Source organism: Schistocerca serialis, chromosome 3 (genome assembly GCF_023864345.2).
Source record: "Schistocerca serialis cubense isolate TAMUIC-IGC-003099 chromosome 3, iqSchSeri2.2, whole genome shotgun sequence".
Taxonomy (NCBI): Eukaryota; Metazoa; Arthropoda; class Insecta; order Orthoptera; family Acrididae; genus Schistocerca; species Schistocerca serialis.
Window position 1 is genome coordinate 582,176,460 of NC_064640.1, and position 72,089 is coordinate 582,248,548.

Here is a 72,089-nt window from a genome sequence, read left to right on the forward strand (position 1 = left end):
CGTAGTGGTGACGAATATTACACTCCTTAAGAATGCCAATAACTTCGTTACGGATACCGCACATTACTGAGTTGGCTTTCTTTATAACGAAATATATCACATGCCACGCTGTACTGAAGATATGTCACTTACTAATAATTTTTCTTTTTGTAGTTATCCGCCTCCGTAGCGTAGCGATAGCGTTACCGCCTACCACGCAGGGGGCCCGGGTTCGATTCCCGGCAGGGGACTGGGTGTTGTGTGTCTTTCATCATCATTGACTGGCAAGTCGCCGATGTGCCGTCACCTAAAATGGGCTTGCAATACGGCGGCCGAACTCCCCCGAATGGGGCCTCCCGGCCAACAATACTGTTCGATTTTTTTTTTTTTTTTTTTGTAGTTTCTACCGATATGTTGCACGAGTATTCAAAAGAAAGAGAACTTGAAATAACAAAACAGTCAACGCAGTCAGGAAGTCACAGTCGGGTGCTGCCAGGTGGCATGTCTGTTATTTATTATCGATAAGGCATGCACCTAGCGGCCTCTCGTAGAGTGAAACGAGCCATAAGAATCGGTCGCTACTTTAAAAAAACTTTCGCTCAAGCGCCAGCCGGATTAAATCCCTTCGTGGGCTGGATGCAGTCCGTGGGCCGTATTTTGGAGACCCCTGCCATACATCAACAGTTCTAAAGGTAGTCAGTCGACAATGAATTCAGTGATAGGCCCGCGGGCCGTATTTTGGAGACCCCTGCCATCCATCAACAGGACTAAAGGTAGTCAGTGGACAACGAATTCACTGACAGGCAGTGCGACCATTAGCAGTAGCCTGTTCCGTTTTGCCAATTGTAGGTGCGCACCCATTGCAGATTGACAGAGTGTGAAACTTTTTTCACTAACTGTCTCTCTATTTTTGAGTATAGATAGGGTTCCTCACGACGACATCTTGACAGCAGCTTTGACGGACTAACATCCGCTCGCAGTAAAAGCGAACCTTAGCCATACCCGTCGTGGTATGACATGGCAGCGTTACCAGTAGCAGCTGCAGACACTAACTAGTATACGGGTTGTTGGGAAATTCCCGTTACAAACCTCTAGGACTTGTAGAGGGGAGTGAGTATGTAATGCCGGCCGGTGTGGCCGTGCGGTTCTAGGCGCTTCAGTCTGGAACCGCGTGACCGCTACGGTCGCAGGTTCGAATCCTGCCTCGGGCAGGGATGTGTGTGATGCCCTTAGGTTAGTTAGGTTTAAGTAGTTCTAAGTTCTAGGGGACTAATGACCTCAGAAGTTGAGTCCCATAGTGCTCAGAGCCATTTGAACCATTTGAGTATTTAATATTTTGTATAGGAACTCATGTCCGCTAACGTACCGTTCCTGTTCTACGACGGTTTCAATTCATATGCTTGACCCATCTACTTCTGCTTGAGGAAATGAATTAGGAGTGACGCAGTGTAATTCAAAAATGGCTCCAAACACTATGGGACTTAACATCTGAGGTCATCAGTCCCCTAGAACTTATAACTACTTAACCTAAGGACATCACACACATCCTTGCCCGAGGCAGAATTCGAACCTGCGACCGTAGCGGTAGCGCGGTTCCAGACTGAAGCGCCTAGAACCGCTCGGCCACATCGGCCGGCGCAGTGTAATTATTAGGTAACAATTCGAAAGGAAACATAACGAAATGGGTATTTATCACTTACGCACTTTTTTTGTATCAAAACTTAAACATTATGTGTTTATGTTATTCTAAAACCAAAAAGAACTTAACATACTTTACATACAGGAAACTGCTGATGCATAACAACAGCAGCTTGATGTGGCGACCACCAACGTTGTTACGGAACATAGTACCTTCGCAGCATGTTCTGGCACACTATGTCCATCCGAACTTGTGCCTCTTCAGTTTCTAGTGCAGCGGACAGAACTCGTGCCACCAGATCTTCCTCTGTCTCTACAGGAGTCTCTTCAGTTAAACTTTGCGTACGACCCCAAAAATAGTAGTTCAAGTGAGTTAAATCCGGCGATCGCGGCGGCCACGCGGATGGACCACCTCGGCCTATCCAACTTTCACCACATCATCTGTTGAGATGTGTCCGAACCGCACGTGAGAAATGAGTTGTTGCACCATCATGCTGAAACTGCATTTCCTGACGGATGTTCAGTGGCACAACTTCAAGAACCGGTCCAATATGTTAAGTATGGAGATTGAGTGGAAAGAGGTATGGTCCAATCACATGACCATCCAGAATACCTGTCCACACATTAATATCAAACTGGTGCTCATATCCCTGAACACGTGTGGCACGAGGGTTTTCGTCTGCCCAGACATGTCTGTTTCTCGGATTCAGAACATAGTCCTTAGTGAACTTATGTTCATCTGTGAATAGAAGTCGACATGAAAACAGGAGTGACTCGATGCAGCGGTGCAGGAACCACGTGCAGTACGCAACGCGTTGTGGAAAATCGGCTGGACCCATAGCGTGCACCCTTTTTAAGTAGTGCGGATGCAAATGTTGCTCATGCTGAACGTCCCAGACTATACTGTGACTAAGACCCATTGCACGCTCAATTTTTTGAGTAGTCGTTGACGAGTTGTCTTCAGCGCGACGCAGTACATCTTCTTCAAATTCGTGAATGCGGGATTGCCGTGCCGTTCAGCACAAAAGTCCTGCTTCCTCACAGTGAAGGTACCTGTTTGTCGGAGCCGCTGCGTAGCTTCAGCAAAAAGTTTGTACAGTAACGCGCTACGTTCGTGTTACAGCCGACTAGCAGCTCTTCCGTTATCTGGAGCTTCACCATACACAAGGAGCATGTCTGTCTATTCCCGAAAAAGTCTACCGAACCATGTTTACTGTATCGGAGACGCAAAGGCATTGAATAGGTCTCGCAGCAAGACAGACGTTAGGCGATATCAGGTGACCGTGTGACGTAGTACACGTCATCCTGTCTGCAATACTGCATACTACGACAAGCAACTCAGCTGATGTGGACGAGGTACACACTTGACGTGAAACCGTCGTAGAACGGAAGCGGTGCGTTTCCGGACATGGATTCTTATTCAAAATATTATGTCCCCGCACTTCTCTACAAGGTCTGGAAGTCTGTAACGGGTATTTCCGAACAAACTGTACTTCTGTGGTAATGTTTTGTATTGGCGACAGCGGCCGTTCGGAGGAGCCGGTGATTGTGTCGTGTGCGTGCGCAGTCTTGGAGTATACATGCAGGCCGCCCCCTTGAAGGTGAACATCCTTGGCCTTGCGAGGACAGAGATGGTCAGTGGGCAGGTAGCCGGGGTGGGGTCGCAAGAGCGGTCCACCCTTGTTTGCGCCCGCCTCGTTTAGCAGCAGAACAAGTCACTGCTGCGTTAAGCGGCTTCTTAGATGTCACTCCAGCTAATCCTCCTTATCCGTTTCTCTTACAACAGCCTCTGCAGCTTTGCCTGGTTCCAGCGGGTCAGAGAGGAAGTGGAGTTGGTAGGAGGAAGTGATTCCCGTTGAGTCTCTCTTCTGGACGACCACGGTCCTGTGCATACACCATCTAATGTTGAAACGGTATAAAAAGAGATGGCAAATATTAATAAACATTAGCAAACATCTCTTTACATTCAATATACATTTCAGAACTCTCTGCTCCTTAACGTTCTACGAAAACATGCTGTCTATAGTTAACATAGGGTACAATCTGTCGAAGTGATGTTGTAGAGTTTTCATGTTTAAGTAGTGGCCACAATATCACTTTGCTGTGTCGTTCACTACGTTACCCTTAAACTAAAAAAACTTTATAAAAGCTACTAGTTCTATTTACACTTTCACCACGACTAACTATTGGTACACAAAATGAACTGCTCGTGCATTTCTCTTTAAATAAAAAGTACTCGATTCCAATCATCCATTTTGACTTTTTCGGGCACGCCGGCAACATAACGCTTGAAAGAAAAGTAGATATGAGGGCGTGTTGAAAAGTAACGTCCCAGAATTTTTTATGAGAAAATCTCTAAAGAATTTAAAAAAAACTAACATTATTAACATTCTACATCTGTATTCTTCATGTCTACAAATTATTTCTCAACATAGTCACCCTGGAGACGAACACATTTGTTACACTACAAACCAGTTTAGTGATACCGTCAGTGTAGAATTTTTGACTTTGTAGACAGAGCCACAGTTTCATCTCTGCTTGTGCCGCTTCATCACTACCTAAGTGGAGCCCCCACAGTTGTTTTTTAAGGTTGGAAACAGATGAAACTCGGATTTGGCCAGGTCGGGACCGTATGGTGGATGATCGATGACAGTTAACTCAAGGCTGCTGATTGTTGCAGACGTCGCAGCTCTCAAGTGTGGTCGGGCAATATACTGTTGAAGGAGAGTGCTCCTCGTATGGACGAATTCTTCGAATTCGTGCTTTCAGTTTCCTGAGGGGTCTCACACTACCTTGCAGAGATTGTGGTGGTGTCTTTACTAATTAATTCCAAATGCGCCACACCTTGAACATCCCTGAGCATGGTAAGCGTGACTTCACCTTCTGATAGCGTGGTCTTAAGCATTTTTGGTGTCGTTGATACTTTATGGAGGGACTCCATTGATGTTCCCTAATTCTGGGGGTCAAAATGGTGGACCCAGCTTTCTTCACCTGTCACAAAAAACCTTCACGCCTAGGAAACTAAATTGCAGTGATGAGAAGGTAGAATACACTGAGATGACAAAAGTCATGCGGTACCCTCTAATATCGTGACGGACCTCCTTGCGCCCAGCGTAATGCAGTAATTGGCCGTGGAATGGACTCAACAAGCCGCTGAAAATCTCCTGCGGAAATATTACGCTATGCTGCCTCTATAGCTATCCATAATCGCGCAAATGTTGCCGGTGCAGGAGTTTGCGCAAGAGCTGACGTCTCGATTATGTCCCATATACGTTCGATGGGGTTTATGTCTGCCGATGTGGGTGGTGAAATCATCCACTTGAATTGTCCTCAACGTTCTTAAAACCATTCTGGACAACTGTGGCTCGGTGACAGCATAGTGTTCACAAAAAGAGCCATCGTTGTTTGGGTACATGAGGTCCATGAATAGTGGCAAATGGTCTCCAAGTAGCCGAACGTAGCCATTTCGAGTCAATGATCGGTTCAGTTGGACCGGAGGACCCAGTCCATTCCATGTAAACGCAACTCACACCATAATGGAACCACCAAGAGATTGCACAGTGCCCTGTTGACAACATGGGTTCATGGCTTCGTGGGCTCTGCGTGACACTTGAACCCTACGATCAGCTCTTACAAACTAAAATCGGGACTCATCTGACCAGGCCACTTTTTCCAGTCGTGTTGCGTGCAACCGATACAGTCACGAACCCAGGAGAGGCGTTGCAGGGGATGTCGTGCTGTTCGCAAAGGTACTATCGTCGGTCGTCTGCTCCATAGCCCATTAACGCAAAATTTCGTCCGCCCCAGTAGCTGAGTGGTCAGCGTGACGGATTGCCGTCCTCTGGGCCCGGGTTCGATTCCCGGCTGGGTCGGAGATTTTCTCCGCTCAGGGACTGGGTGTTGTGTTGTGTTCATCATCATTTCATCCCCATCCGGCGTGCAGGTCGCCCAATGTGGCGCCGAATGTAATAAGACCTGCGATATGGCGGCCGGACCTGCCCCGCGAGGGGCCTCCCGGCCAATGCCGCCAAACGCTCATTTCCACGCAAAATTTCGCCCCACTCTCCTAACGGATACGTTCATCGAACTTCCCACATGGATTTCTGTGATTATTTCACACAATGTTTCTTGTCTGTTAGCACTGACAACTCTAAACAAACGCCACTGTTCTCTATCGTTAACAGAAGGCCGCCTGCCACTGTCCAGACCATGATTTGAAGTTACGTCTGAAATTTGGTATCCTCTACACACTATTGACGCTGTGGATCTCGGAATATTGAATTACTCCATGATTTACGAAATGGAAGATACCATGAGTTTTGGAGCTACCTTCGTACGAGCACTTTTTGTCAGTGCGGGTTGCCTACATACAATGGGGGCAGGTATGCACTCAGGGGCAAACCTATAGTTCTCCTGTGATTGACAGGTGCTTAACTTATTGTTCTCCTTTGATTAACAGGTACTTAACCTATTGCTCTGTTAAGTAGTTTCCCATCTCACCCCCAGGAACTTATCTTATTGTGCCCCCCACCCGCATCCCCAACCCCCCTCCCCACCTTGCTGCTACAGGTACACTTTCAGTTCTGAGTTATTGGAATAGGCCCTACTCTCTCTCTTATCAATTTGGTTGAGTACTGAATTAAACTGACAATTAATTAACCTCTCAGATGGGAAAGTGCCACATCCCCCTGCCACACCCCCTGGGGGGAAGGTCAGATTCCACCAGGACAATGCAACCTGTACTAACCTAAGAAAATGGCGGAAAAATAGGTAACTTTAGCTACCTCCACTGACCTAATTCATCCGATCGCCACCTCAACCTGTGCTGGACATAAGTCTTTATTTTTAGTCTTTATTTAAACAATTAGAGGCAGCACTTTCATCCAGTGTGTTAACCATGAGCTCCAGAGTCCACTGACCTAGTACACAGTAGTGCCAACAGAAGGCGCTGTCATCCGTTCGATGACGTTATCCAAGACGGCGGACTGAGGTGGAGGAAAATGGCATTGAACTATGTACTCGTCATGAAGTCCGGGCCTAGTACCGTTACCAGAGGGCACTGTCGTCCCTTCCTTGGAGTAATCCAAGATGACGGTCCGGTGGTGATTCTAAAATGGTTCAAATCTCTCTAAGCACTATGGGACTTAACATCTGAGGTCATCAGTCCCCTAGACTTAGAACTACTTAAACCTAACTAACCTAAGGACATCACACACATCAATGCCCGAGGTAGGATTCGAACCTGCGACCACAGCAGTAGCGTGGTTCTGGACTGAAGCACTCTGAACTGCTCGGCCACAGCGGCTGGCTCTGGTGGTGGAGAGGAAGGAAATTCAAGGGTATATTGCTTATTTATTTAAAAAAGAAACAGTTTGTGGGCGTTGGATTTCTCTTGCTCATCATTCCCTGATGTTTGAAAACATGTAGGACTTGTAAGAAGTAATCAAATGGAGCAAACATGTTGCATAATCTAACGTTTAGCACTGTGCTCTGGGTGTCTTAATGTAATGTTGGGCCCTTTGTAGGCACATAACCTATTGTTCTTTTAAGTGGTTTTTCCATGTCACCCCCATTTCCTTAAACTATTGTAACACCTTTGGTACCAAATTAAGTAATTAGTTACGTCCTTCCACCATTTTCTGGTACAATTTTCGTTTTTAACATGCTTTTGACACCATTTCTGCGCATTCTTCTTTGTCACCCTCCCCCTTAAACTATTGTCCTACGTTTTACATAAAAATTACGTAAATTAACCAAGTGTTCTGCACTTAACCTGCTATTCTGCTCCATGTCACCCACTCAAGCACACCCTCCCTTAACTATTGTACCGCTAACACCACGTTGATATAAAAAATGTATGCGTACTAATTAAATCGACGTTTTTCACATGTATGGGCTAGTTATTTTTTCAATTGGCAGCCTCCTATAGGTCGGTGAAATAGATGGAATAGAGTTCAAGCAAAAGATCGCTAATAAAAAACACATCCCACCACTCGACGCCCGCCGCCGCTGCCCCTGGCTCCGACCCTACCCAACACCGACTCAAAGGAAGGCCTGGGCGCTACGTCATCAGTCGTTAGTGACGTCACAACGGGTAGGCAAGCCACATGGCGTACGATCGTGAGTGTAAGCTGTGCAGTGCCGTTCCTTTTGTGTAACTTATTGTGTGTTTTCCACTACAGCAGTTATAGTGAGAGTTTTCACCATGGTGTACAAGTGCTGTGTTCCTCGCTGTAACGGGAATTATCCAAATGGACCTAAGGTCCATGTGTTTTCGTTTCCTAACGACGAAAACCTTCGTCGTAAGTGGATTGCCGCCATTCACAGGGATGCATTTTCACCAACCAAGTATTCCAAAGTAAGTAAATCCGATAGCGTTCCATGATACCAGTTTTTATAGTTCTATATTCTTTATTTATACCTTTTGAAGACCTGTACGATATTGTACCCAGGCACCACTACTGGTTTTGTGTCTTTAGTCTTACGTAGTAAACGAATTTTGACCGGTCAGTTCAGCAACTAGTATTCACACTTGAATAGACGAAATAGCGTTTTCTACATTACTTTTTATTTACTCGAAGGCACGATTTATTTGACCTGCATGGAGGCAAATACTGCTTTTCAGAGTAAAGATCATACAGTTAGCTGTGTTGTGACAAGTCAGGTTGTAGCAAAGATTTCCATTGAAAATAATTGTACGATGTGTATGAGCTCTAACACAATCGAATTAGTCTTCAACTTCAGTCATTATTTTCGAAATTATTTTCAGGTATGTGAACTACACTTTCCAAAAGAGGATGTTCTGAAACATACAGAGTGCTTTGACGAGACAACTGGACGGAAAATAGTGGCTCCACTCTACACACCGCGACTTAGAGCTCAATCTGTGCCATCAATTTTTCCCAACTGTCCTCAATACCTGACAGTGGTACAGAATAAACGAGAAGACCCAGAGGCAAGAAGAATAAGATTGGACAACAGCGCTGTGTCTGCTGCAATATCTGAATCCTTGTGTACATATAAAATGTTTGAGGAAAGGAGAAGATTCACAACATTTAGCGAACTTATGGACTGTTTGGAACGGGAAACATTTAGTGAATGTTGGACTGTGGTTAAGAAAAAGGAATGTGTGTTATTTGCTTTTATTGACACTTCAAATTTTGTGCCATTTTTATCAGTGTCCGCTTGTATAACATGTGATTTAGAGATAAATGTTTTTAAAGAACAAACAGCCTTAAAAACTGTAGGGAGTCACATTTTTCCGAAAAAGATTCAGGATATTGGTCAAGTGAATAATATTTTGGAACTACTACTGTCCATAAGTGCCAATGTTCAAAGTACACAGGACAACATTAATATAATCTGTGATGTGCTGCAAAACGTTAGTAAAGTTACAGAAGGAAAAGAGAGAAATATAGAATTTCTAATGGAACAAGTTAGGCTGTTGCCTGTAGCCCAAGAACGCTTGAGGTATTCTCCTGAATTTATTGTTTTTTGTGCCATATTATTTTCAATTTCCCCACATGCATATAGGTTTATGAGAAAGTCTCATTATATGTCTGTGCCACATCCTCGTACACTTCAGAAGATATGTTTGAAGTTTGGTGCAAGCCCTCAGAAGGAACAGGTGGAAGATAACTTTCTTGTTTATGTTAAACAGAAGTTTAGTTACTTAAAGACAGAGGACCATGTTGTCTCATTAATGATAGATGAGATGCACATCAAACCATACTTGGACTATAAGGGAGGCAATATTTTAGGAACTGCATTCAATGGTACCACTGCAGCTAGCTCTGTATATGTTTTCATGATCCAGAGCCTTTTGTCTTCATTTAAAGAAGTTGTACATATTCTTCCTGTAAACACTCTTCAGGCATGTGATCTTTTTACATATGTCAAAAATGTTATAACAGGCTTGCACAGTATTGGTTTCAAAGTGATTTGTGTTGTGACTGATAACAATTCCATAAACAGAAAATGTATGGCATATTTCTCAACACCACCAAAAAAGAGTGTGGTTTATCCCCATGCTTCAGACCCTCGTTCACCATTATTTTTTGTCATTGATAGTGTGCATGTGTTGAAATGCATTCGGAACAATTGGATCAACCAGAAAGATGCCCAACAGGTCCTCACATATCCCAATTTTGAAAACATTGACAAAACTTTGGCATTAAAAATTGCTTCATTTTCTACTCTGAAGAAACTCCATGCCTTGGAAAGTAAAACAATCATTAAGTACTCCTATGGCTTGTGTATGAAATCTCTCTGTCCATCAAATTTTGAAAGGCAGAATGTAAAATATGCATTAAATGTTTTCAATCCATATGTTGTACAGGGGTTTCTCACTTTAGGTGAGGAACACAACCTTTATGAATATCAGAGTACTGCAGATTTTATTACTTTAATTGAAAACTGGTGGTCAGTGGTGAATGTACAAACGAAATACAAAGGTGAACGTTTGAAAAATTCACTTAAGCATCCACTGACTGTGACAGGAGATGAGGATAATTTCTTGTTTCTGAATAAATTTTTGAACTGGCTAGATGTTTGGGACCAGATGGGGTTAAAGTACAACTGCCTTACACGAGACACCCACTGGGCACTATCAAACACCACTCATGGTCTAATTGAAATGGCCAAGTACTGTATTAATGAACTTGGCTTCAAGTACTTTTTGCCAGGTAAAATACAGACAGATGCTCTTGAGGCAAGGTTTGGCAATTACAGAACATATGCAGGTTCACAATACTTAGTATCACTGAGACAAGTCTTTGAAACTGAATGTAAGATAAGACTTCAACACCTCCTTCCATTGCAATCCAGTTTCTTTGGGAATATAACTGTTTCTCTTACAGATACTGATGAACAAAATCTCCCTACATTTCCAGTTGATCTGGAAACCACTACTGGATCATCGATATCTACTGTTAGTGACACAATTCACATTGAATATTCACCTACAGATGTGAAGGAGGTGGAGAAACTGCTTCCTCTTCTTACTTATTTATCTGGATATTGTACTCGGATTGCTCTAAAGAGACTTAAGTGTGAATTTTGTGCTTCAGTCATGGTTTTGGACAAGGGAGCATTGCCTGAAAACAGTGCTTGTAATAATACTTTAATAGCAGCAATGGACAGGGGAGGCCTGCTGTACCCACAGTTGGATATGGTGAATGCTGTCATGTACAACTACATAACAGTACAGAAGCTAATTGCAAGTAGCAGGGAGACTGCATTCCTGAGACACAGCAATCAGAGAGAGCTTGTAATTCATTTGACAACTAGCAGGGTAAACACATTAGGTTTCTTCCTACCACACTTCACTTGTAAAAAAGGACACTGTAAAGATAGAGTACTAAGTGAGCTGTTACTTGTTTCTACAAATATTCTCCTCAATGATTATGTGAAAAAATTTAATGAATGTAGTAATGCTAAAAAGAAGAGGAAAGTACAGACATTAAGTTAAGAAATATATGGGCAATTCCATAATTATGGGTGTTTCATGGACACACCTTAAAATCAGGAAAAATAATGTAATGAAAAATATTTATTGAATTTAATATTGAAAACTTTTAAGGCTTACATTATATTTCATGTTAGAAATGTTGATACTGGAATTGTTTTATTGTTCTCCTGGTTATCAGTCAAAAAATTAGTGTTACAGGTGTTACCAAAAGTAGACCTGGCCCCTGTTATGAGTTAGGGAATTCTCTAATTTCTGCATACTTGATGAAACTTTTATTCTTGTAAAACAACTGTTAAGAGGTATTGCCCCCAATTTTATTTTTAAATATAAATTTTTATTTTTTTGGACATCATAACTCAGTGTGTGTTATATATATATATATATATATATATATATATATATATATATATATATATATATATATATATATATATATATATATATAAGGAAATTGGTATTGTAGTCGTATTTGGAATAAAAGTATGTACTTAAGAAAACATATTTGAAGGATAACGCTATTTATGACACAAAAAATTTTGTTACAGTTTTATAGTACAACTAGGCCAAGATATCCTTACTTACCTAACATTTACCTCATTTTGTAGGCCTAGTCATTTTAAGACAAAAATGTTTTCTTATTATTGATAGGTTTAAAAACTTCATTTAATAATCTGTTTCAGCAACATCCAACTCAAAATTGAACTCATAGTACAAACGGTAACCTTGTTGTTTGATTTCTGGTGCTGTTATCTTAGATGGTACTTGACTGAATTTCACAAAACAAACATCAGTTTCATCTAGTTTAAAAAGTGTTTTACTTTTTCCTACTGACTTCAGAAACAGTATTTTCACAACCTCCTCTTCATCAACCTCACTCTGGCAGATTCCCAAGTAACGGTATTGAATTTTGGATAGGGTTGGCTTCTTTTTGTCACTTGGAATGTCAACCAAGACAAATAACCCAAATTTTAAATCAGACTTTTCAATTTTATTAGTTAGGCTTAACTCACAAGCACTTCCAATATTGTCTTGTGATTCAGATAGTGAAACAGTCTCCTGATCAGAATCATCAGAACTGCACACTTCATAGAAGTTTATGCGTCTTTTTGCATGTAATGTTTTAACTTTGGCCTCCTCAGTAATAAATACTGACACCCTTGTCATTAATGACTCTCCTGTTTTTGAAACCAGCATGGCAGCCCTGGATTTTGAGGAATTGCTTGTAAATTTTTCCACCTTTCATCCAAAATAGGAATGTTATGCTCCACTGCTATCTTACCAACACATAGTGCCTTACTTTTAGAAAAATTTTTCAGAGTGTAGTCATAGAAGTCAATTGGGTTGTTAATAATAACTTTCCTAGATCTAACAGCTGTCCACACACTTCTCTTCAGTGCACCTCCAATGCCATCCATGGCTCCTTTACCATATGAACTGGCAAAAAAATTCCACTCAACTGTCAATCCAAAGTCTCTCTCAAAATAACATAGATTGGACAAAGTATATTTATTTTTGAACTCTTTTAACTTTACGAAACGCTTTTTTAATATCTGTTATAACAGTTTTAAGAAAAGTCCACACAGAATATATTCTGTGTGAAAGGTCGTTACTGATGACTGCATAGGATCTGACTTCATGGTTTGCAAACCAAATCCAGAAAGTGCAAATAGTTACTTGTGTAGTGTGCACTCTGTACCTCATCTTGTGAAATTAAAGCATAATTCTCTGCAAAGTCCATTTGAAGAGAAAGTAGAAATCCTGATAATGTAGGCCTATTAATGTATAAACATAACACTGTGCAGAGAGATAAAAGTAAAAGACATTGTTAAACATAGGCTCTTATGAATGACTAGAATTTGCCTCAATAAGCAGTTTACTGGGCCTATATAAAATTTAAAACTTGGGTCAGCAATATTGTTGTTCTTGGAAAAGTTAGAATGGAAAACATAAACTATATGTAATCTAAAGAATTTTGGGCTTAATTAACTTTTTAGGAGAACGTCAGCTGAGTCATGTTAATGCCCTAATTAACTTTTATAATTTAGGTGTAGTGCTTAAACAAATGTATGCAGAGGAATAAAAATTTTAGTTTTCATGCTTAAAACTATTTTCATATGTAATAAACATAGTTAAAAAAACTTTTTTCATTCATAATAATACCCTTTGGTTATAATTTAAATATAGGGCCCACACCTACTAAAGATGAAGGTGGCATTAAACCTTCCAATTCAAGTTACGGGTGTTACGCATGTTTTAAGTAACAACCGAAACAAAAATTAGTAACACTGGTAACAGCTCTAAGAGTGTTAAATAAGATTTCAAAAGGCCACGTAATGATATGATATTGAAAAAACATGTGCATAACCTCACTTTTACAGAAAGGTATTGCACAGAACAAATTTACTAGATTAGATATTAAACTTTTGTATCTTTTTTGTTATGGGTGTTACAAGCTGCATATATATTATAAAACTAATAAAATAAAGAAATCCAATTAGCTTACCTCAACAAAAAGAATTATTATGAGCTATAACAATGTTGACTTCAATATTTTTTTGCAACAATAGAACAATCAGCCATAGACAATGGTGCCATAGAGTAGTGCACTTTAAACACTTAGTGAAGGTAGAAATTTCATTTTTTCATATTCATGATTATTTTACAATGAACAAATGTACTTTTAACTTGGCATTTTAAGGTTATATTTGTAATATTGTCATTTTAATTTTTTTTGTCACAAAGTCTCTTTAACATGGAATGACCCATATGACTGTAATTGTGTTATTATTATTAAAACAAAAGGAGATGGCATTTACTTTTTTTTCTAAACTCTTACCACTCAGGACACTGAAAATGTCATACATGGATAGAAGATCATGTTAAATATTGGTAAAAGAGTAGTAGGTCAAAAGTTGAAATTTATTTGAAGTACTAGGACAAACAAATTTCTGCTTCTGTTTTACAGTAATGATTATGGTCATCCCTGATAGGAAAATGAAATTTATGCTGTACTACACCATAAGTTTTCAACACATAGTGTTCAAGTGACTTACACAAGCAGTACAGTATGTAATTCATTAAATCCCTTGTCAAAGCATATATTGCCATGCTTAAATTTCATTAGTCCATCACCAACAGAGTTGTTGCTGTTGATACATTATTAATACATTTTATAAGAAAGTTAGTGTACACTGTGTTGCTTCTGCAACACACTATGATCACAATTGGGCTCTTCTGAAGGCTTTTTGGTTGATCATGGTATTTGGAGCTTTGGAAGTTAATGAAATGAAATTTCTTGTCTCTGTACACATTGCAGCAGAAGGAAGGAAGAAAGACACAAAGATATGTATTTTATTTCTTAAAATTGTGTTGGCTTATAAAGCTTCTTCACTACACTGCAAGATGTGAAAATTTAATTTTTACTGTGTACATTCTGAAGTGTTATCACATAAGATTTTTTTCTTTTCCATTACATTCATAATGGTAGTGTGTTTTTCCTCTTAACAAGAAAACATGACACTTGAGTTGGTAAGTGAGCAGCACAACTTGTATTGAGTGACTTGTACAACCGGTGAAATCCATAATTCATCACACTTCTTAGCAAAGCATATACTGCTGTACTTGAATGTCGGTGAATTTTTAATTTTTTGCACAGTCAGTGTATATTCTACAGTCCTTTTATCACTGAGGGATCTGAAAATGTGTTATGTTACATGCATAGTGGGTTTCATAGCTAGTCTTTCTTATCAGTGAAAGAGTTGTATGTAAAAAATTTAAATGTGTACAAAGTGTTAGCACCTGGGACTATCTATATTATACTCATCATGGTGGTGTCTCTTTGACACAGGAAAATGTGGAACTATTGGCAGCAGTTGACCGACACACATTGTTCTGAGAGATTTCTGCAATCAATTAATTGTGCATTACACTTCTTAACAAATACTGTACTTCTGAACTTAAATTTCCATCTGTTTTAAGGATTGACATACAAAAAAACTTCATGGTCCAGCACCAACAGACTTCGTGCTCCTTTACCGTATTTGTAAATCTGAGGAAGTTACGTTTGTACTGGGTTGCTTTTACAAGAAACTGTGAACATATTGGTGCTCTTCTTTAGGTATCTTGGTTGACTATGGGGTGAGGAGCACTGAATGTTAATGAAATACCTTGCGATTGTACACGTTGGGGGAGGGGGTGGGGGACAGAAGAAGAGGCAAGAGAGAGATATTTGTTTCATCAAATAAAATTGTTTTACCCCATAAACTTTCCCCTTTCAGTTGCAAGAGGGGAATATTTATCTTTTCTAATGTGCGTGTTTAAAAAAAGTTTAAGCTCAGCCGTATTTTCGATGTATGAAGCTATTTTGTTTCCTGTTTAGAATTCCTTTAGTTGAAAACGACTGTAATTTAATGACTAGCAACAGTTGGACGTTTACACATGTAAATTAGTTCACATTTTCAGTGACGATGTCAGACGAAAATAAATAAATAAAAGAAACGAATTCATTATAAGGGGGTTGGGTTCAGTTTTGATAACGAAATGGATTAAGTAAATATAGTTACTTGAATGTAAAACTTCCGAAGCTTGCAATGGGGCAAAGCATCTTCTCATATTGATCTACGTTTGTTTCGACTGGATTCAGTAATACAGAACTATGATCTTCATTTGCAGCTTTACGATAGTAAGAAAAATCTTTCATCTAAATAAAACTGCAGAATCCAAAACAATACCAAACATTTTGTCCAAAAATAAGAGATTTATAGTGATAAGCGCGCCCAGGCGTTTCTGCCTGCAACAGACCTGGCGTTCGCCGTGCCTACCTGGCGTGACGTCACGAACAAGCGCCGAGGCCTTCCTTTGAGTCGGTGTTGCCCTACCCCGGCGGCGGCCGCCACAGCATCGCTCCGGCGTTCATGGGTCGCCCTCCTTCAGGCTAGCAGCAGCAACCAGGCTGCTCGCAGCGGCCCGATTCCGCAGCGTCTCCTCCTCTGCCGTCATGTCCTCGCCGATCACGTGAGGTACAGAACACACCCCTGTCCTCTTCGCCACAGAACTCCAAGACGCACTCACACTGAGCCCATACGCGAAACGCTTCTGGGCAGCACGTGTGTTTACTGTAGCTGACGCTATACCTGTGGATTGATTTGATTTCATTTGATTGTAACAGGGAAGCTAAGACAGCTTAGGTCTAATCCGCCACTGCCTTCACCGAAACTAAGTATAATGTGTGGTATCACTGTCTGTGTATCTAGTAAAGCCAACCAATGACCTTAAATAGTGCAAGGAGTCCTTTTACCAGTTTTTTGTTAGACACAATTTCTTCAGATTCTGATGTCCCAAAGATTCCGTATCTTTTACTCTCCAATGCCATGCATTCGAAGATTATGTGTGATACAGTTTCTTCATCTTCGTCATAGATCCTACATTTACGGTCCTCTGTCGTTATGTCCATTATGTGTAGGTCTTTCTTGAAATTCCCATGGCCAGTCATCAGTCCAGTTATGCGTTTGATCTCTTTCCTGTTCAATCTCAGGATTACAGAGATTATTAAAAAACATGGCATGGGCATCATTACCTTACCATATTTTTGTTGATGGGCCTTGGTCCAATATCCTACGTGCTGTTTCCTTAGCCAGTTCCATGGTGATTGTCAGGACAGGTTCTGGTCCAGTAGATGGAGTTGTTGCTCCCATCCTAGCCAGTCTGTCTGCTTGCTTATTGCCACAGATCCCTGAGTGGCCAGGTACCCTCACTAGGTGTACAATATTGCTTCCCCCTAGCTCCACCAGAGCCCTGTGGCATTCTGCAACAATCTTAGATCTTGTTGCAGGAGTTAGCATTGATTTCAGTAAACTGTAAGGCTTGTCGAAGCAGTTGGGAATTATTAAATAGTCAAGGAGTAACTAGGAGTGTGGTATGAAACCGGTATTTGCAACCCCATCACACCATCATCCCTAGATATTTCTCCAGTATTTGTAACGCATTCTGTCTCGATGCAATGTCAGAGGGTCGGTGATATATCCACTGGGCTGTAGGCAAAGTTTGATTGTGAAGGATAACAAACAGTAGGTTGTGTGATGATTGAGGTAGTAACAAATGTACACTAGCTTTTCAGATCTCTAGTGCTATGCTATTCGCTAGAAATGATGCCTGGGATTTGGAATAAAATCCCCCCCCCCATAAAAGCACATACCTGCGTTGGATCCTATGGAGAAGTATTTTAACGATTACAGCCACTAGTGGATCATATTTCTTGCAATCTCATATGTCGAAACGAGTCGCCCCTCTGGAACCCATCTGTTACAGTTAAATTCTTGCCTCGTTATAGGTAGCCCCTATGCATCCTGCAACTGCCTCCTCAGACTCTGCACTACCATCCCTGCAGCTTTGCGCTCGTGATCGTTCCAAAGTAAATCAGAACTGAGTAGGGGTTGGAGGAAACTGTATCTACCACCTCCTGCAACCTGTGTAGAAAGAGGCGAAGTTGAGTTACAGCAACATAACTGTGTTTTGTTCATTCAACAGAAACGAAGCCTGCTCCTCCATCATGAGGTAGTATAAAAGACATTACGGGAACTGGGGGAATGATGTAGATTTTGATATTGCATTGTGATGCTTCTCCAAACTACAAGCAGGTACAATAGATCCACGTCCCTCAGGGCTCATTTACGTCTATCACACCAACATTTTATCATCGTTATTCTATTCCATCCATCAGAGAAAAATTACGAACTATAGAAGCTCCACTAACTTCATCTGATAGAGAACTCAATAAGATTTTTACCACATCTCTCCCCTCCCATATATCCAAAACAAATACCGCATCCATGCTGGACAGGTGTTGATCCTTTGCACAGACCAGTTTAAAGTTTCATCACTTGTACTATAAGAGGATGACCATCTCACACAGATCATACGGTAAGGTGCAAGAGACGCTCCCTGTGACCCTGTGTCATTGTTTGAAACATTTTTTTTTCTGCTGTAACACGTTGTGTACAGTGCCATGTGTTTTGTTTTTCCGCCACGGCTTCGAGGTCTGTGTCAGACATTAACACATTCTAATCCATTGCCTCTCTCAGAAAACTAGACATCGCACAGTGTAAATCATCTTGGTACTCCAGCTACCACAACACGACAAGCGCACTGGATGATTGTAAATAAAAGACAGTTACAACATAAGAAGACTGGAAGAGTTTGGCGGCCTTGTGGAGAGTTTCCAAACTGCTGCCCAAAAGTGAGTGCCGGCCTCTACATTTAAACTCATCTGCCACAGTGACAGAAAAGCTGGTGGCTCTGCATTCCATTTCGGCTGATTCCTCACATTGCAGACATGTATGCGATCGCTTTTATAGTGCTATCCATCCCTAGAAAGTGTTGTCTCCCTACCAAAACTCTTTCTCCAAGTCAAACAAGTGATGTCAGTCAGTCATTATGTGGTAACTAACAGTGTACCAGTGGAGTGATGGGGTGGAAAAGACACCATCAATGTACTCTAATAATAAGCGTTACAGTTGATAGTGTGAACAATATTAGCAATTTTACAGTAATTTCTACATTGGGCAATGCTGTGACAGCATGTTTCCCAATTTCAGTATCATAGCTAAACCACCCCCCTCTCTACTTTCCGAGTATCATTGCAAATGTAGATAGATGACTGTGCATTAAGTCCATTCATTGTTAATTGTCGAACACATACATCATCAAAGTATACTAGACAGCGCTCGACATATTCCTAACAACTTGATCATAGTGCTTAATTTACGATCTATCTTTATGCTGATGAGGGTCACAGAGCATTCTCATAGTCTTAGAGAAAAATTAGAGAGTGGAAGAACCCTCACACTGTCATTGAGCAACCCACCCTGAAGCACCGTTACCGATTTAATCTTCCACCAACCAGAATTAGACCACTACATTTCACGTCTCGTGAACGAATGGTGCTGTTCAAGTCCTTGCTCATCGATGTACACAAGATTTCTCCAGATGGACCCATGTCGAGGAGGTTAGCACCCCTTATCTGTGTATAGTAACTGATTTGAAAGTGTTGTGATGTAATGGCTGACAGTTAATAATAACACGAAATGGGTGATTTTTATGCGTGATGGAGCTCCAAACAGATGGAGCTCGAAGCGTTTTAAGTAAATCAACTACACTATCAACTCTAAAGTATTGTTCTAGAGTCTAGGATCAGTAACTGGAAGGTACTGGTAAGAGAGAACATAAACACATGCACTCCTAGGTCTACAACGTTCCGCACTTAAAAAGAGGCTATAATGTTAGATCGCTTGAGTTTCTGACCTATCAGTCCTGTGGAATGCAGCGCTGTTAATATTCCAATGTAAGATATATATTTCCAGCGCAGGACATACATCCTTCTTGCAGTTTTCTCAACTATAAACTATGGTATCTAACCATAAAACGAGAAATCTGCTTCCTTAAAATAGTGCCTGTGTGTGATATATGCACAATGTAGTTTTCCAGAAATGTATAGCGTCCACTGTCCACTTCCGATCACGGTTCAGAAATTACACTATGCCCACATTAGCCCTATATAAAATGATCGTTAGTAACGGAGAATACCTCTTACAAGGAAACAGATAAACACAATGCAGCGGCGTCCGACATGTGAAATTACCAGTCATTTCGTCATGTCGCCACTAACTTTGTAAACAACACATCTGTCAAGCAGATGTATACAAAGGGGATTGCAGTGTTTCACAAACAACTATCACTAACTTAGTTATGAAACTGAAATATCGATATTACACTTAAGATGCGACAGGGGAATGGAGTACATCGCACAAATCTTCGTTTGTTTAGTGGAATGTGTCACATTTCATCGCACCTGAAATGGAAGTCCTCAGATGACCGAGAGATTTACTGATGACGATCGCAAGTAGACACTGCTCTAAGACCCACACAAAACAAGCGGTTGTATATGAGACGACCACAGGCTATGTCACACATCTCATGCATCTTGACGGAACATCAGAAAAAAATGGTCAAATGACCTGCAGCAACTTCCCCCTCCCACTCTCTCAGGAATGCATCAAGTCTACCATTAAATCGCACCTGGTTACAACTCCACCTCAACCAACCAGTCCATCAACTCTATGTCGTCCTTTAACGCTGATGCAAGAGAGTTTAGAGGCAGATGGTTCTCCGTCTTTCCGAAAAGCGTCAAATGCAGCAGTCAGCTAGTGTGTATCACTGTTTCCTGAATTGACATACAGTAGAATGCTGCCTCGACAGAAAAAGTGACGGTTTCCCTGATTCCCTTCGCTTCCATTACGATGTTCCCTCGGATACCTCTTGCTGTCGCATGCTTGTTCCCATGTACAAATTTTTCTGCGCCAAGCAGAAGATGCACAAGTACTTCCTCAATTTCCCCACATTTCGGTGTATATTCGGTCAATTTATACCTATCCCCCATCATTTTTCGCAATTCTATCGATTTTACGTCAGTTCCAACCGTGCGATCATGACATAACCTCTTGCTCGTTTTCTAAAATTGCTTGTAAATGTATATCTGCCAACACCTAACCCAAATGCATTGATCTGGAGTCGTAGTATATCACTGTACTCGATTGAATCCAGTTGCATAAGATGGCAATTTATGACATTTAAAACACTTGATAATGGCACTTTGAAGCCAAAATCATGGTATTGTAAGTGTAAATGTAACACTGATAATAAAAAACAGTCTAATGGTGCTACTGATTTTAGAGAAATATAGTACGACTATGGCCCCACATTATGATAAAATTATATTGATATGTGTTTGATATCGAAAAGTACTGCGAAAATGGTACGATATTCTAGCAAATCATGCGAAATTAGATATGTTCTTGTAATCACGGAGTCTGGAGCTGTGTGTAGAAAAGCAAGCAAGCTAGCAGGTCCGGACCAGAAACAGTAACGCGTTTGTGCCAAGGAAGAAACGAGTCAGTCTTTGGACAGCAATTCTGAGAGTGACTTCGATCCACTGAGGGCGCTCTGATCATGCATTAGGATTGGATGACTGTCCGACCTCACAGGAAATATCTAGTGCTACAAATATACCTACGTTTTATGTTCTTATGCTGTATGTCTTCGCGATATTTGTGTGAATGTTTTAAAAGGAGTGATTTTGTATGGTGCAGGATAAGAATTGTATGTTTACTACATCGACATGGTGTGCGGTGATATTTTGCTGGGTTGGAGACCGGCGTCCTACTCTAATATTCAAGTTCCTCTCCTCAGTCGGATAGCAGTGTAACTGAGTAGGAGGCTTTCCGTATTTGACGATATGTTGGGCACTTTGCAAGGTTTAATTGTGGGTGCAATATGGCTATCTGTATAAAATAGTTTTCTGCTGCTGAAAGTCTCGTCTGTAGAAAGAGGAAAAAAAAAGAAGGATGACGGTGCTTCTACACCAGTGGCATCAGTAATTCGGTGGATAAATTCGATAAGAACCAATCATAATCCCCCATTCATTCACAAGACATCCTTTGTGCTGGGATACAGGAGTCTCTACATACTGGTGAGAACGTTTGTGTATGTTGAAAGTAGGAAGGTTAAGACGTGATGGATGGGGTGCCACGTTAAGACCATCAGGAGGTATGCATTAGAGATTATTCTGCGCTATTTTCGTAAACAGTTTCTGTTAGGACAAGAATTTCCATGCAGACTAGCTGAGACATCATAAAACGTCCTACAAAAGCGACTGTTAACTATATCTGGGATACTATACAATTTCCGAGAGGTCGACTTGTCTCTTATTTTGCATAGCCATGTGATGTCAGCTTAACACTGAGAACCTTTTAAATGGTGAGTCGCCACACGGATGTTTCACGGCGAGGCGTCAGTCACGCTGGGGTAGGTAAGCAGGGTTGGACACAGCCCGTATGTCCCGTTAGGATTGATAGGGAGAAAGCAGCCTGTGCTATTCTGGAACAGATTTCTATAGTGTAGTATGTGACATCAGTATCCACACATATAGCATCAGCAACGGTAAACACACGTGCTGCCCAGAGGCGTTTCGCATATGGGATCAGTGTGAGTATGCTTTGGAGTTCTGTGGCAAGGTGGACAGGGGTGTGTGATGTACCTCATGTGATAGGCGAGTAAGTGACGGTAGAGGAGGAGATGCTGTAGAATCGAGCTGCTGCGAGCAGCCTGGTTGCCGCTGCCCTAACCACTAGCATAAGGGAGGGCAGCCCATGGACGCCAGAGCAATGCCGTGGCAGCCATGGCTGGGGTACGACCGGGCCTGGGGCGTCAGGTGTCGAGTGGCGGCATGTGTTTTTTATTAGCAATCTTTTGTTTTAACTGTATTCCACCGATTTTATGGACCAGTAGGATGCTGCGAATTTAAAAAAAGAACTACCCCACACATGTGAAAAATATCAGTTTAATTAATTTCCATAATTTTTTTATTTCAACGTGGTGTTAGCGATACAGTAGTTGAGGAAGGGTGTATGTGAGTGGGTGACATGGAGCAGAACAGCAGATTAAGTGCACAACACTATGTTAATTTACATAATTTTTATGTAAAACGCAGTACAATAGTTTCAGGGGGTGAATGGCAAACAAGAATGCGCTAGAAATGGTGTTCAAAAGCATGTGAAATTCGAAAAGTGTACCAGAAATTGGTGGGAGAACATAACTAATTACCTTATTTGGTACCAAAGGTGGTACAACAGTTTAAGGAAATGGGGGTGACATGGAAAACCACTTAAAAGAACAATAGGTTAAGTGCCAACAAAGGGCCAAACACTATATTAAGACACCCAGAGTACAGTGCTTAACATTAGGTTATGCAACATGTTTGTTCCATTTAATTGCTTCTTACAAGACCTACATGTTTCCAAAGAGCAGAGAATGATGAGAATAGGATAAGTGCCTGTCAATCAAAAGGAAATGGGTGTGACATGAAAAACCACTTAACATAACAACAGATTATGTAGCTGTCAATCAAAGCAGAACAATAGGTTAAGTACCTGTCAATCATAGGAGATCAAGAGATTTGCACCCTGAGTGAATACCTGCCCCTGATGTAGGTAACCTGCGCTAACAAAATGTGTTCGTATAAAGGTAGCTCCACTACTCTCATGCGTCTAACTCTAGGTAGCATCCCATGTACAAAGTCTGTTAATTCCCGTGGTGTGGACATAACCACATCGGACACATTTTCATGTGAATCACCTGAGTTTAAACGACAGCTCCGCCATTGCAGTGCCCTCAAGAAATAGTATAAATGGCTCTGAGCACTATGGGACTCAACTTCAGGTCATCAGTCCCATAGAACTTAGAACTACTTAAACCTAACTAACCTAAGGACATCACACACATCCATGTCAGTGGCAGGATTTGAACCTGCGACCGTAGCGGTCGCGTGGTTCCAAACTGTAGCGCCTAGAACCGCTCGGCCAGTAATGCCCTCTCTTATCTTGTGTACACGATACTATGGCCATTTCTATATCTGCATATCGTTATCCCATGTATTTTGTTACCTCGGTTTTGAAGTTATCCGTAAGATCGCGCAATTTTAAGGAAAACAGTGTCGCACAATGGATAACGTCTTGTTAATTGAAAATCGTTAGAGGTGTTTCCATGTAGCATGGAAGTGCGAGTTCCACAACTCATGCAGTATACTTATGAAAGGCTCCATCTAACTGAGAAAGGAAACTAACAGTCGCTATATAACTATTTGAGTTATTGCCATAAGATATCATATAACATCATTTACTCATCACATCTTGAATACTTCATTACCACTACCACACAGCAAAAATCAACTTCGTACACTCCATATTGTAGGAAATTACGGGAAAGTTAATAACTAGAGAAATAGGAACAAAACATACTCTGGCATTCCATTTTCTTAACGGGGCTTGCTCCTTAAACACTTTTATACTGTAGACATGATGCACACGACATGACTTTCAGGACTCAAGGTTTCAACGACCGCTGCTTTGGCAAGAGCTATCATTCTTATTCAGAGGGGACCCAAATATACCGAGAAAACTTATGACAAAGAATTATACCGCCAAATCTGATTGCCCCAGGTTAAACTTAACACTATCTGATGCAGAACCGATCTGTCACAACTATAATTATCTGCTTGCCTAACTGTCACGTTTCACTTACACTGTGAAATTGTCACAAGAAAATAACACAAATGGCATAAAATCTAAGAAGTAAGATGAATATTAAAACACGTTGCACTGAAATTACACACACAGTGCTGGCACTATCAGACACAAATCAATAGAATCAACAGAATAGTACTCACGAACGTACCATCTTTATGTACATGGTCTTACCAGCGCTTCCGACCACTAAACTTTTTGCCTGATTCAGACTCACATGTTCCCAATAGTCTCTTGCTCCCAATTAACTTAACATCCTTATCATGTCTTGACACTCCAATACGTGACATCGTAGCTCTGTATCAAAATTTATGTATCAGTTTCCAGTCAGCCCCTACTTCTACTTCCAGAAGGAAATTTTCACATTATGAGGTGGCAGCTAAGCTGTTTAACTTATCCACATGATGCTACATGTTCGATTACTGGCGACCTGCAGGGGAGAGCACCTCCCCGTAATATCGTGTAATCTTAAGAGAAACAACGTCGCACAGCGCTAAACGTCTTATTAAATGAAAAGCACTAGAGACGGCCCAGTTTAGCAAGAAAGTACTGGTACGATACCTGACACCGATATATTAATGAAAGGATTCATCTAACTTCAAAATGAAACCAACTGTCACGAGAACAATTTGGTTTATTGCCAAAACACATGACATAAAATGATTTATCCACTGGATCAAGAGTATGAACATTTAATAAATGGGCGTATGGTTGTGACAATGAACCATTGCGTTGGCACATGGAAACGAATTATGCAACTGTGTAACAGATACAGACAACGACTGTGTAGCTGTCTACTGATTTATAGAAACATCCCTGTTGAAACAAGAAGAACACCAATAGATGTGCCAAGGCACATGATGGATGCAAATAGCTGACTGCGAAAGTTTAATCTGTGTAATTAATCTCTGACGCAATTTAACTAGCTTCATCTCCCCCTAGCCTTAATGGCTGCATCGACGGCTCATGCTTACCACTCCTAAACGGTGTAAGTGTGGAAGATGGCTGCAGTAATAGCTAGAAATTCTGAGTCCAGCTCGATCTATGTACTCTGCTCTAAGTAAGAGACCTCTCTATCTCTCTCTCCCTCTCTCTCTCTCTCTCTCTCTCTCTCTCTCTCTCTCTCTCTCTCTCTCTCCGTGGCTGTCTAACGTGAAGTACGTTCTCGTGGCACCCGAGGTAAGTGTACTCTTCGGTCTCTCTACGGGAAGTGTGTTCTAACTTCACTCAACGAAACTTAGCTACTTCTGCCTGCCTGGGAATCTCACTGGCAGACCTTGCGAGTTCCGACCAATACCAATTTTATAAACACATTTAACCAGTTCCTACTGCGCTGGATCTTATCAAGTTTAACCAATCACCGTGTGGTGTGGGAGCGATTCGAGGCGCTTCAGTCTGGAACCGCGTGACCGCTACGGTCGCAGGTTCGAATCCTGCCTTGGGCATGGATGTGTGTGATGTCCTTAGGTCAGTTAGGTTTAAGTAGTTCTAAGTTCTAGGGGACTGGTGACCTCAGATGTTAAGTCCCATAGTGCTCAGAGCCATTTGAAACATTTGTGGTGTGGGAAGGAAGGCAAAGAAAACTGTCCCACCGTATGACTGATTTCCAGCCCCTGCCAACTAAATGCGTTGCATGTAAACACATGTGGCAAAGCATGCTTTCTGCTGGAATAATTTGTAGGGTCGCACGTTCCGGGACTGGATGCTCCTACAGTTTGTCGGGATGTAGGCAGAGAAGCCTGTGTGTCGTCACCAGATGCAATAGAAAGGATTAAATATTACTTCATTTATTTCTCTGAATACATCTCGTCGCAAAATCTTCGGTGGCTGAACCCAGTGTCTGACCCGGGCGGCCATATCTCACTGCATTAGCCCGAGGCAGGTGACTCCTAGTAAGCAGACCACTGCCTATGGTGTGGAAGGCGGTCTTGTGGAAATTCTCCTCGGAGATGGTAGTGACCACAGCGCGTATGTGTTGCGTCTCACACGCAGATCTGGAAGTACTCCGCCCATACCAGTTCACTGCCCATGTTGACCCATAAGATGGACCGTGATGTCAGAAGCCGTGATGTCATGTTGAGTGCTGATCATGGATCGCCGGTTTGGCAGGCCGTGTAACCCATGCGGTGCTGGAGTTGAGAGCAGTTTGTGGCCCAGTATGAAAGCATGTCGGTGGGCCCCTGTACTACCCACTAGTGGCGGTTGGTACTGGAGGCTGCCTTCTACGAGATTAACGGAGGCAGGTTGGTCTGCTGTCGTCTAATCCTTTTCCGCTGATCTCGATCGCTCTCACACACCGAGGTGTTGATGTCGCACTCTTGGTAACCGGCAAAATGTATCGTAATGTTCCCGCCAAGCGGCTGGCTCGTTTTGATACTTCCTTGTGCTTGAGCAATTTCATTCTCTCCAGACTCAGAAAATTTCACTCTTCCATTCCTTTACTTTCTTGATGCGTAACAGATTATTGTGAGCCAATGACAAAGCTTCTTACTCCTATCTAAGCGAATATACGTACCTGCATGGCGCTGCCGCGAGGGTCCCACGGTGTCAGACTCTTGAGTTATTCAGCTGGTTTCCTAATCTCATCTCGCCTAAAAGCATTCCTTCTAGTGCCACGCACAGCGTAGTTGTTATGTAATGCAGGTCACCTTTCTACATACCTGCTATGCGGACATGAGACGCTGTGACTTCCCTATTTTACGCTAAACGAATTTGCCACCCTGGTAATTTTAACTTGACTTCCACATCACAAGCCAGCTGAAAAAGGACCCCAAGGCTGCAGAAAATAACAGGTCTACCTCACCGTAATAAAAGGAAAGAAAAAGGAGATGTAATCATCAGTGCAGTCACTGGCGATAATGAATATTGTCTGCAGTTTTCATGCAGAGTTAAAGTATTGACTATACTGACTATTGGCATGTGCGTATTACATTATAAAATAGGTTGCATTACAGTTTGGGCATAAACTATCACGTAACAACTGGATAACTGAAACAATAAGAAAGAATGAGATTGCATCATCCAATATTTCATCTGGATGAAGTCACATAAACAATTAAAATCCTGGAATTTGCCATTTGGGGTAAAGTGTTTGCCACAAGCACTTTTCCTTTTACTAATTTACTCTATGCTTCCTTGGCTATGTGATATGCCAGAAGCAGTTCACTAATTCGTGCAACACCTATTTAATCATTTCAGTCTCAGAAAGTGAGTCGAGAACCACAGAAGCACTTGCGCCATTAGAAGCTACCATATGACTATTGCCAGTAACAGTAGTTGGATCATTGTGGACGTTGTCTATTAATAGAATTCGTTACCTACAAGCAAGGGGTAAACGGAAGGAGCCTTCGTGGAAGAACACAATTGGGCGTACCCTGGAAAAGATGAACTAGTGTCGATGGTTAATCCTTCTACCACCGGGAAACATCAGAAAAAGATAGCTAAAATCCAAAATTGGTCCTTCTCAAAATTAAAATTGTGACGACCGAGTGCACTCATGAAATATATAGTAGTGCTATGTTTGTAAAACTACATACAGAGGTTAGCCGGCCGGAGTGGCAGAGCGGTTAAAGGCGCTACAGTCTGGAACCGCACGACCGCTACGGACGCAGGTTCGAATCCTGCCTCGGGCATGAATGTGTGTGATGTCCTTAGGTTAGTTAGGTTTAAGTAGTTCTAAGTTCTAGGGGACTTATGACCACAGCAGTTGAGTCCCATAGTGCTCAGAGCCATTTGAACCATACAGAGATTATGTCGACAAGTCTCTCAGACACAACATTGAAAGTTTAACAACTGAGCTACACTCGTGTAGCATTACGTCAGTGTACAAACCACATAATACTAATTTTACCTTCGACAAACCAAATAGTTGTCAAAACAAAAACATGAAGATTATATTGGGAGATTTTAACTTTGAAAGTGTCGGCAGGGGATATAGGTCCACTGAAAATAATGAGGAAAGATTAAAAAGTTGGACAGAAAGAGAGGGACTGAAGCTTATTTTAGATCCTAAACTAAGGAAAATGGGTCAAATGGCTCTGAGCACTATGGGACTTAACATCTGAGGTCATCAGTCCCCCAGAACTTAGAACTACTTAAAACTAACTAACCTAAGGACATCACACACATCCATGCCCGAGGCAGGATTCGAACCTGCGACCGTAGCAGTCGCGCGGTTCCGGACTGAAGCGCCTAGAACCGCTCGGCCACAACGGCCGGCCTAAACTAAGATCATTATTTATCAGGTGGTAATTTCCAAGAAACGGTGCACAGCGAAGTCACGGTCTCACTGCGAGCGATATATGTCGAAAGCTCTATTCTCGAGGTACTTACAATAGAGAAGACAAAAGACGAACGTATTTAAAACAGAAAATCATTAAAAAAGTGGAATTAGCAGCACTTTTTTCGCTCTTTATTAATTTGTTAAAGAAATGAATAATATCACATGCATTACTCATCAGGTATATCGTCGTAGTGCACAATACTGTGTGTGGTGCAGGTAACGGGCACATTCCCTTTTCCCCGTACCAAGGATACACTTTTGCACGTATTTTAGGAAAATTGGAAGAGTCTCGCGGAAGAGAGATTTGCCAGATAGTCGTAAGTTACGACAGTGTAAAAACTGAAATATGTACAATTCATCTCGATCCCCGGGCCTTGCTTTGAAAGGGCACGGCCGACTTCCTTCCCTAATCCGATGAGACCGATGACCTCGCTGTCTGGTCTCCTTCCCCAAAACAACCCAACCCAACCCGGGCCTCCACTCTTTCTGAATAGGCGATTTAAGTGACTTCCAAAGACGCTCAATGTTCTGTGTGTGCACAAATGGGTCGTCGAACGATACAAATTCTACTGACTGATTGATGAATTCGTGATCAATTGCCTCGTTTTTCAACGTTTTTTATGATGACCAACCACCGAAGATCACTTTAGTTCCTGGTACAATGAAATGTTTACTCCTGTTCCATACTTGCGGGTGGCGGTGTGAGATTCATCTACTTCTATTGTTTTGTTTTGGCTACCAGTGGGGACATTAATGTTAATAACAATAACATAACACACCTTCCCACAAAGTCCGTAATTGTCAGAAACCGTATTCACTGAATGTTCGCACTCGGACGCAGTCTCTCCCAACGTAAAATTACGTATCTGGTAGGCAACAAGTATGCTCTCGTCAATACTTAATTTTATAATTTCAAACCACGTGTTCTTTGTTATACTATTTCTCTTCCTATATTTCTTACGCTTGAGATGGGAAGTAAAATTAACTTTAACTATTCTCTTCAACAGCGTGACAGAATTTTCGGAGCACAGTATCTCGTGCCGTGATTTGGAAGCAATTCACATTGCCAACAGAATTCTAGGAATTTTTCAGTATCACTCAAACGGGTACCATACTGCTTCCACGTAACAGAATTCGACAGGAACATTGCACTAGATTCATTCATCGCTTCTATTACTCTCATGCGACGTTCCGTTGTCAAGCCGAAAACTATATCCATATTTCCCGCTTTGAGAGTCGTGCGTTAGATATATATCGCTCGCAGTGAGGCAGCGATTTCGATGTGCACTGTTTCTTGGAAATTACCAATAGCGGCAGATATCAGCTAGGGTAAAGTCTTGATAACCACTTCCTTACTGAGAACAATACTCATCATATTACAAATATTACAAAAAAAGTAGAAGAATCTTTTCCCAGGACGCAGCGCTGCCCTATATCTAGTGTAGTTTCTGGAGTTGTCCTAGTAGAAAGTGCACACTTCAAAAGCCGTTTTAACGTCTACAAAGCGAAATACGAGGCTTTTAGAGTAGAACTAGACCTCTACGTTAAAAACATAGCGGCAAGCCCGAAAACGACAAACAATTAGTCTAAGTTGCAAATGAAACATCAAGAAGTCATATTCCACGTGGATGTAGGAACCAGTTTATATCTCGCATTGACTCAAGCTTACTAGACCTCTTCAGTGATTATCGAGAGCAAGTACAAGTCAGATTATTTCTCAGCAGATCCAAATGAAGCTGGAGAAGAATTATTCCGAATAAAAACTTCACAAGAAGAGAGCGATGAGCTACATAACAATCCGATGCGGACACAGAACACGCCACTGTGATCCAGAGTGTTCACCATCTACTACTGAATGCAGTATAAGGAAGAAGGTGACTAGACTCAGTCTCAAGCGAAACATAGGACGAAAGAGCGAATCTCTAGAAACTCCCGAGAACTGAAAGAAAATAAAGCAGCAAGTCCTGCTAATATACGAACTGAGCAATAAAGCAATTTTATCCGAAAACTATTGAATGGCTAGTTAGCATGATGAGCAAATGTTTGGAAACATTTCAGATTAGCAAACTATGGAAGGTAACACAAGTAATAGCATTACTAATACTTGAAAGAAAGCTGATCGCGTCAGAAAACTTCCATGTGATTTCATTAATCTACTTATATACAAAGTATTAGAAGGAATGAAGCTGTTAAAAACAGTAACCAAAATCGATACAAAGTTACCCCTGAACAAGCTGGTTTCAGACCAGGGGAAACATGTTGTAGTCAACTACTAAATATGACTCAACTCACCGAAGACGGTTTTGAAAGGAAACTAATAACTGTTACTGTCTTTGTTGACCTTTCTGCTGCCTATGATGCAGTAAACCACTAATGACTCCTCACGAAAGTCTGTGAAATAACAAAGGAAATTCGACATGCAAATCAGCATGCTACAGAATCCAATATTCTACATAAACCTCCAAGGGAAGAAAAGTAGATGGAGAAACCAAAAGAATTGCTTACCACAAGGATGCGTTCTTTCACGTGTGCTGTACTACTTCTACATAAATTACCAGCCACAAAACCAGGAAATAAAAGGATTTGTATGAGCAGATGACACTAGTATAACTACACAAGGCAGAGCATTTGAAGCTGTTGGAAGAAAACTGATAAAGACTGTGGATACCTTAGAGAAATACTATGAAGGAAATCATCTGCGAGATAATCAATAAAAAAACTCAAATTTTCGCATTAAACTTGTGTAATAGAGAATCCCCAAGACAGTTGAAAATAGAATGGAGAGAGATTAGACTACACTGCTGCACCAAACCAAAATACTTGGGAGTCAGCCTAGATTGTGGACTGTCATTTAAAAAAAAAAATAGCACGATCTAAAAGAATAAAGAATACTATGTTAGTACAGAAACTATCTAGAGAAACATGTGGAGCACAGCCTGGAGTTCTTCGCCGTCAGCAATATGACACTGTTTTCATCTGGAGAGCATGTGGCACCAGTATGGGACGCATCTACCCACTCCAAACAAGTAGACATTGCTTTAAATAAGGCTGTCAGGATTGTCAGCAAATGTCGGAGGCCTAACGCCTGTCCACAAAATTTACCCACTCGCGACCATAACATCACAAATATCAGCCGCAAAATAGCCAGTGAAACAGAGACGATGAAACAGCAAACTAACCCACGACACGTAATTTACAACCACCAAAGAATTCCAACCCTGCTTAAGTCAAGGAAGAGCTTTACCCAGCGGACAGCAGCGCTTGGTACTCGACCTGAGACCCATCGCATATCTCTATCGTTGGACTCTGCAAAATACAACCCTGCAAACATAGAGGAAGTCACACAAGAGCAGCAGCTACAGTGTAGTACATGGAGAGCACTGAAAGGATTAATAACAGGAGTCGCAACATGCGAAGTAAACATGGTTAAATTGTTATTCAACCTTTTCTTTTGTAATAGAATAATAGTTTCATAAATTTGTGTGGCAATGAGAGCGGCTCCTCAGGCGATAGAGAACAGGGTAGTCGCAGTGTCCCATGTCTGCAAGAAAGGCGCGTAGGAGGGCAGCCTGCGTTCCATAAAAACTGCATTGTGAGCGACGTTGGAACGAATTGTTTTTGGTGAGATACGATCTGAAAGTCAGCTGACAATCTCAGACCTTGAGACTATGGGACCGGCAAATTGTCACGGGGCTGCCGTGAAGGAATGTCTGCCTAAATCTGAGTAAGAGGATCTGTGATCGGCTCGGCTTTCACTAATTGTTTCAGTAAAAGGCTCGATATCCCATGCAAGAAATTTGGTTAACCGTGGTTGGAAGTCTGACATGTAGTGGGAAAGATTCTCTGCCTCACTTCCCATGCCATGACACTGATGGATAACGACGACAAAGTCCACGAGGTTAGGGATTTGTTAAAACTGTTTATAGAATTATTATTGGTCAGAACTAGCAATGTCTGTTTCAGTTGGAAGGCGAGATTGTTTCTGACACAGCCGCTCCTGCAGCTGTCCTCCACACTAGCACCACTGAAGAGTCGTAACTACGAGCAGTAAATGTAGTCACTGTGGTGAGGGGGACGCGACGCTAGTTAAATGGCATCAGGGTTTCATTGCGTGGATTTAACATCCATAGTCAGCTAGTCGTAAGCTTTGACGAATCTACAGGTGTCTATTCTTGCTTTTCAGGGGATCTTTCTTCAGATTACCAACCATTTTCAGGTCCATTGTCCGAATCCACGATTTGGTTTCATATTATGCTGTCGTACATCCATCCACTTGTGCCAAGGTCCATGTTCATAATTAAATCCTTTTTTCCATTTATTAAATGCTTATATGCTTGATTCACTGAGTTAATCATTTCATTTGATATCTCATAGTGATCGCCACCTACCCTTGTCGATAGACGAGTCCCTTCAACAATATATCCGTAGGAGGTGTCGTACCAGTACTTACGCTCATGATAGGGCCACCGCAAGTAATTTATACTCAATAAGACGATATCCATTGAGCGACAGTGTTTCCCTTTAATTTGTACGATCTTATGGGGAGTTTCCCTTCCCTGTAGGTCACTTTGGATTGGACTTTTAGCATCTTAGGGTGTACTAAAGAGATCAATAAACACCTCACAGTAGTACTCTGAAGATGTCCAGTGTAAATAAGAAGAAACATAGAAGACCGAAAATTTTCTAATGTGCCCAAGAACGGAGTATGTTTGTACAGCTGAGTTTTAAGAAATCCTTACTGTGTGTTACATTTGCTAGAGTAGTTGCTCTTCAGAATGGTATTTCTCGGTAACAGTTTTAAATGAAACTGCAGTTTCAGAATAAAGTCCCATTTCATGTTCTGTACAGCATCTTTGTCTACCATTGTCACAGTACTATCACTTTCTGGTAGAGGTTTCGAACTTACATTACATCGCATCTATCCCTATTACTGCCAGAACTAAATTTATCATTTGACACTGTTCGTCTACTCTCAGATCTTTTATTACTCTCTTCCTGCATCACGTTATTAGTTTCCTGTCTCCATATGTGCCTCCCTTTACTTATTTCTCAGTTCCTGCATCCCTCTTTCATTTATTTGTCTTAATGCATAGTGGCCTTCCCATTCTCTGCCCCATTTCATGCATCTCCTTCTTTATGAACTCCATTAGGTTCCAAGAATCTGGCCATTACTAGAAACCCCGATGCAAGCAGAGTGGCCAGCGGAGCACCGTCAAGATGATAAGGTACTGAAAATGCCTAATCAAATCCCCTGAATTCTCACTGGCTACGGGAGAGCCTACCAGCAGCGACAACACGGTGTCCCCGGTAGCAGTATCACAGATAATTACGTTCTTGTATAGCCCATTATGGTTCATGATCGCAGGACAAGTGTGACTGTATTCTTCGTCATGTGCATTATTACGTCTCACTGAAGGAACCATCTGATTCTCAGGCCGGCCGGAGTGGCCGTGCGGTTCTGGGCGCTACAGTCTGGAGCCGAGCGACCGCTACGGTCGCAGGTTCGAATCCTGCCTCGGGCATGGATGTGTGTGATGTCCTTAGGTTAGTTAGGTTTAATTAGTTCAGGGCGACTGATGACCTCAGAAGTTAAGTCGCATAGTGCTCAGAGCCATTTGAACCATTTGAACCATCTGATTCTCAGGGAAATTAACATTTTCATCACGACTAGCCTCCACTGCAAATAAACTACAGGTTAACAGGGCAGTCTTCCTATGTTCACTCCATCTTGTGATCTTTATTATTAGCCCAGCACATTAAACTAAGGCTGCGAGGGGTAGCCGCGTGGTATGAGGCGTCTTGCACAGTGCGCGCGGCTCCGCCCGTCGGAGGTTCGAGTCTTCCCTCTGGCATGAGTGTGTGTGTTGACCTTAGCGTAAGTTAGATTAAGTAGTGTGTAAGCTTAGGGACCGATGACCTCAGCAGTTTGGTCCCATAAGATCTTACCACAAATTTCCAAAATTTTCATTAAGCTAAAGGAGTCCCTGTCTACACTTCACACCTGCATCTGCCCATAACTGAGCACGCAGACACACAAACAGAGAAAAATCCACCAAAATTACACAAAAGAGACAAAATCCACCAAAAGTACAATAAAGACACACTTAATACTAATAATGAATCGCAGATATATGAACAGGCTTGCTATTATCAAGAACAAATCCAAAATCCGCACAACGTACATGAACGGCAGTAGGAGCATCTAAAGGAGCAAAAATTACAAAAAAAAGTTTACATAAAGAAAAATTCAGCAGCTTTAAGAATCAGCACTACGGCCCACCGAAACCATTAACAGGAGAAATATGATCATGTTTACCTCAGTCCCAAACTGATAAAGCACTACTACTGATTCCTGAAATCAAATGGAGCCCCAAGAAAAATATTCAGTCGCCTAATGACATGTTTAGCACTAAATAAATAATCGCTCTCCTATAACTCTCTACTAAAGTCAGTGGCAAGGCATTTGGTAAACGACCAGAGAGGATAATACTGCCACACGAGCTTATCACAATCAGCAGTACCACATTTCCAATTAGGAAAATTTCAGAGTCCCTATGGCACACCCAATATGTGTTATTTATTTAAAAATAGTGAAATTCCATCAATTCAGTGGTACCTGCCATCCACAAATCATCCCCAATCAACTCTTCATATTAACAAACTAGAAAGACATACTTTTTTAATGGTGGGAGACGGGGAATTAAAACCTTAAGAATAATTTCTCGAATTTGGTTAAAACATCCACAATAAGTAAATTACTTTAATTCTACCGTAATGACCAGCGAATCATGTGGAGATGAGTACGCATCTCACGACACAGACAAAAATGTGAAGGCCTGAGCTACCACAGCAGCAGAGACAACGGAAACACATTTTTAGTTCCTACATTAGAGATGAACACCAAGTAGCCACATGAACACATATTCTGACATTTCAGTCAAAGTACATAACCTACAAAATAATTTCTGTATCACAATCAGACTGAATCAAATTGGATAGTCTTTATATCGCAATTGATGGTAAGGACGACATTTACAAAAGTTGAAGCGGATAGTGGGAGGGGCGGACACAAGGCTTCCTTGTAGGGAAATAACTACGATTACCTAGATGCTGCGTCAGATATAAGCAGGTGGGTCGTATGGATTAGCTGATATGATTCTCTCGACCTTGAGAACAACGGAAATTGTGCTTATGGATTGAATTCCACAATGGAATGGTAGGAACTGAGTAGAAGTGATGTACTGGAAATTGTGACATCTGTTGTATTTGAATCTAATATGAAATTCCCGTCTAAGAAATGTATAAATACAGTAACATAGGTTCTATCAACGGAACACAGTTAGTAAATAATCATGTCTTATAGTTTTTATGCCCCCCCATGAACCATGGACCTTGCCGTTGGTGGGGAGGCTTGCGTGCCTCAGCGATACAGATGGCCGTACCGTAGGTGCAACCACAATGGTGGGGTATCTGTTGAGAGGCCAGACAAACATGTGATTCCTGAAGAGGAGCAGCAGCCTTTTCAGTAGTTGCAGGGGCAACAGTCTGGATGATTGACTGATCTGGCCTTGTAACATTAACCAAAACGGCCTTGCTGTGCTGGTACTGCGAACGGCTGAAAGCAAGGGGAAACTACAGCCGTAATTTTTCCCGAGGACATGCAGCTTTACTGTATGATTAAATGATGATGGCGTCCTAACGGGTAAAATATTCCGGAGGTAAAATAGTCCCCCATTTGGATCTCCGGGCGGGGACTACTCAATAGGACGTCGCTATCAGGAGAAAGAAAACTGGCGTTCTACGGATCGGAGCGTGGAATGTCAGATCCCTTAATCGGGCAGGTAGATTAGAAAATCTAAAAAGGGAAATGTATAGGTTAAAGTTAGATATAGTGGGAATTAGTGAAGTTCGGTGGCAGGAGGAACAAGACTTTTGGTCAGGTGATTACAGGGTTATAAATACAAAATCAAATAGGGGTAATGCAGGAGTAGGTTTACTAACGAATAAAAAAATAGGAGTGCGGGTTAACTACTACAAACAGCATAGTGAACGCATTATTGTGGCCAAGATAGACACAAAGCTCATGCCTACTACAGTAGTACAAGTTTATATGCGAACTAGCTCTGCAGATGATGAAGAAATTGATGAAATGTCTGACGAGATAAAAGAAATTATTCAGGTAGTGAAGGGAGACGAAAATTTAATAGTCATGGGTGACTGGAATTCGTCAGTAGGAAAAGGGAGAGAAGGAAACATAGTAGGTGAATATGGATGGGGGGAAGAAATGACAGAGGAAGCTGCCTTGTAGAATTTCGCACAGAGCATAACTTAATCATAGCTAACTCTTGGTTCAAGAATCATAAAAGAAGGTTGTATGCCTGGAAGAATCCTGGAGATACTAAAAGGTATCAGATAGATTATATAATGGTAAGACAGAGATTTAGGAACCAGGTTTTAAATTGTAAGACATTTCCAGGGGCAGATGTGGATTCTGACCACAATCTATTGGTTATGAACTGCAGATTGAAACTGAAGAAACTGCAAAAAGGTGGTAATTTAAGGAGATGGGACCTGGATAAACTGAAAGAACCAGGAGTTGTAGAGAGTTTCAGGGAGAGCATAAGGGAACAATTGACAGGAAGGGGGAAAGAAATACAGTAGAAGAAGAATGGGTAGCTCTGAGGGATGAAGTAGTGAAGGCAGCAGACGATCAAGAAGGTAAAAAGACGAGGGCTAATAGAAATCCTTGGGTAACAGAAGAAATATTAAATTTAATTGATGAAAGGAGAAAATATAAAAATGCAGTAAATGAAGCAGGCAAAAAGGAATACAAACGTCTCAAAAATGAGATCGACTGGAAGTGCAAAATGGCTAAGCAGGGATGGCTAGAGGACAAATGTAAGGATGTAGAGGCCTGTCTCACTAGGGGTAAGATAGATACTGCCTACAGGAAAATTAAAGAGACCTTTGGAGAGAAGAGAACCACTTCTATGAATATCAAGAGCCCAGATGGCAACCCTGTTCTAAGCAAAGAAGGGAAGGCAGAAAGGTGGAAGGAGTATATAGAGGGTTTATACAAGGGCGATGTACTTGAGGACAATATTATGGAAATGGAAGAGGATGTAGATGAAGACGAAATGGGAGATAAGATACTGCGTGAAGAGTTTGACAGAGCACTGAAAGACCTGAGTCGAAACAAGGCCCCGGGAGTAGACAAAATTCCATTAGAACTACTGATGGCCTTGGGAGAGCCAGTCATGACAAAACTCTACCATCTGGTGAGCAAGATGTATGAGATAGGCGAAATACCCTCAGACTTCAAGAAGAATATAATAATTCCAATCCCAAAGAAAGCATGTGTTGACAGATGTGAAAATTACCGAACTATCAGTTTAATAAGTCACAGTTGCAAAATACTAACGCGAATTCCTTACAGACGAATGGAAAAACTGGTAGAAGTGGACCTCGGGGAAGATCAGTTTGGATTCCGTAGAAATGTTGGGACACGTGAGGCAATACTGACCCTACGACTTATCTTAGAAGAAAGATTAAGAAAAGGCAAACCTACGTTTCTAGCATTTGTAGACTTAGAGAAAGCTTTTGACAATGTTAACTGGAATACTCTCTTTCAAATTCTGAAGGTGGCAGGGGTGAAATACAGGGAGCGGAAGGCTATTTACAATTTGTACAGAAACCAGATGGCAGTTATAAGAGTCGAGGAGCATGAAAGGGAAGCAGTGGTTGGGAAAGGAGTGAGACAGGGTTGTAGCCTCTCCCCGATGATATTCAATCTGTGTATTGAGCAAGCAGTAAAGGAAACAAAAGAAAAATTCGGAGTAGGTATTAAAATTCATGGAGAAGAAGAAAAAACTTTGAGGTTTGCCGATAACATTGTAATTCTATCAGAGACAGCAAAGGACTTGGAAGAGCAGTTGAACGGAATGGACAGTGTCTTGAAAGGAGGATATAAAATGAACATCAACAAAAGCAAAACGAGGATAATGGAATGTAGTCAAATTAAATCGGGTGATGCTAAGGGAATTAGATTAGGAAATGAGACACTTGTTCACGATGCGTGAGCTGTTGCATTATTCTACTGTTTTTGTTGTGATATATATATATATATATATATATATATGACATATATATATGTATATATATATATATATATATCACAACAATATATATATATATATATAAGACATTCAATTTTGTAATTAATGATGGACTGTTCCACAAATTTAAGGGCGAATTTGGCAAAAAAAGACTTGTTACTTACAGATTTATTGTTGTTCCTTTCTGCAGAAACTTACATATATTGGACTTCACTTAGGCAATTCACAATATTTATTGCATATTGGAAACAGAAGTGAACTACGAAAGGCATAAGGATATTTTACATGTTGTGAATAGAGATATTATGCTATAAATCGTTCAGAGTTTGTGTACTGTTCTATAATGTGGAAAGTATTTTTCGTATGATATATAAATCCTTACTTGCTTGTATTTTATTTGCAATGGTACTTATTTATACGTACCACCATCTTATGTGCATATTTATTGAGCTATGGAAGCTTCTGAAGAAGTTCATCGAATCACAACGTTATTTCTCGTTCAGTATTTTATCTTCATATTTTTTGCGATGTTAACATACGTTCATTTCTTCCAAAAAATCCAGTTTGACGATCTTTACTTAATTAGTAGTGTAACACTACAATTTGCTCTACATTTCCAAAGGGATGTCCGGTGTTGTGTACGTATGTGGCTGTTGCTGGCGTTGCGTGTCTTGCTTTTGTAGGCTCTAAACAGATATGCTTGTAGAAAGAGGGTTTTGTACAGACATCTCCAGAGGCTCTCAAAATAAATCATGAGGCTGGAAACTACGAAGGACACATCAAATGCTACAATGCTGGAGAAACCAGTAGATAAATTAATAGTTATTCGCGAAGTCAATGAACGCCACACCCATCTCATCCAGAAAAAGTGTGTAATACGATATTTCAGAAAGCGTAATAATTTAGAAACATTTTAGTTCCAGATTTTACCATCAGTCATCAAAAAAGTTGGAATCCATTAGAGCCTTGTGTGTGTAGAGACTGTCAAGTATTGTATTAAAGAAGAACAGCAATCAGTCGTAATCTGATGTAATTAACTACTGTATTTCTTTAAATTTGAGTCATGAGAAAGGTGGGACTGTGGATATCAGTTCAAGTAAAATAGGTGCTGTTTTTGAGCCATGTAGATGAGACTTGCATGGCAAGGACAATAAGCAGAATATTAATTTCCTGAACTGAGTGACACGCCTAAACACTGTGCAAGTGTTAGTACTAGTCGCACAGCAACCAATTTAGATATTTATATTTCCTTTTCTGAGAAATATTATTACTCTGTTAGTGTAAAATCTGTCTCATGACTATCATTGTTAAGAACCATTCGGAATCATTCCTAAACATGTGTTTTTGAAGTATTGCAGCATCTACCGAGACAGGCAACAATTCCCATAATTTTTTAGACGTACTGATTTCCTAATCAGTCGATCTCTTCACATTGAGATGCAATGCCTACCATCGATATTATCCTTAATGCTCTGTAAATTTTAATGTAATATTTGTCATCGTCACACTCGAACATCTAACGAACTTAAGACTCTACACATGGAATCTGAAGGGATGAGGCCAAGCTTTATGCAGCGAGCTACAAATACAGAGGTGTGAAAATATGTGTGATAGTGGTGGGCTGTCGGCCACAGGATAGTATGGTAGCTTCGGTACACATTACGGCGAGGGCAGAATAATATTTTCTTCATTAAACCAACAACTAAAGGCAAACTGTCCACACGATGCGTGCGTAACACTGCCATCACCCAGTCATCCCTTTCTTACTCCCTCTCCTACTCATTCATGCGTGCGCATGAGCAAACACACAGCCTAAAGTCACGAAGAAATTGCGTTTCTAAGAAAAGGTAGCATAAGGAAGCAGTTTAAACGTTTGAGATTCAACAATAGAAAAAATATATAATTTTAAAATTTTGCACAAAAGTAACCTTTACTGTCGTAGTAAGCAACAGATACAGGAAGAAATTTGGCTAAAGGTAAACAATCAATTGGTTGAAGGCGGTGGTTTCACTTGGGAACCACGAGGACACACGGTTTTCAATCACCCCTCAGTCAATGTAATATATTTCAAAAAACATTCGCATTATTCCTAGACGCAATCCCACTTCTCGAAACTTTCATGAACTCATAATGCGTATATCAAACCGTAGCCCTAAATAAAAAAGTAAAAATTAGCTTAAAATTTCATAAATTTTGTGTCAAAAGTACATAGACCCCTAGTGGTTTCATCTCGAAATCTTTCATAAAAAACAGTACTAGCACAAATTTACTTTACAATAACTTTAGATATACTTAAATTTCTCTGTCAATGATCTCCTCAACGTGGCCACTGTAGAAACAACTCTAAGTGACAATCTGCTACAATTACGTAGCACCTTCTCCGTATCGACTGTTGCTTGGAACGCTGTAAATGACTGCTACAGTGCACGGCATTCGTAAAAGCACCTATTCCTACCAAGATATTCATACAATTTTTCACATACATTTACCATAAGGAATCATACAGTGACAATAAAACTCGTTACATGACAGTCAGTCGCTGTGGATTGATGACAACATACCAACTCCTGACGGAAAAAATTCATGACGAATCGCTTCTAAAAGGAAAAGAAACGAGATATAAAAATTAGTTATAACATTAAACAAGTAGTGAGGTATTCTGGTTTTATCACAAACTATAGAATTAATTTTGAGGCACACTCATGTCCAACACACCAGCGTTCTACAATATTTGCTGTTTAAACAGGGTCATCTGCCTCCACTGCTACCAAGTGTGATTTTCTGTGGAGTACCACTCAACAAGAGCGAACCATTTCATACTACCCAGAGCAATGAACGGTTGCTGGCGCTTACGGCAGATGACGATAGAGCCCAGCGCCTCCGCTGCAGCCTCTACCGGTACCCTGCTAGCAGGTCCCGGAGACCTCTCACGCATACGGCTTTCACAGGCATACAGCCTGCCAAGATATCTGTCGCAAAGAAGGTATTACCAGTGTGTCGGAAAGAGAAATACGTTTTAGCTACGCTACCATTACACTCATGACTTCAGTATTCAGACGAAAGATGCTATAGGAATTTACACAAGTGGTCCCGATCACTGGATGTTGCATTTAGACAACACGTGGCTTACCGCTAGACAACGGTGGTAGACGTCGTAGAATTCCGTGAATAAAAGGCAAGACTTCTTTCACAAACTGCCTATAGGACCGTAAAATACTTAGGAGTTACTATCCGGAGCGATCTGAAGTGGAATGATCACATAAAACAAATAGTGGGAAAAGCAGGCGCCAGGTTGAGATTCATAGGAAGAATTCTAAGAAAATGTGACTCATCGACGAAAGAAGTAGCTTACAAAACGCTTGTTCGTCCGATTCTTGAGTATTGCTCATCAGTATGGGACCCTTACCAGGTTGGATTAATAGAAGAGATAGACATGATCCAGCGAAAAGCAGCGCGATTCGTCATGGGGACATTTAGTCAGCGCGAGAGCGTTACGGAGATGCTGAGCAAGCTCCAGTGGCGGACACTTCAAGAAAGGCGTTACGCAATACGGAGAGGTTTATTATCGAAATTACGAGAGAGCACATTCCGGGAAGAGATGGGCAACATATTACTACCGCCCACATATATCTCGCGTAATGATCACAACGAAAAGATCCGAGAAATTAGAGCAAATACGGAGACTTACAAGCAGTCGTTCTTCCCACGCACAATTCGTGAATGGAACAGGGAAGGGGGGATCAGATAGTGGTACAATAAGTACCCTCCGCCACACACCGTAAGGTGGCTCGCGGAGTATAGATGTAGATGTAGATGTAGAGAAGGGAATGCCGTTTACTGCAGGGGCCTTATGTTCACCTTGCTCTCTCAGTACCCAGTCAAAATTGTTCTCATTGTATCATACCTCCCATCTCGATTTCATTTACTTCCACATTCGTTCTGATGAAATTGTTTTCAAGTTAATTTTGCTTATAAAGGGCTATTGCGTATTCCTGCAAACCTCCACCCTTCCTCTGTTTGCTAAGATCGGCTTGCTAGGTGACGTCCTAATATTCATACAGCTGCATCTCTTTTCTGTAAAGATAACTTTAATATTCGTATACACGGCATTAAAGTTTCCCTAGTCACGCATGCTTCCACAGCCTTACCTTTGTTGTCCAAAGATGCCTCCTTAACAATTTCGCCTATTGTGTCAATCTCATTTTTTAGACGTCTGTATCTGCTTTGCCTGCTTCGGTTGTTGCACTCTCACTTTTCTCCTCACAGCAGTTAAGTACAGGATCTCTCGCGTTATCCAAGGATTTCTACACTGAGATGACAAAAGTTTTGCGATACCTCCCAATATCGTGTCGAACTTCGCTTTTCCCTGGGTAGTGCAGCAACTCGCCGTCGTATGGACTCAACAAGCCGCTGGAAGTCCGCTGCAGAAGTACTGAGCCGTGCTGCCTCTCTATCCGCCCATAATTGCTGAAGTGTTGCCGGTGCAGGACTGTGTTCACGAACTGACCTCTCGGTTACGTTCCATAAATGTTAGATGGAATTCATGTCGGGCGATCTGGGTGGCCAAATCATTGGCTCGATTCGTCCAGAATGTTCTTCAAACCAATCGCGAACAGTTGTGGCCCAGTGACATGGCACATTGTCATCCATAAAAACTCCATTATTTTTTGGGAACATGAAGCACATGAATGGCTACAAATGGTCTTCAAGTAGCCGAACATATCAATTTCCTGTCAATGATCGGTTCAGGTGGCCCAGAGGACCCAGTTCATTCCAAGTAAACACTGCCCATACCGTTATGCAGCAACCACCAGCTTGCATAGTGCCTTGTTGGCACTGGGTCCATGGCTTCGTGGTGTCTGCGACAAACTGGAACCCTGTCAGCAGCTCTTACCATCTGAAACCGAGACTCATGCGACTTTGTCACAGTTTTCCAGTAGTGTAGCGTCCAACGTATATGGTCACGAGCTCAGGAGAGTGCTGTAAGCGATGCCGTGCTGTTAGCAAAAGCACTCGCGTCGGTCGTCTATTGCCATAGCTCATTAACGACAAATTTCGCCGCACTGTCCTAACGGATACGTTCGTCTACGTCCCACTTTGATTCTCGGGGCTACTTCACGCGGTGTTGCTTGTGTCGTCCGCACCGAACACTCAACGCAAACGCCACTGCTCTAGGTCGGTAAGTGAAGGCCATCGGCCACTGCGTAGTTCGTAGTGAGAGGTAATGCCTGAAATTTACCCAGCTCACTGGCCAATGGAAGTGTTTAAATTCAGAAGAGTGTTCCTGGAGCCACTCTGTAGCAATTCTGGACGTGTGGAGTGTCGCATTCTCCTGCTGGAATTGCCCAAGTCCGTCGAAATGCACAATGGACATCAGTGATCAGACAGGATTCTTACGTACGGGTCTCCTGTCAGAGTAGTATCTTGACGCATCACGGGTCTCATATCACACCAACTGCACACGCCCTACAGCATTACAGATCCTCAACCTGCTTGGACAGTCCCCTGCTGACATGCAGGGTCCTTGGATTCATGATGTTGTCTCCATACTCGTACACGTCCATCCGCTTGATACAATTTGAAACGAGACTCGTGCAACCAGGCAACATGTTCCCAGTCATTAACAGTCAAATGTCGGTGTTCACGGGCCCAGGCGAGGTGTAAAGCCTTGTGTCGTGCAGTCATCAAGGATACACGAGTGGGCCTTCGGATCCGAAAGCCCATATCTGTGATTTTTGTTAGAATGGTTCTCACGCTGATACTTCTTGATGGCCCAGCGTTGGAATTTGCAGCAGTATGTGGAAGGGTTGCACTTCTGTCACGTTGAACCATCATCTTCAGTCGTCGTTGGTCCCGTTCTTGCAGGATCTTTTTCTGGCCACAGCGATGTCAGTGGTCTGGTGTTTTACCGGATTCATAATATTCACGCCACACCCGTCAAATAGTCGTACGGGAAAATCCCCACTTCACCGCTAGCTCAGTGATGCTGTGTCCCAACGCCCGTGTGTCGACTAAAATACCACGTTCAAACTCACTTAAATCTTGATAACCTGCCATTGTACAAGCAGTAACCGTTTTAACAACTGCGCCGGACACCTGTTGTCTTACATTGGCTTTGCCGATCCCGGCGCCGTATTCTGACTGTTTACATATCTCTGTGTTTGAATACACTTGTATATACCAGTTCCTTTGGCGCTTCAGTGCACTTGTGAAAATGAAAATGTCACCGTGTTTAGATACAACATAAACTGTAAGTTCGTTACAAGAAGCTTGCTTGGTGGCTTGTCGGTTCAGAAGATGGCAGCGAGAAAACGTCGGATTGTAACGCTGATAACTATAATGACTACCTGGGTCCGCATGAGGATGACAGCAGTTGCTCTATGTAGCAGGGAATGTTCCGGAGAGTATAGGGGACCAGCCATAGTGTGATCTTTCCGTGTGCGTAACTCGGTGTTAAGAGAGTGGGGGTGTCCGCAAGGAAAATGCGTGTCGCCCAGAACGATGAGTAGTACAAAAGCGAGTGGTAAAGCGTGGACTAAAAGAAATAACAATCATGGAATTTTCAATAAACCAGTGCCTTAAGGGCACCACGCACTATTACTCAAAGTTGTATAACTAATCTGCAGAAATATTAATTTTTAGATAATGAAGATTGAAATTCATCAATCGTGATACGGTTTTATTTCTTGTACAAGTTGGTCAGCTAATAATTCAAGGGGTCGCTGCGCAGAACGCAGAAACTGCGATAGTGAAGACTGAAAATAATCAACACTTCCATAAGACGAACAGTAACGATGTTACTGAACAAAGTTTGGAGCTTGAGACCCATCCGTGAAAAAAACATGATTAAAATTTATACAAGATTTTTACCAGATATTAGATATCGTATCGTTTTAAAGCCCACGGAAAAGTGTGCAACAACTGTACACCTTACTACATAGTTGCATTTTTTTAATGCAGCTAGACCCTCCGCTCGCATATTCAAAAGCAGTGTGCATTGAGTCGGGATGACAATAATACAACTTTCTTCAATGGCGTGGAACACCACCGTACTGGCAACCGCATGTAAGGACCTTTCTTTACAACAGGCCTCCTAAACGGTGTATCGGGTTGAACTACGATGTCGCATAGCATCAGCAGGAACTCCAGGCATGCTCGCAGAAGTGTGGAACGACTTTTTTGTTCTCTGAAGCGCACATTAAACTTTTGTGAAAAATAAACTTTGATCTTAAATGTAGTTGTACGATACACGCCAAAGTCTAAAATTCTGCTGGGTGTTGTACGGCGTCATTGTAAAATATACTTTAATTATAAATTTAAAACCAACGTTTCAACCTATTAAAAGAAACGTTTCGTGACAATGGTGATGACAACAACATTATACGAAAGGGTACCAAAGTCAACCGAAATAAAACAAAAGAAGGGAGCAAAGAAGAGAATCTTCCGTTATTGCACTTACCGTATATGAAGGGTGTCAGTGAAAGTCTAGGAAACGTCCTCAGCCGACGAGGTTCGAAACCGATTTTCCGCAGCAGCCGCGGGATCCACAACATGATAGGTTCCACCAGGGGTGCTGTCAACAAACTAAATACGGCAGGAGGATATGAACTACGTTGTGAGTGCCGAGCAGCCTACATAGGGAAGACAGGGAGGCCAGTTAGTGCATGAGTAGCAGAAGACCAGTGCTATGTGTGATTAGCAAAGCACAATAAATCAGCGATAACGGAACACCACCGTGACTCTGGACAGCCTTCTTGTTCTACGAAGCACCTGTGCTGACGAAAAATTCGCGGAAGCAGCAACGAAAAATTCGAGAGGCGATTAAAATTACTAAGCAAACTGACAACACCAACAGAGAGGATGGCTACAAACTTCCGGCGTTCTGACTGCCAGCTATCCCAATCCAACGGACCGCGAGCGGTCGCGGGGCAGAAGCCTCACGGTGTACATACGCGATATCCTAAGCAAACAGTTATAGGGGAACTGTCAGTGCATTTCCACGCACACCAGGGAGAAAACGTGCCCACCAAAAGACAAGTGCTAATTTGCGGACTGTCGCCAATCAGTGTCAATCCGGCTAGCCCACGAATAGCTCTCCCGTTTCCGTCATGACTAGTCTGTTATATTCTAGGGCCAATAAAGTTTCAAAAACTGAGCGAGGTGGCGCAGTGGTTAGACACTGGACTCGCATTTGGGAGGACGACGGTTCAATCCCGTCTCCAGCCATCCTGATTTAGGTTTTCCGTGATTTCCCTAAATCGTTTCAGGCAAATGCCGGGATGGTTCCTTTGAAAAGGCACGGCCGATTTCCTTCCCAATCCTTCCCTAACCCGAGCTTGTGCTCCGTCTCTAATGACCTCGTTGTCGACGGGACGTTAAACACTAACCACCACCACCAAAGTTTCAAAACATGACGTATTGACACCGATCATCTGCAATGAATAGAGCTTCCTTTCCTCCGCCAAAAGCACACATTTCGGTTGGAGTACGGCGAGGTACATGCTAGTGGCGCGAGCGTGTTTACGGCGAACTTGCTTTTGGTTGCGATGTTATTTCCTTATCGCGTCTTTCCGTCTGCCTCGCAGCGGACTTGTTTCCTCCACTTGTCTATCATTTACCTGCTTGTTTCGGCCTCAGCTCCACCACAGGTACAGGCGAGGAAGTCTGGGCTAGCCACGCTATTTGGGATGGCTAGATTAGGGCATGACGGGGGAAGGGGATAGAGGGTCAGGATCCCACCCGATGGTGGTCAGCACACGTTCCCAAGGCAGGTTAGGACTAATCGGGCAAAGCTAGGCAGTGCGTTGAGAAAGAGAGCTGTTAAACCGCTTGAGGTTGCATACTACGCACCGTTCAAGAAGGCAAAGTCTGTGGCCCGACAACGGAAACAGAAATTACGACTCACTTCTTCGCAATCGGCTGCACAGGTCAGTACACAAGAACCTGACCGAGGCGCCACTGACAACCAGTCGGATCTCTACTTTCGACCTGATGCAATGGAGCAACTCACCGAAACAGCTGTCGGACAACTACGAGCCAGTCAGTATACGGCACCACTTCCCCTATCCACAGGGGATCTCAAGTTGATTCCGTATTTCTAGATTTCCGGAAAGCTTTTGACACCGTTCCACACAAGCGACTTCTAATCAAGCTGCGGGTCTATGGGGTATCGTCTCAGTTGTGCGACTGGATTCGTGATTTCCTGTCAGGAAGGTCGCAGTTCGTAGTAATAGACAACAAATCATCGAGTAAAACTGAAGTGATATCAGGTGTTCCCCAGGGAAGCGTCCTGGGACCTCTGCTGTTCCTGATCTATATAAATGACCTGGGTGACAATCTGAGCAGATCTCTTAGGTTGTTCGCAGATGATGCTGTAATTTACCGTCTAGTAAGGTCATCCGAAGACCAGTATCAGTTGCAAAGCGATTTAGAAAAGATTGCTGTATGGTGTGGCAGGTGGCAGTTGACGCTAAATAACGCAAAGTGTGAGGTGATCCACATGAGTTCCAAAAGAAATCCGTTGGAATTCGATTATTCGATAAATAGTACAATTCTCAAGGCTGTCAATTCAACTAAGCACCTGGGTGTAAAAATTACGAACAACCTCAGTTGGCCGGCCGCGGTGGTCTAGCGGTTCTAGGCGCTCAGTCCGGAACCGCGCGGCTGCTACGGTCGCAGGTTCGAATCCTGCCTCGGGCATGGATGTGTGTGACGTCCTTAGGTTAGTTAGGTTTAAGTAGTTCTAAGTTCTAGGGGACTGATGACCTAAGATGTTAAGTCCCATAGTGCTCAGAGCCATTTGAACCATTTTTGAACAACCTCAGTTGGAAAGACCACATAGATAATACTGTGGGGAAGGCGAGCCAAAGGTTGCGTTTCATTGGCAGGACACTTAAAAGATGCAACAAGTCCACTAAAGAGACAGCTTACACTACACTCGTTCGTCCTCTGTTAGAATATTGACCACATTGCCATCTCCTATTTCGTACAGAAAGAGATCCATGATCTCAAAGTCCGCAGAGGGGCGAAAATTGACTCAGACCACTACTTAACACGCATTAAAGTGAAATTCACCCCAAAAAAATTCTATCCGAAGAAAACACACATCATGAAATTTGACACACGAACAATCAAAGAAACCAATCTGAAGGAGGAGTGGGAAAAGGAACCAGCTGACTCTTGGGAAAAATTTCGAACAAAAATTACAAAGAAGGCAAAAGAACTGATCCCATTGAAAAAGAACACAAAACACCCCTGGTGGGACTCTGGATGTGAAAAAGCGCTGGAAGAAAGAAAGAAAGCCTTTCTGAAGTATAACAGTAAAAAATCCCTAGAAAATCTAGATCACTTCCACAACACCAGAAGACAAGTGGCAAAAACAATCAGACAAGTCAAGAGGAAGTACCTCAAGGAACAGTGTGAGTCTTTTGAAGAAAATTTCCGTAACTATAATGTACGAGACTTCTATAAGACCTTTACTGGGAGAATCAATGGATACGGCTCACGAAATCTATGTTTCAGAAAACCAGATGGAAAACTAGCGCTCACAAATCGGGAAAATTGTGAGGAGCTGGCAAGATACTTTTCCGGACTCCTCAATTGCCCTGAACCTTCTTCAAGATTCCCTCAAGAAACTGCTATCTACACAAATCCAGAATCCCCACCACCTACACTAGAGGAGATCCAAAGACATATTCATAGACTGAAAAACAACAAGGCATCCGGAGAAGATAATATCACTGCAGAACTACTTAAAAATCTTGGACCAAATTCCCTCAAAGAACTCACTCAAATCATCACAGACATTTGGCAGACAGAAAAACTACCAGAAGATTGGAAATGCGCCCTAATTCATCCACTGCATAAAAAGGGAGACATGGCTGATACAAACAACTATCGAGGAATCTCCCTTCTCCAAGTCACTTATAAAATCCTCTCAGCTTGTCTTCTTCAACGAACACAGGAACAACTCGAACACAGTATTGGTGAATACCAAGCTGGCTTTCGCCCTCACCGATCCTGTGCAGAACAAATTTTCAATTTGAAGACAACACTAAAATACAAAGCAGTCAGAAACAGTCCGATCATTTGTTCCTTTGTTGATTTCGCAAGGGCTTATGATTCAATCGATAGGCAATCTCTCTTTATTATCCTTGAGGAGCTAGGACTCGATCCGAAAACCCTAAACCTTATCAAAGAAACGCTCACAAACACAACTTCTAAGATAAAATTCCTGGGTGAAATATCAGAGCCCTTCCTGATCAAAACCGGCGTCAGACAAGGTGACGGCTTGTCTCCACTCCTCTTCAACCTTGTCTTAGACAAAGTCATCCGAGAATGGGAAAAAGAACTGAAGAATCAAAATTACTGGAAGCCTATACAACTAGGAAGATCTAAAGATGGTATTAAAATTTCATGCTTGGCATTTGCAGATGACGTGGCCATTCTAGCAGAAAACGAGACCACAGCAATTAAACAGATAGACATTCTCAAAGAATGCGCCGAAAACGTTGGGCTACAAATTTCCTTCCAAAAAACCAAATTCATCTGCTCAAAATTTGAAACTCAAAAACTGACTACAAAATATGGACAAATTGAGAGAGTTCCATTCTTTAAATACTTAGGCGAGGTCCCAGAACCCACAGGGGGAGAGAAAACTGCACAAAAAGTTCGACTGCAAAAACTGAAAAGAGCATACTGGAAAACCCACAACATCTACAATAAAAATTGTCTCTCCATTCACTCAAAAATACGACACTACAATACAGTAATCAAGCCCGAAGCACTATATGCCAGCGAAACACTCACACTCCATAGAAAATGCGACCTGGAAGGCATCCTGAAAGAGGAACGCAAAATTATCAGAAAGATTCTTGGCCCAAAAAGAACGGAAGATAGATACAGGTTACAGTCTCGGAAAACTACAGAAAAATTATCTAACCTCGCCGCAGACATCCGGAAAAGAAGACTAAAATTTTACGGTCATATCCACAGACTCCCAACACCCAGACTCTCCCACAAAATTTTAATATACATTGAAAAATTGAAAACCATACCCTGGATACAAGAAACCAAAACAGATCTAGCAAATGCACAAATAAATTCTTCAGAAGTTATAAACAGAAATGTATACAGGCAAAAAATCAATAGTTGGAAAGTACAACCCGAGAATGAAGTTTGCAAGAGACAGGGGACAAAATGGACCGAGGAAAGAAAGAGAATTCATGGGGAAAGAATGAGAGAAGTTTGGAGTATTAAAAAATTGAATCGGAAAAGCTTTGCGTGATACGTATGGTTCCAATCGCACATAATAATAATAATAATATCGGGAGCTAAATTAACGACCCATAAATGATGTAGTTGCGATTTGGTTAGAATAGTTTTTATTCAGAAATCAAACTAATAGCGAAAGTGGTCGTATTTAGTGTTGCTGTTACACTCGAGCGCATATCCATTTGACAAAGTTCGATCATTCACAATCTCATCCCGAATTACAAGTCCAATACTCCAGCTCGTTAACTACGCGAAAAGTTGGAGTTCACACCAGGCGGGCGGCTGCTCTCTGCTCAGAGACTAACAAGGGAACCTCCCCATCGCACCGCCCTCAGATTTAGTTATAAGTTGGCACAGTGGATAGGCCTTGAAAAACTGAGCACAGATCAATCGAGAAAACAGGAAGAAGTTGTGTGGAAGTATGAAAAAAATTAGTAAAATATACAAACTGAGTAGTCCATGCGAAGACATGCAACAGCAAGGGGAATGCGAGTCAAGGAGCGCCGTGGTCCCGTGGTTAGCGAGAGCAGGTATGGAACGAAAGGACATAGGTTCAAGTCTTCCCTCGAGTGAAGAGTTTAATTTTTTATTTTCAGTTTATGTGACAAACTCTTATGTTTTCATCACTTTTTTGGGAGTGATTATCACATACACAAGAAAACCTAAATCGGGCAAGGTAGAAGAATCTTTTTACCCATTCGCTAAGTCTACAAGTTAGGTGGGTCGACAACATATTCCTGTCATGTGACGCACATGCCGTCGCCAGTGTCGTATAGAATATATCAGACGTGTTTTCCTGTGGAGGAATCGGTTGACCTATAACCTTGCGATCAAATGTTTTCGGTTCCCATTGGAGAGGCACGTCCTTTCGTCTACTAATCGCACGGTTTTGCGGTGCGGTCGCAAAACACAGACAATAAACTTATTACAGTGAACAGAGACGTCAATGAACGAACGGACAGATCATAACTTTGCGAAAATAAAGAAAGTAAAATTTTGAGGGGAGGGAGGACTTGAACCAAGGACTTACCGTTCCGCAGTTACTCACGCTTACCACGGGACCACGGCGCTCCTTGACTCGCGTTCTCCTTGATGTTGCATATCTTTGCATGGGCTACTTAGTTTGTATATTTTACTAATTTTTTTCATAGTTCCACACAACTTCTTCCTGTTTTCTCGATTGATCTGTGTTCAGTTTTTCAAGGCCTATCCACTGTGCTAACTTATAACTAAATCTGAGGGGGGTGCGATGGGGAAGTTCCCTTGTAAGTCCCGCGATACCACACAACGCGAAATTTTCTAAGTCGTTTCACTTCCTAGCTGCCTAAAGACCTACCGTCCGCTTTCGCGTCTGCATCCGAACTGTTCACTTTGTGTCTCCAGCCGAACTGTCCGCTTTCGTGTCTGCACCAGCACTGTCTGTGCCCGTCCCCAGCCGCATTTTCAGCGCGCCGAATATCGCTCAACTGACTTGGACAGTCCCCTTTCCTGAAGCCATCCATCTGATTGGCTACAGATTATTCTACATTATTTTAACATATTTAAGTAATCAAAGCTAGGCCACTTTCACGTTCTAAATAAAGTAACAGTAATATCCATTACATAATAAACGTTAAATTCTTTTACATAAAACCAATACAGTTTCCTTCTTAACTTTGAATTCCACGGCCATTAGCCTTGCTCCAATGTGTTTTCTGATATATAAATAAAGAACAAAGGTAACTATCATGCACTACACTATACAACAAATATTCTATTATATAATGACTCAATAAGGTGTCATGATGTCATGTGTCATGATGTCCGTGTCATCTGTGGAGAAAATGATGATTTGATGCTGAGCTGGACATACTGAAATTTACATTTACTATATCTTTTGAACAAATTATGTTACAGAGTTGATATTTACGACATTTGTCATTTTAATGATGCGCTTCTGTATGAAATGTCGATCTCTAAGATCGACTAAAGCGTTCAGATTTTAGCATTCAGGTCTTTGTTACAAAACTTGTGAACTTCACTTTAACAGTAAATCCCAAACGATTATAGATATGATCAATATTCAAATTTTATTGGGTCACCATGAAAATTTACTGAGCATGGAAGATTAAAATTACTGTGACTTCATTCCCTGCATTGCTACAGAATTAAATAGTTTCTATAAATGTTTCCCTTTATGGCCGATCTTAGGTCATATTTAACACTGCCACGTCTCGTTGTCCACAAACGGTTTCTACTGGGTTTCCCCATGACATAGGTCCTCATCTGTCTCACTTGCACATAACAGCGCTTCGGTCTCAATAGACAATAGGCAACTGTGAGTTTCCCCATCTCGTGGTGAATTTGCACCCTTTGCGGCACAAAGTCCTCGACAACAGGGTTCGATTCACAATTCTTGAAGGCTGACTCTTTCGGTCAAATACTTAAATGAGAGCGAAATGCTCGTTAACTCACAAGCTTCAGACCATAAATGACCTTTCCTCAGACCATCTGCCGGTCGTAGGTGCCACTGAGCGAGGGGACTTCCTTCCTGACCTCGCATAACAAAAACACTCAACTGGAACCAGTTCAGTTCCTACCTTAATAATAACGTCCGGGCGACCATAACTCTGGACACCAAAGAACGCACTGACAGCGCCATTCGAATGTGAACCAATAAAATTCGGACTGCTACTAAACGGGGGTCCACAATGGTAGTCCTGCCGTAAGCGAACGGTTTCCGCCGCTGTTGCAAGAACTTAAGAAGCTCCAAAGGAACAGGACCAGAAGATGCTGGAAGTGATATCTAAGACCAGCCGACAGGTAAGATATCAACCACGTTTTAAGAGAACTCAGCCGATGAGCCGTAAAATGGAGACAGGGCTGTTGCGAGGACAGAATGGTGCAGTTTCTCCTCAACACCAAGGAAGTATGGCAGCTCGTCCGACGACTCCGACAACCCACTCCTGCGCAACTTGCTGGTCAAGGTCCTGAAGGCCTTCTGTATGATCCACTGGCAAAGGCGGAGCTTTATGCGACTGTTTATGACCAGCAGATGTCGACTCCACAACCATCAACAATGCTTGCCCGATAGCTTCTGCAAGAAGAGAACAGACTGCGGCAACTAGTCACAGACTTCTGGCGGCGACCGACGAGGGTTCGCCCTTTCCTGACGACCCCCCAAGAGACCAGGAAAGTTACAGGAGAAAGTAAGAACAGTTCACCTGGCGAGGACTACATCGGCACTGCTCAAATCAAACATCTCCCTCGAAATCCGCTGATATTGCTTACCACGATTATTAACAGCTGTCTTTTACTGGAGTACTTCGTGGACGTATGGAAGATAGCTCACGTTATCCCAATTCAGAAGCCTGCGAAAGATTGTTCCCAACCGGACAACTGTTGCCAGATAAACTTATTGCCTACTATGGAACAAGCACTGGAACCAATTCTCCTTTACAGAATCACCGCTCAGTTGGAACATCATCACATCATACGCCCAGAATAGTTGCTTTCCAGGCGAAGTTGTCAGCGTAACTTCAACTCATCCTGAGAACTGAATTTATCCGATATAATTTTCACAGGTCCAGCTGTACCCTCGGCGTCTTAACACATACAGAGAAATCGTACAATAGGGTTTGGTACGTTAAGCTGCTTCTTACCAATACGCATATTCAGGAGTGTTGCGTGAAGATTTTGGATAGCTTTCTACACGACCGACAACTCTATGTTCAGCGTGAAGGAAAGAAGTTTAGCGCGAAACATCCCATCGCTGGCATTCCTTGGGGCTCTGTCTTGTCGTTGTTTCTGTTTAATATTATGTCAGCGAAATATCACTGGAACGCAACTTATGCACGAATCTTCATGCCGATGACACCGCTTTCTTAACCACGGGACGTATTATACCGCAACTGATTCTCAGCATGCCGCGACAGTTGGATCGTCTTGAAACATGGGCTTTCTACAACAAAATAACCATTAACGAAACCAAAATGGCAGCAGGCTTATTTACGAAGAAACGTCTGATACGGGACGTGGCCTTAATGATCGACGAAGACAGGATACCCTGGAAGACTCACACTAAGTACCTTGGTGTATGGCTTGAGAAGGGACACATCTTCAGAACACATGTTAAGGAGAAGAAAAACACGCCACTAAAGAAGTTATACGCTCTGATGCCAATGTTTCTGAAGAAAGATCTCAACACGACAACGAAGCAGAAGGTCTTCAGGTCGACGGTACAGGTTCCGTCTCCTATGTGGTAGTGACATATGGGAGACGACCTGCAACTCTAATGTTAGAACAAATGCCTTAAGTGGTATTTAGGTCTCCCATCGTGTACGAGTACACGAGTGATTCACAGGATTCTTCACGAAAAATACCTTAGCAAAAAGATATGCGATCAACCCACTACCATCTTCCAACGGATAGAAGTCTTACTACATGTTATCCGGCAACTTGAATAAGTAAGCACCATCGAACCACGTTCGTGGTATAGATACAGTGTCTCCCGACAACTGATGAACCGTTTACACAAGAATCTGCCCTGCACTACGTTCAGCTAGACGCCCAGCTACGTTCAGCCTTAGTACAGCTCATTATTCAACCCTTTTATATTTACTATTCCAGATGCGGGAAGTACCCACTCAAGTGCACACCCCTTCTGAAAGTGTCAAATAAAGAAATTTCCTTCTACCACTTATCCTAGAAGCACAAACCGCTGATGGCGATAAGACTTCAGCACCACCACACACCACAAAAAAAAAAAAAAAAAAAAGGTTGTCGTAAGTAATGCCGTTGAAATATGGACGAAATGTTACATTTAAGCTTATAACCAAAAAAATTTTAAACAATGACACTATACAACATTAGCAGAATTAAAAGCTTCAGCCCAAGTTTGTGTCTGCATACTTTTAAAAGATATACACTTGTAGAATGGGATGGATTTCTGTAAATAAAAGCTCTGTTCTTTTGTACGTTAATTAAAATTTATCGCCAGTTTATATCTTCATCCATCTTGTGAAGGCGAATGGATGTTTTAGAAACAGCTTGTATGTAGTGTAAGAGCTTGCAAACTGTGGAATGCATGTTAACAATGAACTGTGAATCTGTAACAATTACAAGAGGAAAGATAGCAAGAATCCGTCTAATGGCCGTGGCTAGAAACTTACTGTACTGTTCAGACAACTATCTGAGTCGGTGACAGCTTTACTTATAAGACGTTTCATCACATCTTCTCTTGTTCACGTTCCCCTATACATAACACTGAAGGATATACACACATCAAAAAAAGATTAGCATCACCTCGGTTCCGAGATTTCCGGAATAGAGATTAACATAAACATCATTTCCGCCCTTTTTATTGCTCATGTAAACCACACATAGCATACTGTACCACCAAACAGGGAGGCCTTCAGAGGTGGTGGTCCAGATTGCAGTACACACCGGTACCTCTAAGACCCAGTAGCACGTCGCCTTGCACTGATGCATGCTTATATTTATCTTGGCATTATAGCCACAAGCTCATTAAGGTACTGTTGATGCAGATTGTCCCACTCTTCAACGGTGATTCGCCCTATATCCCTCAGAGAGGCTGGTGGGTCACGTCGTCTATAAACAGCCCTTTTCAATCTATCTCAGGCATATTCGATAGGATTCATGTCCGGAGAACATGCTGGCCACTCCAGTCGGGCGGTGTCGTTATCCTGAAGGAAGTCATTCACAAGATGTGTGCGAATTGTCGTCCATGAAGACGAATGCCTCGCCAATGTACTGCCGATATGGTTGCATTATCGGTCGGAGGATTGTACTCACGTATCGTACTACCGCTACGGCACCTTCCCTGACAACCAGCGGCGTACGTCGGTCCCACATAATGCCACCCCAAAACAGCGGGGAAACTCCACCTTGCTGCACTCGGTGGCCAGTGAGTCTAAGGCGTTCAGCCTGACCAGGTTGCCTCCAAACACGTCTCCGACGCTTGTCTGGTTGAATGCATATGTGACACTCATCGGTGAAGCGAACATGATGCCAATCCTGAGCGGTCCATTCACCACGCTGTTGGGCCCATCTGTACAGCGGTGCATGGTGTCATGATGGCAAAGATGGACCTTGCCTAGGACGTTGGGAGTGAAGTTGCGCATCATGCAGACTGTTGTGCACAGCTTGTGTCGTAACACGACGTCCTGTGGCTGCACGGAAAGCGTTATTCAACATGATGGCGTTGCTGTCAGGGTTCCTCCGAGCCATAATCCGTAGGTAGCGGTCATCCATTGCAGTAGTAGCCCTTGGGCGGTCGGAGCGAGGCATATCATCGACAGTTCCTGTCTCTCTGTATCTCTTCCATATCCATAAGACATCGCTTTGGTTCACTCCGAGCCGCCTGGACATTTCCCTTGTTTAGAGTCGTCCCAGGCACAAAGCAACAGTGTGGACCTGTCTAACCGCTTTATTGACCGTCTAGGCATTGCTGAACTAGAGACAACACGAGCCGTGTACCTCCTTCTTGGAGGAATGACTGGAACTGATCGGCTGTCTGACCCTTTCCGTCTAATAGACGCTGCTCATGCATGGTTGCTTACATCTTTGGGCGGGTTTAGTGACATCTCTGAACAGTCAAAGGGACTTTGTCTGTGATACAATATCCAAAGTCAACGTCTATCTTCAGGAGTTCTGGGAACCGGGGAGACGCAAAATTTTGTGTGTATGTGTGTGTAAATAGCATTTTCGTTGTCAAAGCTGCATTTTTTGCTACACGTAACACACAGTTACCCGTGGATGTTTAACTTCATTGTTACTGAAACTGTAGCTTAAGACATCCAAAATCTTCATGGGCATTTTTTTAAAGTTTTTGTGAAATAACTGCCAGCGGAATATGGCTATTAACAAAAGAATGACATTTATGGATACACTCGGCACTCATTTAGAAATAACTTTGAAAATTGGATACATCATGTCTCTCTGCCAAACAGACGTTGCTTATTTCAAAGGTGGACACAAAATCCAACCACTCCTCTATGGTGTGCTGTAAAGTGGAAATTAGCAGTTGTCACTATTTTCTGGACTGGAATCCTGTTCATATAACATTTAACGATGCGCGTTATTGAAGTTGTTGCCAGTACGCGAGGGAACTTGCAAAACTGTGCAGCCACGTGTGTTCGCTGACACGGTAATGAGCTCTCAATTAATATCAACGGCTGGAAGGGCCCCTGCAACCACAAAGGTTAGTGCGGCAGCTGTCAGCGTTTCCACGTAAGGTGAGCGCGTGCGAGCAGTTCAACGGAGAAGTCGCTCTAAGTTATTTTCAGCGGCGTTTGTCGCTCTGTGTAGCCACAACGAATCCTAATTCCGGTAACGCTTTATACGATACGGTGGACGCTCAATAGATAAACCTATTTCTGATGGCTAATAAAAGAACTTTAGTACCGCCTTCAGAGGAAAACTTTCTGCCAGCAGCAAAAACTCACGAAGTGAATCTATCACCGGAGTTAGCGAGCTGCTGAGGATGGGGATGAGTGGAGCCGATGAACTTTAGCTTACTCAATTTTTCTGGGTTTGAATATATGTGGCATGAGAATTACTAATTTTTTTTTTTTTTTATAAAGAACTGTTGTGTTACCAGTCATGAATTTCTTTTGTTTATATTTTGCGACACTTTTCTGGAAATGATTTCCATGTTCAAGAGCTTTTTCTGTGTGCTGCGCCATTTGTTTTTATGTTATCGATACATAGGAGGCGCTACATTTTCCTGTTGTGTTTACTACAACCTTTAAAAACCAAGTGAAATTTTTAATCGATGACCAATTTTGATAGAGAATTACCGACAAAGTTTGGAAGAACTTCTACTTACAGTTCTCTTGTGGTCAATTTATACAGAAGCTCGCAGTATTAAACATCCCACTCAATTATCTGTTGCACAGCTCACACTGAAGTAACAAACTTACATGAGCAGTTGTAAAAGTGTTCTTCATGTAGTCAGTAGAGATAGCGCCTTATAGAAGACATATAAAAAAGAAAACGTACTTGAAGAAGGGAGTCGTTTCCCGAAATGTGCGATGCAAAATGTAAATAAAGGAACTTTGCGACTGATAGGAAAACTAACCCACTCTTTTTACAAAAAAAAAAAAAAAAAAAAAAAAAAAAAAATTGTTCAAATGGCTCTGAGCACTATGGGACTCAACTGCTGAGGTCATTAGTCCCCTAGAACTTAGAACTAGTTAAACCTAACTAACCTAAGGACATCACAAACATCCATGCCCGAGGCAGGATTCGAACCTGCGACCGTAGCGGTCTCGCGGTTCCAGACTGCAGCGCCTTTAACCTCACGGCCACTTCGGCCGGCACTCTTTTTACAGTCAAAGGTATTGTAGACCATTCATAATGCATCAAATCAAAATAAAAGTTGCTGTATCGCTCTTATTTCGGATGATGCTGAAACTTATAAAATTCAGCCAATCGTACAGCTGTTTTAAGGCAGAAACTCAGAAAATGATTGATCTTTATGTTAAAATATTCATTCAACATACTAGCGAAGACGTATCTTGTACCTAATTGCGATTGCTCACTTCTTATATCATATTCAAACGGACTGTTGGTTTCTTGTATCATTTGCTCTCACATTCGAGGAAAAATGGTTTGATTTGTCAAGGTAAGATATTTTCGTCCGGTAATAAACGTAGCTGATGTAGAGACAAGATAATGTCCATGTAGGATCTAAGTGCCTCTGTAACTGATAGCACCGAATCAAGATCCACCGATGGCCAATATAAATAAATTATGAGTTTTTGTAACAGTTGATGGTGCTGTCGGGACAGACACTTGCTGTGGACTGAAGTTTCGAAGTGCCTGGTTGGAGAAGAGTTCGTACTTCTTTAATTCTGGCGAATTCTACATGAGATCTGGACATGCACTCGACCCACTCCTTACCTAACACCTTATTATGTGCAAAATGCTAACGAAAGGAATTGATGGCGGACCCTGCTAGTTGGTAAAATAAAGTGTGCACACTCACAATATTTTAATAAAAATCATTATCTACTCCGTAAAGAAAAAGGGAATTTGGTCATAATAAACGACAGGAAATGGGATTCTGCATCTATATATGAAATGATATGCGGATTAAATGTTGCAGTGAGATTTATTATACATCAGAACATAAAGGCACATGATTATCGACACAAACAGTAGGTTAAAGGATAGGGTGTACTGAACTATTATGATAATAAGCGATAGCTCGAGAACAAGGGGCTCCTACTCTCTGTGATGCTGATGAGAATGACTGGAGATCCTAATGAATCAAATATTAATCTCCCGACTATATTGCTGTATCGCAGTTAGTAGTAAGAGCTCAAACGGGATCACATGGAGAAACAAGCAAGGTTGATTTGTAGCAAAGTGAGCGCGCGTGCTGCTGAGGACTTCAGTATAAAAATGATAGGTGCAACAATGCCGGAGCCGCAAAATAATTTACCTGTCCTGAAACCTGCAGCACGTCGTCGGTAGGCAGCTTTATGGTGATGTAGGTGCCAACTTCTGCTGTGCAGCAACTCTTTTTCAACCACTGGTCTCGAAGTCTGTCCGAGAGTTCTAAGTTCTGCCGAAAAAGTGCGACTGAGTCGCAAGACCGTCCGACTCCGACGAAGATCAGATGCCGAATGATCTGCGCCCGTGCAATTCAAGAGCGAAGCCAACGTTACTGAACTCCCCACTACCCTAGAAAACAGCGAATCAGCATTCAGTGCTGATTCGAAAATCCCCCACTCTAACTCAGGACATCATTTATGCCAATAGCGACCGTTCCCTCAAATTTAGAGCAGGGCTTTATGACGTCAACTGGCCTCAGTTTAAGTTGAGAAACCATGCCTCTGCTATTTAGGTCAGGGCTCTGAACTTGCCGTTTTACCGTCTATGGAAAGAACATGCCTAAACCATCGACCATCCACTGCCAGACAGTCGTGCCCAGCAGGGCACAATCCACAAATATCCTTAGAATCATGAGGGCAATGCTGTCAGTCGGCGCCAGCAGTCTTCGTTTCAGATGCGCCGGAACGGTAAACACATAAACTGCGGCTACACTCAGATGTCGTTTCGCCTTGCCTACAATAGGCGAAACTCGACAGAGGTCAGTCGTCCCGACAGTTGCTCAAGCCCATTGATGTACGACCCTCTCAGTATTTGCGGAAGTGCAGACCCCCACCGAAATGCACTCTGCTTCGTCCTCCGGAGCTCCCTTCGCACAGGCCACCCAGGGACCTAACAGAGGAAACTAAAAGCAAGGCCACATACAGTTCCCAACATGCATAGCAATAAAGTGAAAAGCGCTTTGAACTCTCAGTACAAATACCCTCATTAGAATAACCTTATTCGGCCTGTTACCACCTTGGAATGACATAAAACATTAATAAAATTGATGAAAATAAGAGGCAAATGCAAAAGAGGGCATGGAACCTCTCATTACCCCCCAGTGACTTAAGATAAAAAAAATGGCTCTGAGCACTATGGGACTTAACAGCTGTGGTGATCAGTCCCCTATAACTTAGAACTACTTAAACCTAACTAACCTAAGGACATCATACACATCCATGCCCGAGACAGGATCCGAACCTGCGACCGTAGTAGTCGCGCGGTTCCGGACTGCGCGCCTAGAGCCGCGAGGCCACCGCGGCCGGCAGTCACTTAAGATAATTTTTGGTAGTGGTTGACTCACTTGACAGAGGTAGTGTGTCAATCACTCAAAAAGAATCTGTCCAAACAGTTTCCAAAATGTCACAACAAATTGGGAGATTAAACTGGAAATTGATGATAAAATGAAAGGTGGAATTTTTCTTATGACTTCGCTAATACCTTACTCACATTGATGAATAAGTCACATTCAACACAAATTTACCCTCAGGTAACACACTGTCATTCATGGACATACTCGCACAGTCATACAAATATTGAACACATAGCAGAAAGCGAAGTTCGAAGGTGCAGTAAAACGTTGATCTGTTGGATCTGCAAGCTTCTCATTAAGGTAACATTTATGAATTAGCAACTGGTTCCCAACTGAAACACACATATACTTCTGCATGAAGCCAAAAAGACAAACAATATTTCTATGCTTCATCGTTGAAACATTCAACCACACTCATGCCATATCCCTGAAAAGAAAGGATGATAAGTTTTTTACAGCGATTGATTGATTGATTTGTGGTCGATTCACCACTAACCAGAATTGTAGCCGCAGATATCTTGCTCACATACACAAAACAAACAAAAATACTCTTGAGTAACTGTGACATAGCCGGCCGGTGTGGCCGAGCAGTTCTAGGCGCTACAGTCTGTAACCGCGCGAATGCTACGGTCGCAGGTTCGCATCCAGCCTCGGGCATGGATGTGTGTGATGTCCTTAGGCTAGTTAGGTTTAAGTAGTTCTAAGTTCTAGGGGACTGATGACCTCAGAAGTTAAATCCCATAGTGCTGAGAACCATTTTTGAACTGTGGCATATTATAGTGTATAACTTTTGTAGCTACTGGCACATACACAAGAAATTTGTACATGTAGCGACACTTGACAAGCATCAACGTAAGTGAGACAGAGAGATATAGTGTACCAAAAAAAAAAAAAAAATGGAAATTTTGCAAGTATACCTGTGTGATCGAAGATTGTGTAACATAGAGTGCATCACAAAAAAATTGTTCCAAACTGACATGATAATAGGGAACCAGGATATCTTGAACAAGAACATGTGTATAAAAAAAGGCTGAAGCTATAAAACAAAACAATATACATGTAGTTGACATTGTGTTTCCAGTTTCTAGTCCCTGAAATAAAGTTTGGGGGGGGGGGGGGGGCAAAAAAAAAAACAATGTTCTCACTAGGGGCACCAAATTTTACTGTGTTCACGCAGTTGTTTCAGCGAACAAGAAGCACTTATCATAACATCCTTCACACGCTAACACCACATAATGAACACACGGACATTGCCGCGCTCGTCTGTGGAGCGGGGTGGTGGTTTCTGGCGTGGAGAAAGAGGCACCTGCTGGGAGGAATATGACTAGTGGAGTGGGCCACCAGTCTAATATTTCTCGGAAACAGGCGCGGAAATAGCATCTGGAAGTATCTCCAGATCGCTGTAGTGGCGTTGTCAAATGGTTCAAATGGCTCTGAGCACTATTGGACTTAACATGTGAGATCATCAGTCCCCTAGAACTTAGAACTACTTAAACCTTACTAATCTAAGGACATCACACACATCCATGCCCGAGGCAGGATTCTAACCTGCGACCGTAGCGCCGGCCGAAGTGGCCGTGCGGTTAAAGGCGCTGCAGTCTGGAACCGCAAGACCGCTACGGTCGCAGGTTCGAATCCTGCCTCGGGCATGGATGTTTGTGATGTCCTTAGGTTAGTTAGGTTTAACTAGTTCTAAGTTCTAGGGGACTAATGACCTCAGCAGTTGAGTCCCATAGTGCTCAGAGCCATTTGAACCATTTTTTTTTTGCGACCGTAGCGGTCGCGCGGTTCCAGACTGAAGCGCCTAGAACCGCTCGGCCACACCGGCCGGCTGGCCTAGTCAGTCGACAGGAAGCTCGTAGGTTTGTAGGACAGCCAGGGCACGATCCATAAATATTCTCAGAACCATGAGGACAATGCAGTCAGCCAGCGCCAGCAGTCTTCGTTCCAGACGCGCCGGAACGGTAAACACGTGAACCGCGGTGACACTCAGACGGCACGTATGTGGTTTCGCCCTGCCTACAACTGGCGAAACTCGGCCGAGGTCAGTTCTTCCGTCAGTCGCTCAAGCCCATTAATGTACGACCCTCTCAGTATTTGCGGAAGTGCAGCCCCCCATCGGAAACGCTGTGTGCCACGTCCTCTGGTGCTCGCCTCGCACAGGCCACCCAGGGAAGTAACAGAGGAAACTAAAAGCAAGACCACATACAGATCACAACATGCATAGCAATCAAGTGAAAAGTACTTTGAGCTCTCAGTACCAACACTCTCATTAGTATAACCTTATTCGGTCCGTTACCACCGTGGAATGACATAAAACATTAATAAAAATGGTGAAGATAAGAGGCGACATTCAAAAGGGGCCATAGAACCTGTCAAAGTAACCATGCAATCATAGATAGATCCGAGTAGTATGTACACATGAAAGTGGAAAAATGTGGACATGATATATTATTTTCGGTGTATCTGCACAATATATAAATCTTTTCCACAGCCTATTATACTCCATTGTGTTTCAATAATTTCATTAGTTATGCACATTTGCACCTCGATGACGAATAATGGCGGAACATATGATAACACGGAAACTTATTTTTCGGCAAATATGACGCTTTAAGACCTCGTTGACTTGGAACTCAGTCAACGAAGACCAAAAAACATCGACTGGGAGAAAAACATTGGTGTAGTCGAAAATGTTTTCACAGTGGTAGTGGAAGTGGCCTGAAGAACATGCAAAAAATCGTGAACGTTGTGGTGTGAGGGGGGGGGGGGGGGGGTGGCGGTTGGGGTAGGTTGGGTGTAAATGTCTATTTCTTGGTCTTTATTCAATATTCCGAAACCAGCGGCATCTAGAAAAAATGTTTCCTGGTACAAAATAAAAATGCGTTAAGTTTCTTAGAAAAATGTTCTATTAATTTTTTGCTCTAGGAGTAACACTTCTGCATTGCAGATCTGCAATCGCAGATTATTAAAAGTCGAGCGTTAATGGTATAAAGTAGATGTTTACTGTCAAATGTAAGTGAAGTGAGTTAAGAACAAATATCAAATGTTTGTACCACATCTAAGTGCAGTGGAACCACATTAGGTGGCAAATTGTGTTCTGGGCGTATAACAGGGTGGAAAAGTGGGGTGGACGTAAGAAGTGTTGGGAAGGTAGTTCACCAGATTGTGGTGGTGCACGTCCCTCCTTCATAGGTCTGCAAAATGAAGAGCTACCGTACTACGTTACAAAAAGGCAGCTACAGGATACTTCACAAAGTTATACTGACCTTCCGCAGCTCACTTCGTGAATCGCTGCAGACAGTGTGCATACACTCCCGTATGTGTGTGTGTGTGTGTGTGTGTGTGTGTGTGTGTGTGTGTGTGTGTGCGTATGTATGTGTTTGTCTGAGGGGGTGTTTATCTTCAACTAACCGTGGTAGCGCTACATTGAATACAGACAATGATAGAAACGCAAGAAAGGCATATGGGCAGATTCTACGTGAACCACTGCACACTGTTCTACACTGCTACAGGGGAAATTGACTCTTAGTCAACCTGTAGCAGGCAGCTGCAGCGTTCTTCCGGGAAAAGCGACTTCCTCCACCATGAGCGCCGCTCTCTTTTCAGATTACAGACACACTATATCTCCCCAACGTATCCTTTCCAGTTCTTCCACGGAAGCAGACAAAATTACATCACAGAGCACGTGTTTATGGGTCAGAAACAGTGTGTTGTGCTGCAGGTTGTACTGGGAAATAATTGTTAAAATATTCGAAACGTTGCGCCGATTCGAAGTTAATTAGTGCTGAAGTTAGTCAATCAGGCCATTGAGCGTGCTAGTTCAAGCCGCCCGCCACGTACACTTGTTCTCACAGTGCAGATGACAGAGCAGGAGACTGCTAAACTTTTGGTTCGGGTTCGATCCCTACTTACGTCCCGTGCCAATTTTTGTGTCACTCTTCTCTTAGGTTTTAGGAAATTAAATGCAGAACATGTTTGGCGACACCGTCTCTGGCTTGAATGTGCTCGTGCAACGGCCTGATTGACTAACGTGAACGCCAATTAAATCGGAAACGGCTCAACGCCTCGAATTTTTTTACGTGCTTGTGGGTGCAAATCACCGTGTCACACTCTTAAACACGTTTCAGACTTTTTCTGACCATTCTGTATGGAACAATTATTTTCAGTTTGTTAAGTGATTACTTACTTTCAGTTGTTAAGTGAGTTTTTATGTAAAATACATTCCTATAAGCAGTAGCTGATAATTGTTTAATTTGAAAGTGTGATGTTGTCAGTGACCTATGAGGTGTTGATGGGAAATACACTGACAAGCCAGAATATTATGACCACTGCCCACTCTAAGTTTGGACACCTCATGGATGCCTTGTGGGCACGTGACGCTGTAAGCAAAGTATGTAAACCGTGCAGAGACGGATGGGGGATTACCTTAGTGAAGAAATGCGCTGCAAATGGAGAGATACACTGAGATAAGCGACTTTGCGAAATGGCAGATTATTGTTACCTGTGAACTAGTACCTCGAAAACGACGAACCTAGTCGAATGTCCACGTGCTACTGTCGTGTGCATCTACGGGAAACGGTAGAAGGGCAATGAAACTACCACTACGCGCCGAGTGGTTGTACATTCCACAACTGTTCACAGAACGTGGGAATGGAGGATTGTATGCTCAGTAAAGCAGGATATATGGAAATATGGGACACCTCTGACGAAAGAGAACAGTGCCGATGGACGCACATGTGTTTCCAAAATCACCATTTATTGCACATCGTTGAACAAGGGACTCAGCAGCAGACGACAGCTGCGTGTTCACGCCTTGGCCCAACGACACCGTCAGTTACGATTATAGTGGTCTCTGCATCATGGAGACTGAACCTTGTGTTACTGGAAACGTGTCGACTCGTCTGATGAATCATGGTCATTTCCACAGGCGCAGTCATCCAGGCGAACGGCTGTTCGAAACGTACACCGCGCCACGAACGCAGGATGTTGGGAAACGTATTATGCCAAGTTAGACATTCTCCTGCACTTGCATGGGACCTGTGGTTGTAATCGCAGACACCAGGTCAGCTGCGGAATACCCACATCTCTTTATTCTTGATATCTTCACTGACGACAGTGTCATCTTTCAGCAGTATAATTGTCCGTTTCTCGAACCAGAATCGTGCTGCAGTGGTTCGAGGAGCACAATAGTCAAATCACATTAATCTCTTGCCACCAACTTCGCCTGATGTGAGTCCGATTGTTACCATGTACACTACCGGCCTTTAAAATTGCTACACCAAGAAGAAATGCAGATGATAAACGGGAATTCATTGGTCAGATATATTATACTACACTCCTGGAAATTGAAATAAGAACACCGTGAATTCATTGTCCCAGGAAGGGGAAACTTTATTGACACATTCCTGGGGTCAGATACATCACATGATCACACTGACAGAACCACAGGCACATAGACACAGGCAACAGAGCATGCACAATGTCGGCACTAGTACAGTGTATATCCACCTTTCGCAGCAGTGCAGGCTGCTATTCTCCCATGGAGTCGATCGTAGAGATGCTGGATGTAGTCCTGTGGAACGGCTTTCCATGCCATTTCCACCTGGCGCCTCAGTTGGACCAGCGTTCGTGCTGGACGTGCAGACCGCGTGAGACGACGCTTCATCCAGTCCCAAACATTCTCAATGGGGGACAGATCTGGAGATCTTGCTGGCCAGGGTAGTTGACTTACACCTTCTAGAGCACGTTGGGTGGCATGGGATACATGCGGACGTGCATTGTCCTGTTGGAACAGCAAGTTACCTTGCCGGTCTAGGAATGGTAGAACGATGGGTTCGATGACGGTTTGGATGTACCGTGCACTATTCAGTGTCCCCTCGACGATCACCAGTGGTGTACGGCCAGTGTAGGAGATCGCTCCCCACACCATGATGCCGGGTGTTGGCCCTGTGTGCCTCGGCCGTATGCAGTCCTGATTGTGGCGCTCACCTGCACGGCGCCAAACACGCATACGACCATCATTGGCACCAAGGCAGAAGCGACTCTCATCGCTGAAGACGACACGTCTCCATTCGTCCCTCCATTCACGCCTGTCGCGACACCACTGGAGGCGGGCTGCACGATGTTGGGGCGTGAGCGGAAGACGGCCTAACGGTGTGCGGGACCGTAGCCCAGCTTCATGGAGACGGTTGCGAATGGTCGTCGCCGATACCCCAGGAGCAACAGTGTCCCTAATTTGCTGGGAAGTGGCGGTGCGGTCCCCTACGGCAGTGCGTAGGATCCTACGGTCGTGGCGTGCATCCGTGCGTCGCTGCGGTCCGGTCCCAGGTCGACGGGCACGTGCACCTTCCGCCGACCACTGGCGACAACATCGATGTACTGTGGAGACCTCACGCCCCACGTGTTGAACAATTCGTCGGTACGTCCACCCGGCCTCCCGCATGCCCACCATACGCCCTCGCTCAAAGTCCGTCAACTGGACATACGGTTCACGTCCACGCTGTCGCGGCATGCTACCAGTGTTAAAGACTGCGATGGAGCTCCGTATGCCACGGCAAACTGGCTGACACTGACGGCGGCGGTGCACAAATGCTGCGCAGCTAGCGCCATTCGACGGCCAACACCGCGGTTCCTGGTGTGTCCGCTGTGCCGTGCGTGTGATCATTGCTTGTACAGCCCTCTCGCAGTGTCCGGAGCAAGTATGGTGGGTCTGACACACCGGTGTCAATGTGTTCTTTTTTCCATTTCCAGGAGTGTAGAACTGACATTTGATTACTTTCTCACGCAATTTGGGAGCATAGATCCTGAGAAATCAGTACCCAGAACAACCACCTCTGGCCGTAATAACGGCCTTGATACGCCTGGGCATTGAGTCAAACAGAGCTTGGATGGCGTGTACAGGTACGGCTGCCCATTCAGCTTCAACACGATACCACAGTTCATCAAGAGTAGTGACTGGCGTTTTGTGACAAGCCAGTTGCTCGGCCACTATTGACCAGACGTTTTCAATTGGTGAGAGATCTGGAGAATGTGCTGGCCAGGGCAGCAGTCCAACATTTTCTGTATCCAGAAAGGCCCGTACAGGACCCGCAACATCCGGTCGTGCATTATCCTGCTGAAATATAAGGTTTCGCGAGCCACGGGTCACAACACATCTGAAATGTAACGTCCACTGTTCAAAGTGCCGTCAATGTGAACAAGAGGTGACCGAGACGTGTAACCAATGGCACCCCATACCATCACGCCGGGTGATACGCCAGTATGGCGATGACGAATACGCTTCCAATGTCCGTTCACCGCAATGTCGCCAAACACGGATGCGACCATCATGATGCTGTAAACAGAACCTGGATTCATCCGAAAAAATGACGTTTTGCCATTCGTGCACCCAGGTTCGTGGTTGAGTACACCATCCGGAGGCGCTCCTGTCTGTGATATAGCGTCAAGGGTAACCGCAGCCATGGTCTCCGAGCTGATAGTCCATGCTGCTGCAAACGTCGTCGAATTGTTCATGCAGATGGCTGTTGTCTTGCAAACGTCCCCATCTGTTGACTCAGGGATCGAGACGTGGCTGTACGATCCGTTACAGCCATGCGGAAAAGATGCCTGTCATCTCGACTGCTAGTGATACGAGGCCGTTGGGATCCAACACGGCGTTCCGTATTACCCTCCTGAACCCACTGATTCCATATCCTGCTAAGAGTCATTGGATCTCGACCAACGCGAGCAGCAATGTCGCGTTACGATAAGTCGCAATCGCGATAGGTTAGAATCCGACCTTTATCAAAGTTGGAAACGTGATGATGCGCTTCTCTCCTCCTCACACGAGGCATCACAACAACGTTTCACCAGGTAACGCCGGTCAGCTGCTGTTTGTGTATGCGAAATCATTTGGAAACTTTCCTCATGGTAGCACGTTGTAGGTGTCACCACGTTGTGTGAATGCTCTGAAAAGCTAATCATTTGCATATAACAGCATCTTCTCCCAGTCGGTTAAATTTCGCGTCTTTAGCTCGTCATCTCCGTGGTGTAGCAATTTTAATGGCCAGTAGTGTATATCGCTATGGAACGTCATCACCGCTTACTTAATCAGCGGTCAGTTATCCACGGGAATTGCATGACTTGTGCGTAGATACCTGCTGTCAAATAGCTCCACAAATCTAGCAACGAACTGTAGAATCGATGTTAGGCAGAATCGGTGACATATTGCATTACAATGATGGCCTAGCAAGCTATTTAGCAGGTGCTCATAATGTTTTGGTTCGTCAGTGTAGATTGTATTGGTAAATGTCGCATCATTTTGCTGTCTCTCGATCACAGCATATTGTAAACCGCTGTAACCATACTGTTGTCACTTGGTGGTGAATTAATGAATGACCAAAGAGCTACTGCACTTTCTCACCATTAATTGTGTTACTGGTCAACTGCATAAATTTCTTCCATTCAGAAATCGCTATCAGTTGTAGAGTGGGCTACACCGATTGTAGCCACTTATCACAGATCAACATTATACCTTGCAAGGTGGATGTCAGTGTGTAACGGAATAGAACTGATGAAGTTTAGCTATAGGGCAGTAATCGGTTGAAATGCATTGCTTGGCTTGTGTCAGAATGTCTGAAATCCCATAAAACCTAGGTGAGCTACTTCTGTTACAGTTGGGGACATTTTAAGCCTTTGGACCTGATTAGGTGTTGGGAGAGCTGAGGCTTGGGTGATGCATTTGACACCCTCAAGCTGGGAAAAGTATATCAGCCATTGGTAGTGGAGGCAATCAAATCGACGTTGTTGGATACAGATTAATGGGATTTTACACTTGGGGCAGTCTCTTCAGTGTGGGAGATAGCTGACAGCTCCAGCTGTTTAGCTTTTTTTACATAACAGCTCATTCAAAAACTGCAAATAAATACTATCTTAAAAACTGAAAGTAATTCCACTAAATATACACTAGCTCAATTAAGTTATTTTATCTACACACTTGAGAGAACGTGACAGGATATGCTTGGGAGATATAGCCTGTCTGTAAACTTAAAAAGCTAGCAACAATATGGTGGGACAAGTGGCCATTCCTGGAAGAACGCTACAGTGCCGCAAGGGACGACTAAGAATCAATTTCCCTCTAGTATAGTAGAACAGTGTGCAAAGATTTACGAATATTCTGGCAATATGATTTCTTACGTTAGTGTAATTAGTAATTCATGTCTGTATTCCATGTTGCGTGAAAGCACTTTATGGAAAACAAACACCCTTGGGCTTATCTGCACACTGTATCACCACTGATTCATAGACTGAGTTGTGGAAGGATCGGTGTAACTTTATGAAACACGCTGAAGTTGCTTTTGTGACGTAGTGCGGTAAATAGAATGGAGAACTAGCCTTTATTTTGGATACCTATGAAGGAGGGAAGTGCACGACCACAACCCAGCAAATTTTCTTCCCTCACACACATTAACTCCAACCGTTCCTTTCCAATCTGTTACAACCCCAGAACATAATACATAGTTTAATGCGGTTCTACTGCATTTAGATATGGTACAAACATTGATTATTTGGTCTTAACCCATTTTATTTGATAATATACATTAATTTTATAGCATTAAAGCACTGCTTTCAATAGCTTTCATTCTTTTCAACGTGGGAACTATTAGAGATAGAATAAATGAATAGGACATTTTAGGTAGAAAATTTAATTTAGTTTATTCTGTATTGGGAAACATTTCCACTAGAAGGTGCAATTTTCGTAACTGTCAAGAAAAATTTAAAAGAGAAACCTTTAACCACCCCCTCCCATTGTTCACACCTCAGCTTCCAGTATATTTAGTATATTATTCATTACTCACACTGCACAGAAATTTGGAACTGCACTAATTTTTTCTCTTAATTTTCTTTCTCACTGGACTTTTAGCGGCAAAGTGCCAGACAATAAATCCAAATATTTCGGGTACGAATCTCGTTCAAACCTAGGATTTTCACCGTTTACTTATCACTTATTTCACCACTGGAAATGTCTGTTTATGTGAAAAACGCAGCGTTGCATTGTGGTTCAGAATCTGCATTAAACTGCTGGCGCACAAGTAAGGGGCTGGATAAGTCAGTTCAAAGGGCAGAGGAAGGCACCGGCATACCACCGCCAACAGGACCATGCACTGTAGTGTTCAAATCAATCTTCAGTTTGATGAATGCGTTACTTTGACTACTGCATGCACTAACGAATATTGTTACAAACCAGTGTTTAGATTTTTGCCAGATAAGTGATCGTTTATGACTGTTGTCATCTAATTGGCCTGTTACCTAGCATTGTTTGTTCAGTAGCTTGTGCTTCTCTAGTTTTTACGTTCGCTAGCCTTCCTTCATTGATTGTACCCAGAAAAGACACATCTTCATATTTTAAAATTTTTTATTTGGATTTAAATTGGATTAGATTAATACTTTTTCCCTAGATGGTGAACACGAAACTTCATAACGATGTGGGAAGTGTCAGTAAAACAGAATGTTTCATTGCCTGACA